General features: G+C 32.9%; 1 protein-coding gene across 1 annotated transcript; it reads right to left on the bottom strand.

Moving 5' to 3' along the window:
• Positions 1–13,851: 13,851 nt before the first annotated feature.
• GNAT3 (G protein subunit alpha transducin 3) lies at positions 13,852–60,623 on the bottom strand. The gene is made up of 8 exons (XM_049783569.1): positions 60,506–60,623; positions 46,486–46,528; positions 41,810–41,951; positions 34,623–34,780; positions 30,497–30,625; positions 16,987–17,116; positions 16,649–16,802; positions 13,852–14,042 (listed from the first exon to the last, which is right to left on the bottom strand). The coding sequence occupies exons 1-8, from the start codon at positions 60,621–60,623 to the stop codon at positions 13,852–13,854; spliced, it is 1,065 nt and encodes a 354-aa protein (XP_049639526.1).
• Between the last annotated feature and the right edge of the window lie 8,380 nt (positions 60,624–69,003).

Raw genomic sequence — 69,003 nt, 5'->3', positions numbered from 1 at the left:
TACTTATCCGTAGCCCATATTTTTTTCTTAAATAAAATTAATATCCCTAGGAAAATACTGCTGAAACTAAACCTTCAGAAACTATGAACTGAAAATTTATTATAACAATGTTGTATCGATGTATTCTGGATATAAACTTACCCTACTTGTTTATAAATTAGGTTGCACAGTTCATAGTTGTTGAAATAGGACACATGATATTCCTGGATACAGTGAAATTATTTTTTCTATTTACCATAATTAAAAGTATGAATACCATCATATTTCCTGTCAATTGACCTGAGTTTCCCTGGTATAATACCCATGCAACTGCATACTGTTACCATGTATATTGGAAGCATATTTTACAGCTGAGGAAAACTGAGTTTCAGAGTGCTGAGTTTCAGGATGATTAGAAAACAAGCAAATTGCAAAATTTCTGGTTTGGAGTTGGAGAAATTTTCTTCACTGCTCCTGGTTGAGGTTGACCACTGCAAACATAAATGTAGGAAAAGACCCAGGGTTTAAAGACAATCTACCATAACTCTTATATTCTTGGCACAAGCTACCTATATCAGAAGGTAAGAAAGCCAGAGATTTCTTTCTGTTTAAGCAGGCCAAGTTGAGTAATTTCTGATAGGTTCATTTTTCTTTGCCTTTTTAGCTGTATGACAAAAATTTTGGAGAACTTGAATAAGTAACACAAAACTTATTTCTTAAAAATTTCAGAAAGTTTTTATTGTGCTATGAATTCTCTCCCCCCCAAAAATGGTCGTTCAACACTTTCCAATATAACCACCAGTTTATTTTACTCAAGACATTACATATGAATGCAAAGCATATTTATAAACAGCACTTGGATGTTACTGTTAGCTTGATTGTCATTATTCATATTTTAGTGTCCTTAAATATTAGTAAAAGTAGCAACACATTTAATCTGTGCATGAATATAAAATACTTTGTACTGAAAGAGCTATAGATAAAGGTTTCAGTAAAGGAAAAGTTTCCTTCCACATTTGTTAATCTTCATTGACATAGTTATTTTAATAAGCTAAAAGTCATCATGACAATACCCTTTAATTTATGGGACAGACAAGTGGTGCTAGAGGTAAGTTTTCTGTCTGCCTTGTAAGCACTATGCTAGGATGGACCACGGTTTGATCCCCCTGGTGTCCCAAATGGTCCCCCCAACCCAGGGGCGATTTCTGAGCACATAGCCAGGAGTAATCCCTGAGCATCAAACAAGTGTGGCCAAAACAAAACAAAACAAAACAAAAACCAGACAATGCCCTTTAATTTTTGAGCAATATGACACATTCTTGGACTATATAGAAACATTTTTAAATGAAGACCAAATGTTCCTTTAAAATCTGCCATAAATTGTGGAAATTCTGCTCAATTTATACATGTGTGTAGTTGACTAACAATTTAATATTCTATTATTTAACAACTTTCTCATTCTCTAGTAAACTATTTATCATTTTTAAATTATTAAACTTTATAATAACATTTAAGAGGAATTCATCTGTTTTTGTCATGGAAAGTCTGCTAATAAAAATAGTTAGGGAGGGGCCAGGGAGATAGCATGGAGGTAGGGCATTTGTCTTCCATGCAGAAGGTTTTTGGTTCGAATCCCGGCATCCCATATGGTCCCCCGAGCCTGTCACGAGTGATTTCTGAGCATAGAGCCTAGGGTATCTCCTGAGCATTGCCGGGTGTGACCCCAAAAAAATAGCTAAGGAATATTGTTAGCTTGTTATCAGAGACAGTAGTGGCCCCAAATATTTTATTCAGTTGCCTGCAGTTCTCAGACTTCTTTAATTAGAAGAGGTCATAAAATGAATTCTAGTTAATTACATGCAATTAGAAAAGTCATGAAATATTTCCATAGAAGTATCAAAGAGCTTTCAAAGCATTTTACCTGATTATGCATTTGAAATGTGTTCTTCTTAGCTTGACTTTTTGGTTACCATCTAAGTTAGATGCATATAGCATGTGCATCTAACTTACAAGTTTGTGTATGAAAAAGAAATAAGTTGTTGATTTATACTATGGAGAAATTGTTACATTATGATAACAATGAGTTGTTTTGTATTAGTGGAAGATCCCACAAAACTGGAAGTATTTATTGCTATATTTGGAGTCATCAACAATCTGTTAATAAATGTAGAAACCTTAGAGATATGTATAATTTAGAATTAAGGTATTTTATGGTGTTGCTTACAATTCTAATTATCAAATTAATAATAAAAATGATGTTAAGAAAATGAGACTGGTGAAATGACTTAAGAAATAATGAAAACTAAAGAGTTAATAGATTTATAGCTTACTAGGTACTTCAAATCACAATTATTTGTTTATTCATTGTGGGGTTTTTGTTGTAATTTTTATTTTTTAGTTTGGGGTAACACCCAACTGTGTTCGGGAATTAATTATAACTCTATGTTCAAGGATCACTCCTGATGTTGCCTTGGGAAACCATATGTGGTGTCTAGAATCAAACTAGGGTTGACTGCATTTAAAGAAAACACTTAAAAAAAAAAAAAGAAAACACTTAAATCTTTGTGTCATTTCTCAGGTCTTCAGGGTTTTAGGGTTTTTTGTTCTGTTTTGTTTAGGTTTTTTTCATTGAACACCATTTTTTTTTTCACTGAATATCTAGAGTATTGACAAAGGATTTCAGTTTAGCTAAGTGGTACATTGGATACATTGGGCATTAAGTTAGGTGCCTTGTATATGTGAGTTTCTGAGTTAGCTCTTTGAGTATCAGAAACAAACAAATAAAAAAACAAATAAAAAATAAAGAACACACTAAATCTCCCTTTACCCCACATTAATCCCTGACAACCAAGAAAATTTCTCTCTGGGAAAGCCAACCTGAGAAACGATTAGTATTTCTTGAAGTGCTGCTATGTGGATAATGCATAATTCACATGCTTTATGTAATATAAACCAGGGAAGAAACATGTAGAGTAAGGCACTTGTATTCCATGTGGCTGATTCTATTTGACCCTTGACTCAGAGTCCTGAAGTACCTCTAACAGTAATAATGACCAGCCAAAGCTATATTTTCTCCCAAAGCATTGCTGATATAGGTCAAACTTCAAAGCTCTTTCAAAATAAGGCAAAAATAAAAAAACCACAAAAATGACTACAGTATAAAGGTAATAAAGAAGATACATGTTGATTTAAAGAGGAATATTTTTCTTCTAAACAAGTATCTAAATGTAAATAAATAAGGTCAGCAGTTTGAACTGGATACACTCTTGTACCAAATGCATGCAGGTTATTTATGTGAGGTGACTTAAGATCCTGAACTTAAACTTCACCATCTTGAAATTTTTCTGTTACATGAAATATTTCAAAACAGGACTTTTATCATGAGTATAGAAAACATGGATTTTACTTTCCACCATGCCAGTAGTGATCCCTGAGCTCAGAACAGGAGAAAGACTTTTTCTGAAATTTGATGCACTGTGACATCAATTAAAATTAGAGGCAAATTCAAAAAGTACTTTCACATACACTTGAAATTTCTGAATATATACATCTGCATATCTGCCTATACACATATCTATGGTTGTACATATGACAATTAGAATATAAAAATAATTTTTACAAAAAATTTTAGAGTTTTAAAAATGATAACACCCTGAATATTGTGAACAGTTAGCTTTATGGGAGCAATGGGTTAAAATAAAATTTAAACAATATATAATTTTAAACTTATTTGGAGGGGAGAATTAACACCAGTAGTACTCAGGGATTACTTCTAACTCTGCACTCAGAGCTCACTTTTATTGGGTTTGGGAAGCAGAGTGTCACGTACTCTACTCAGCCTTGTGCAACACCCTAGGTGCTATACAATTGCTCTAGCCCCTATTTTTTTAAACTTATTATATAACACTTTATACTATAATTAACAGATCCTTATTTTGTTTTTTATTAATTTTACATTATAAATAGTGACATCATGGCTTTTTAAAAATGTCTGCATAAAATTACATTAAGAATAAAAGAGGAGACAAATTAAATTATTCCATAAAAAACAAAAATAAACAAGGATAGAGAAAATTGAAAATTATATATTCAAGAATTAGAAAAAGCAACATCTTCAAAATGACCAATTTATATATATTCAGTGTGATTCTTATCAAAATTCTAATTATATTTTTTCAAGTACTAAGAACAACCTGTAGTACTACTTTTTTTTTTTTTTGGATTTTGGGTCATACCCGGCAGCATTCAGGGGTTACTCCTGGCTCCATGCTCAGAAATTTCTCCTGGCAGGCTCAGGGGACCATATGGGATGCTGGGATTCGAACCAATGACCATCTGCATGAAAGGCAAACACCTTACCTCCATGCTATCTCTCCAGCCCCTCAATATTTATGAAACCATAGAATTCCCCAAATAACCAAAACCAACTCTGAGAAAAAAACTGTTGATAAGCGTCTAATTTCCAGATGAAAAGTCTGTCATTATATTATCATTTTTAGATAATGTTATAAAGCTATAATAATTGAAACAGCATGGTACTAAAATATACGTACAATGTCAGACCAATGTATTAGAATTGAAAACTCAAAAGTAAGCCCTCTCAGATCTATGAACAGCTAATCTTTGACGAAGGAGTTGGATATATAAAGTGGAACCAGGAAAATCAACAAATAGTGTTGGGAAAACTGGATAACTGCATGCAAAAAGTGAAAATGGATTTCACACTATACACAGAAATAATTTGAAATAGCTAGAATCCTTTGAGATGAGATCTGGATGTATTGAGAAAAACATAGCTATTACTCTTAAGTGTCTCAAAGGCATCTTCAATAATTTTGCCACACTAGCAAAGATCAAAAACAAACAAATAAAAGCAAGTAGAACTATATCAAGTCAACCTGGCAAAAGAAGATGTCCTCACAAATGACTTTCTCAAGATATGGGAAGGGTGGAGTGATAGCACAGCTGTAGAGCACTTGCCTTGCATGCAGCCAACCTTGGATGGACCTGTGTTCAATCCTCTGAGCCTGCTGGGAATGATTTCTGAGCACACAGTGAGGAGTAACCTCTGAGCACTGCCAGGTGTGGCAAAAAAGAAAGATGAAGGAAGGAGGAAGGAAGGAAGGAAGAAGGAAGGAAGGAGGAAGGAAGGAAGGAAGGAAGGAAAAGGAAGGAAGGAAGGAAGGAAAAGAAAGGAAGGAGAAGGAAGGAAAGAAAAGGAAGAAAGGAAAAGGAAGGAAGGAGGGTCCCAGAGAGATAGCACAGTGGTGTTTGCCTTGCAAGCAGCCGATCCAGGACCAAAGGGGGTTGGTTCGAATCCTGGTTTCCCATATGGTCCCCCGTGCCTGCCAGGAGCTATTTCTGAGCAGACAGCCAGGAGTAACCCCTGAGCACTGCTGGGTGTGGCCCAAAAACAAAAAACAAAAAAAAAAAAAGGAAGGAAGGAGAAGGAAGGAAGGAAAAGGAAGGAAGGAAAAGGAAAGAAGGAAAAGGAAGGAAGGAGGGAAAAGGAAGGAAGGAAGAAAGAAAGGAGTAAAAGAAATGGGAAGAGAACAAGTGGATATAAACATATCAAAGTGTTCAATATCACTTATTATTAGGAAAATGCAAGTGAAAACAATCTATGTATCTATCATTCCTTACCATTGACAGTGGCAACAAAATGGAAAATCACTTGAAAGCAAATATGTGTTAAAAACATTATGGAACTCTCATCCATTGGAATGTCATTTGAATTACAGTTTGAAGATGTCTCAGAAAACTAAAAATAAGGTCGGGGTGATAGCACAGTGGTAGGGTATTTGCCTTGCATGCAGCCTACCTGAAACAGACCAGTGTTTGAGCCCCAGCATCACATATTGTCCTCAGAGCCTGCCAAGAGTGACTTCTGAGCATAGAGCCAGGACTAACCCCTGAGTGCTTCCAGTTGTGGCCCAAAACCCAAAAATCGTTAAGTAAATATATAAATATATAAATAAATGGAAATAAAATTATTAAAAAGAAAAAGAGGGACTGGAGTGATAGCACAGCGGCTGATCCAAAAGAAACCTGGGTTCGATCCCCAGCATCCCATATGGTCCCCCAAGCCAGGAGCTATTTATGAGTGCATAGCCATGTGAAACCCCTGAGTGTCACTGGGTGTGGCCTAAAAACCAAAAAAACATAAAGCAAAACAAAACCCAACCAACCAAACAAAAACTAAAAATAGAGATTCCATATGACCCCAGCAATTCCACTTCTTAGCACATATCCCAAGTTGTGAAGATATTAATCCCAAAATATTTATACACACCTTTGTTCACTGCTGCTTAGTACAAATAGCCAAGATATAGAAAAAATAATCTTTAGTAGAGATAAATGCATAAAAATGGTGTGCTATATATGTATATAATATATTTATATATGTATATAATGGAATAATATGCAGCATTAAGAAGAGATGAAATATTGCCATTTGCTGAAACTTGGATGGAAATAAGGGTTTCAATTAGAATGAAATTAGCCAAAGGGGAAAAGACAAACTTTAGATAATCTCACTCAATATGGTATACCTGGAAATAAAATAGAGGAATAGATAGCATACATTGATTAAAAATAAAAAAGACTACTCTAGGGAATACAAACTAAGAACTTAGGCTAGAAAGAGAGTAGTAGAGAAGGTGACAATTTTGGAAGATTATTAAGACTTTTGTGGGTAGGGAGTTGAAGTAACGATATAAACCAAGAATATAAATGTCAACACCATTATAAACATATTACTTTGACTATAGAGGCCATTAGTGGATGAAATAGTATAGGGTTTAAGGTGGCCTTTAATGCAGCTGGTTCTCTTCAATTCTGAAAACTACATATGATTTCCAGCCCCATCCTCAGCCCCAGAACTGCCAGGAGTGATTTCTGAGTACAGAGCCAGGAGAAAATTGCAAGTACCACCAGGTTTACCCCCAACCCATCCCAAAATAAACCAAAAATAATTATATTAGAGTAATATGATAAAATGATTGAGCAGTCTCTTCATATTTTAGAATAAGAAAAGATCTTTAAAAGTTCACATTTATATTAAGTGGATTAACCCATAATACCTTTAACCTGTGAATAAATTTGTTGACATAGCAAAAAATTTGACCAAAAATAATGAAATTTACAAACTTTAAAAGTCAGGAGATTACCCTAGGTTAGTCAGATAGAAGCAAATTAATTACACAATCCCTTTAAAGCTAAGAACATTCTCTACCTGTAGGGAAAGAAAAGTAGCATACATTTTTAAGGTAAAGAAAAGTGCATTCTATTTAGGACTGATAGCCTACTGTGAGGGATTAGAAGGCTTTACAATAGTGTAAACTGAAGGATAGGAGTCCCAGGTAAAGGTTTTGGTGATTAATAACATTTGAAAAGAAATGGTCCAACTCCAAAGTAGCCCAAAGGCTTTCAGACTAAATCCCATTGAGGTACAAACTCTGAGTTCTATGGAATTAAAGACCTTGAGGCACCACCCAGAGAAGGGGTGAACCTTTTCAGAAAAGGAGATGTTACTGGAGAATTTATCTGTCAAGAAAAGGATATAAAAGAAATATCAACAGAACAAGACTGACAATTCACAGATTGTCAAATTTTGTATATATTGTCAAATTTGTATATAAATAGAGGACTCCAGAACAGGACAATTGTATTTAATTTCTTCCCCAAAGTCCTTTGAAACTTTTGTTAACTCATTCTTGCCCAAGCTATGCCTTTCTTTCCTTTGCTATTTCCCTCTCTAGAGAATTCATATTCTCTCTTGAACTCCTAATTTCTTTTTTTCTACTTTTCTCAGACTTCTCAAAGTAAAATATTCCAAATTTTAAACTGTTTTATTCACTATTTTTCCTCCTCCTGAGATTCTTTTCTTGGAGGCAAAGTGATGGATATGAGGTTAGGACTAACTTTCCTTTCTTTCTTTCTTTCTTTTTTTTTTGTTTTTTGTTTTTTTTTTGTTTTGTTTTTTTTGGTTTTTCGGGCCACACCCATTTGATGCTCACGGGTTACTCCTGGCTAAGCACTCAGAAATTGCCCCTGGCTGGGGGGACCATATGGGACGCCGGGGGATCGAACCGCAGTTGCGATCTTTCCTTGGCTAGGGCTTGCAAGGCAGATACCTTACCTCTAATGCCACCTCGCCACCCCCCTAACTTTCCTTTCTACAAATAACAATTCCTTACTTAAGCTAGAGTCCATGGCTCCATGCAGAGCAAATGGATTTCCAGCATAGGTTGAAGACTGTTTTGTGAGGCTGGCCTCAAGATGAAAGTGTCCATGCTGTATAGACATTCTTAGACAACTTTACCAGTCCTGACCCACACAAGACATTTTCCAAGGTGACCTTGGGCACTGAAGCAGAGAGAAATGGAACCACTCTCCTATTTCCCCTCACTCCTCACTTTACCAAATCACCTGCAATGAATGGATCAGGTAAGAACTTTAAGAACAGGTCCATAACTTGTAAATGGAGACTGATTGTGTGATAACCATGAACTGTGACTTATTTGTGAAACCTTAATGTGGTTTTCTTGATTATGAGATGTTGGAGATAATTTTTTAATAGTGCACTTTGTAGAACTGACATTTGTATTCATTTACATTGTATTATTGATATTGTCTTTATTGATACATATAAACAAATGTTACCCAATTAATATTCTTCTACCATTAACTATAATCAATCACTAGTCCAGACTGCAAAGATTTATTTGCTGACTACTCTGCATTCCCAGAAAAAATAGTAAACTCATTAGATATAAACCTTTATCAATCTTTAAGATAGTTATGCCAACAAAATAATTTTAGAACGGAGCTAACTTGGAGTGATAATAAATAAAGCAGGAGAAATTAGAATTATTTCATACTCAATATAGGGAGATTATTAATATAATTGCAGTGGAACTGTGATTAAATTAAATGACTAAATGATTAAATTAAAATTAAATGACAGACTTCTTGAGAAACTGTAAAAGTAAGAGCAAATAACTATATAGGTGAAAAATAGGTGAAAATTTTTCCACTCAAATAAGTCTTCATTCTAGCCAGTTTTGACATTGCTGTGAGGAGTTTCTTTTGACTAAAACATAACTAGTTAACATAAATAACAAGTAAATATACTTGTTGCCAATTTGTAGCACAAATTGGTTTACATTTGGGGTTTGGGGATATGAGTTGTTAAATATTAAAAAGTAAAATGAGTCTGGCAAAATAGTATAGCAGATGTGGCACTTTCCTTGCATGTGGCTGACCAGAGTTAGCTCCTCACACACCATATTATCCCTGGAGCCCCACCAGGAGTCAGATGTAAGAGCAGAGCCTGGAGTAAGCCTTGAGTACCTTGGGGGGGTGGTGGCCTCCAAACCAAAATAAATATATAAATAATAAAAATGATAAATTTAACATTTAATAAAAATGATAAATTTATATATATATATAAAACTGCATGGAGCTACTGCTAATTTTAAGTTTGAACACTTAACATTTTTTAAAACTTTCAGATGATTACATTTTATAAAATAACTATTGATGGATGTCATTTTTTTCACTCAGCATTATCAATTATATGTTTTTAAGGACAAGTAGAAATATAAATAACAAATCAAACTATTTTGACCCCCCATTCTTTCTACCTCTGTTATCTATGAAAAAGGCCCCAAACATAAAAGTAAATAAAAACCAGAAGTAAGTCATTTATTTTTTTCCTGAAAATCACACTGATAGAGAAAAAGTAGTTTGAAGTAGAAAAGGGGAATGGTGTTTAGGAGAGACTAAGCAGTAAATTCAACTATAACATTTTTCCCAAGTCATAATAAGCAATTCATTAAATTGTTGATTTGAAAAAAGAGGAAAGAGAGATGTACAAATAGTTTTGTTGGATCCCTGACAAGTGGGCAGGCCCTGTCAGACTTCTCGCCCGGGGAAGCCACCCAGCCAGAAGTTGAAGGGAGATAGATCATGGCCAGTCCTGGAGCAGTTGGACCAGGCACTAAGAAATGGACTGAGCAAGGGGCTCTGTGCCACTAGCCAGAAATGTACAATCCCCAGGCTGACCTCTCAGAGAGTAATGTGTTGGTTAGGGCCTCTAAGCAGGAACTCTGAGCACCATATTACCCCCTTTGGGCAGACACTTGTGTCCACACATATATGAGAATAGGTCAAGTGGAAGGAGTGATGGCTGGAACTGGGCCAAGTGGGGGATTTTGTCCCAGAGTTTGAAAAAATAGGTTAGAGAAGTCTCTATAAACCAAGGGGCAAGGAAGAGGGCATGATCCTGCTATTTGTCATGGTCTCAAAAGCACAATTCCCCCTACTACCCTGGAGCATCTCCATATTGCTGCCTATACTGTCCTTGGCGACCAGGGAGTGTGCCGGCCTGCAGCTTCAATTTATTCGTGCAGCTTCAATTTGTTCGTGGTCGTGGGAAGGGTCTGCACCTGCAATAGAAATGGGTGGAAAAAAAGGGGACCACCAAGGATTCTGATTAAGGCGTCAATTTATTTTTGAAATGCCATGACTTATATAGCTTTTACAAAAAGGGAGGAAGGGACAATGCAAACATTTGTCAAGCATGCAGTTCAAAAGGTTTGGCATGTGCCTGTTAATTTGTTACAAGTTTCTTGAGGAATATCCCGTTATCACACCAAATGCTCTATCTATAGATCTGAGTTTCCTGAGCCAGAAGAATGTGGCCTTATGGTTCTTTTAATATGTGTCAACTCATGGCCAGCTGGCATGTACACAATGTATAGGCCAACTAAAGGACAGGCCTGTTTGAAAATGGCAGTTTGCTACAAGATGGCTGTGCTTATGCTAAGACTGTGAGGGAGAATCTGGCTCCCTACAAGGGAGGGTATAGCCAAAATTGAAGGTGCTCATCTAGTAGGCAGAGATGTCAGTTAAAGCCAGGGATCATGCATCCTAGCCTGGTATCCTATATTCACAAAATCCAGGCTGTGGAGTTGGTTTGGGCCACAGGTAGCATTGCTTAGATATACTTTTGGCTCTGTCCTCAGAGGGTGCTCAGGAGACCATATGTGATGCCTGGGATCTAGCCAGAATTGGTCACGGGCAAGGCAAGCCTCCTTAACCCTATGCTATCTTTCTGGCCTAGAATTTATACTTTTAATTTAAAATCTCATTGTATAAATAATCTCAATGTCATACCTGGCAGTGCTCAGGGATTATTCCTTGCTCTGCACTCAGGTATTACTTAAGAAAATACTCCAAAAGTATTACTCCAGAGAGCGACCGCAACCTGCAGGTAGTGAAGTTGCCTTGCATCCGGCTAAACCGGGTTCGATCTTCAGCAACACTTATGGTCCCCCGAACTTGCCTGGAGAGATATTTGAATGCAGATCTCTGAACCCTTGAGCCGCACTGATTGTGGCTCCCCAAAACAAAACAAAACCAAAAAATAAAAGATAAAAAAGTTTCTTGGATGTGCACATGGCACCATATGGTATGTCAGAGATCTTAGCCTAGTCTGCAGCATGCAAGGCAAGAATTTTGCCTGTGTACTATGTCCAGCTATTCTCAGCTCATGTAGCTTTGGAATGTTTGAACAGAATAATTTTCATGTTTCTATGTCCTTTAATTTTAATCTAGCTAATAATTTATATTCTGCATGTGTTGGTTGTGTGTGTGTGTGTGTGTGTGTGTGTGTGTTGAGTTGGGGTTAGGGAGAGTCATATCCTAATATAGTCAAGGCTCATTCCTTGTTCTATTTTCAAGAATCATTCATGGTGATGTTGCAAGAACCTTTGTCACATCTGGGGATGAAGCCTGGAGGCCTCATGCAAAGAAAGTGCTTTACCCACTTTAATGCTCTTCATCTTTCTGTAAGTGCTGTTTAACATAATTTTTCTTAAAGTACTTATTTTTAATTAATTATATTTATTAAACTCCATTTTGTGTTTTAAAATAAAAATGATAATCTAGCCAAGGTTACTTTGAATAGTGATCATTCTTGGATATTTAGAATATAAAAATACTCAGACCTAGACAAACTTCCTCAATTTGCCATTTGAATTATATATGTATGTATATATATATATATACATGTCCTTAATTTATAGTTTTTCATATTTTCTAGCTTTTGAAAATATATTTAGCTCTCTGTTCACAGTAGTGATAAATAACTTGCACTGAAGTAAGGGAGGTAAACAATGTCAACATATTTTGAAAGTGCTATATACGGTACATATGTTTTTATAGATCAGAGAACTAGTTTTGATGATAAACCTTTGACACAGACCACATATTATTGGGTAAAAAAAGAAAAGGTTTATTTATTACAACAAATACAGTCAAGAGAGAAGCAAGGTCTGAAAGCAAGCCTGACCACCACCCCCATGCAGGTGCTTTGAAGCTAAGCACTTGGGAATGCAGATGTGTTATAGATTAGCTCCAGGGCAGGTAAAGTGGGCCAGGTCATAAGTTAAGATCACAAGATTTGCTTTTATTAGTTTTTGTGAGTCTTGAAAGCTGTTTATCACACATTCTTCTTTTGTCCTGTCCATGATTCAAGGACTAGAGTAAGCACAGTCATTTCCTAAGAGAGGACTCAGAAGGGAAGAAAACAATCTCACTTTCGGTTATAATTGGTTTCTATTTGAACAAGGTTGGGTACACTGTTTTGTGGGAAAGCAAGAATATTGACAATAATTCTTAACTAAGCATACTCAACAAGGTGATAAAAACAGGGTGAGTTGAAACTTTAAGGGTTTAGGGTAATCTAATATGATTTTGCTTATGACCACCAAATGGACTATAAAGTACTAACCAATAAGCCCCATATTTATCTTCTGAAAGCATCTCCTAATTTCTCACCTTTACTCCCTACTTATTTTTTCATAAACCAGAATATAATAATGCTAAAATATCATATTATTTCTTTAATTGTTCTACCCAAATAATCTATTACAATAATATATGTTTGATACTTAATGGGAAATAGGTATTCATTGATGACTGTCATTTAGCTTGAGCATACTTAAACTGAAAACTTGAGTATATGTGGTCTTTTTGTTTTCTTTTTTGGGCCACACCCGTGATTCTCAGGGGTTACTCCTGGCTTTGCACTCAGAAATTGCTCCTGGTAGGCTCAGGGAACCTTCTGGAATGCTGGGGTCCATCCCAAGTCAGCTGTGTGCAAGGCAAATGCCCTACCTCTGTGCTATTACTCCAGCACCAATCATATGTGGTCTTGTTTCTAAACATGTCAGTAGCAAAATATATATTTTTAAATAGTTCATTCAAATTTATGTTTTCTTTAAAGAACAAAATGAAGCAGAAAATGTTGTATACATTTCTTTTGCATAATAATTTTCCTTTAACTAGGTCATGCATGGTGAACACTTTATTGTAGTGACTAAGTAGCCATTATTAACCATAAATGCAATATTTCTATATCTAAGCATCATCTACAGTACAAATATAGTTATCAGAAAAAAAAAAACAAAATTAAAATTCTAAAATAAAACAGAAAAGAAAGCCCATACCATTACATTTCAAAATCTGGCTGATGACTAATGGCTCATGGCTAATTGTAGGTAATATACTGAAAATTTTATTGCTTCAGATTTTAAATAGGACACTATGTAGAAGTTTCCTGCAGGTAAATTTAGTGTCATTTACATGCTCCTGTTACTAGAATTTATCAATTTTTAGAGTTAAGAATATTAAAGACATTCCCCATATTCATTGTCAAAACCAATTACAGTTATATGTGAAAACTTTATCATGCTAATCATGCTTCTAGAAAGTTAGTTATTCAAAATTGATCCATCACACATCATTTTTTCTTGTATATTTTCAAAAGCATACATAAATAAGGGTGGAAGAAAAAGAAATTCATTAAAAAAGCCCGCAGTCCTTGAGATTCTCTTTGATTATTATATCTGTAACTGCATCAAACACAAACTTGACATTTTGTGTATCTGTAGCGCAGGTCATGTGGGAATAAATTTCCTTGTCTTCTTTTTTTAAATTCAGGTCTAGGAATTGATTTTTAATATAGTTTCCTGCATCTTCAAATGTATTTGGCCCTTATAAAAGATTTAAAGAAGTAAATATTAATTGCATCTTAAAAATATAAAAATGCCAACTATCAGTCAGTTTTAGAATTTTACTTTTCCAATACTTTATGTGCTCTATATTACAAAATCAAAGTTGCCACAGCCAGTTAACAGGTATTGATGTACTAAAATTGATTTTCATTATTGTTGTTCTGGGTAGCTAAACAGAATTTCTTCTTTTCAGAGTACAGTAGAAATACTAACACAGTCATACAATAATCTAAATGAGCAATTAAATTTATCAATCCCAAAGATACATATATATTTTGCATATGTATATGAATTGGGGTCTTTTTTGGGGTGGCACACCTAGTGACTCTCAGGGATTACTCCTGGCTATGTGCTCAGAAATTGCTCCTGGCTTGGGAGCAGTTGTATGGGACTGTATGGGACACCGGGGATTGAATCCAGGTCTGTCCTAAGTCAGCCTCTTGCAAGGCAAATGCCCTACTGCTGTGTCGCTGCTCTGGCCCCAAGCATATGTATATGCTTAATAAACTATTTGGAAAATAAATTTTAGATGAGTTAGTATAAAATGAGGTGACATTTGAGTTAGCCATTGAGTGAGAGCCAGAGAAGACAATATGCTCAGTGAAAGTTAAAAAAAAATAAAAAGTTTGAAAATGGCCCTTACCATTAGACTTAAGGGTACTCTATACAGTTCTAAATCACGGTTCTTCTTTTTTTTATTACGGCTAATTGAAGAGCTGATGAAGGGTTACATTTTAGAAGTGTAACCCTTGACTAATTGCACAATATACAGAGCTCTAGAGAAGACTGAGAGAGCCAGAACACAAGCTTTGATACTTATCACTGCATTTTTTTTAACCACTACCAGGAATAACCCCTTAGTACTTCCAGGTGAGGTTCTAAAACAAAAAAATAAAATAATAAGGAGGAGGAGGAGGAGGAAAAGAGTAGAAATAGAAAATCTAAACAAGCTGACAATCTTGATTGGCTTTCTAACAGAGAATATATTCAGTGAAGACTTTACAAAGGATAGGTCAGTAACAGAAACATTTTCCAACATAAGACTTTATTCCCTATTTTATTAAAAAATTAAAAATTTATTATTTAAATCATGATTCATAAAATAAATATTTTAAAATCAGATATAATTAAAATAGAAAACATTGGCAGAATCTAGTTCCGATAAAAATTGTGGAGCTACAGGAACTCTCATTTATTGCCAGTGGGAATACAGATTGGTTCAGCTACTGTGAAAAGCAGTCTGTCAGTTTTTTTCAGATGTGGAAAAGTCTTACTAGATAATTCAATATTGTGCACCTAAGATTTTATGTGTAACTTTAGTAATGACTGTCAAAATTTGGAAATGCTAGGTATCCTTTAATAGTAAAATATTGTTTGTGGAAGAAATATTATTCAATGATGGAAAGAAATCAACTATCAACCTATTAAAATACAAAACAATAGAATATTTCTAAATGAAAGAAATCTGTCAGCAAATGTCCTATATTTTACAGTTTTGGGAGTTTGACATTCTGGGAAGGGCATAACCTTAGAAATTTAAGGCAAATTTAGGGCCTAATCTTAGAAACAGTTCCTTATCATTTTCAGTTTTGAAGTGGAAAAGAGATGTGAATTAGAGAAGCAGAGGAGAATTTTTTAGATATTAAAGCTCTCCTATATAACATTGTAATGGTAATTGCCAGGCACACAACTAGAATGACCCAAATAAATGTACAAGGAGTAAATTATTTTTTTCTGGAGGGGCGGTTTGGGCCACACCTGGTTATACTCAGCGGTTACTCCTGGATATGCATTCAGAAATTGCTCCTGGATTGGGGGACCATTTTTATTCTTTTTTATTTTCTTTTATCCACATGTGGTGGTGTACAGGGTTTACATCTGTGCTCTGTGCTCAGGGATTACTCCTATCAATATTTGGAGGATTATATAGGATGCCAAGGATTGAACTAGAGTTTGACCACATGCGAAGCAAACTCCTTAGCCTCTATATTATCTCAATTGTAATAAATGGACCACAACAATGCAAAAGCTTAATAATAGGGAAAATTGAAAGATCAGTGCAGAGAAGGCAATGCATGTATGGCAAATCTGTACTTTTTTTTGGGGGGGAGCCACACCCGGTGACGTTCAGGGGTTACTCCTGGCTATGCGTTCAGAAATCGCTGCTGGTTGGGGAGCCATATGGGACGCCAGGGGATGGAACCGCAGTCTATCCTAGCCTAATGCAGGCAAGGCAGATGTCTTACCCCTTGTGCCACTGCTCCGGCCCCAACTCTGTACTTCTAATAATGTCTATGTAAACTTAAACTAGACTTACAGTAGATTCTTAAATATATATATATATATATATATCACCTCAGTCTAATAAATCACCCAATAAATCTGTGAGCATATAATTAATGGATTTATAAGTATTAAAAAAGAATAAGCACTGGTTATAGATTAAAACAAATAACTAGTTTGATATGAATGCCATCTTCTTTTATGTGAAATAAAAAATTATCATAAGCCTCTACTCCCTAAGGATCTAAGTAGAAAAATATATATCTACATAAGAATATAGAACTAAAGGAAAAGAATCTTACCAGTATATTCTGGAAAACAAATACTAAGGTGCACTTTGGCTACTTTTTCTTGAAAGAGATCCTTTTTATTGAGAAACAGGACAATGGATGTGGTTGCAAAATACTTGTGATTACAGATACTGTTAAACAAGTGAAGGCTTTCATGCATTCGGTTCTGTCAGGTATAAAGATAAAAACAATAAGAGTTATTATTACAGACTAACGTTGTCTGTTATTAACAAGGATTAAAATTAGGATTTCTCTTTGGAAGGCCTTTAGTGAGTTGGGAAAGTAATATTAGTAATATTGAAAAACACAGATGTTTATTTACTAGGCCCATATTTTTTTTATAGACTTACCACTTCTTCATCTTCCACTAGGACCATGTCATAGGCACTTAGTGCAGCACAAAATATTATGCAGGTAACTCCTTCAAAGCAATGAATCCATTTCTTTCTCTCTGATCTTTGTCCACCTACATCAAACATTCTTCAAAAAAAAATAAACAACTATAAAATAATCTTATAAAATATCCCTGAACTGTACTTAAATTAAGGTAATTCATTGATATTTTAAAATCTTTAAAAAAAGTATTTTAAAAGAGGTAGTACTTTTTTTGTACAAGGCAGGCCAGGGTAAATTCCCTGAAACCCTCATATGGTCCTGAGATCCACCAGATGCCCAAAAGGGAGTTCTGAACACTCCTGGCAGTAAGCCCAAAAAAAACAAACAAAAGATTAAAAAGGTTTTTGATTGTTATTAATTTAAAATATATTACTCAAAGAATTTAAAATTTAAGAACTACAAGAAAAGTAAATTCATTTTCATTTTTATTTCATGTAGACCAAAAATCAAATATTTCACTAAATTTGCACAAATGGGACATTTAAGGCACTTTAAAGTTTAAGTAAATGTAGTTTTAAACCATTTCTCTTTTTGTAACTCCTTTACTTTACAAAAATCCAACATTTCTCACCAAGACCTCTGAACAAGTATGATAGAGGCAGCACAGACAGTATAATAGATGTGCTTGCTTGCATGTGAGTTGTCTGTGTTTGATCTCAGGCACCACATATGATTCCTCAGCTCTGCCAGGATGGGTCTGTGAGCAAGAGCCACATATATGCTCTGAGCACCATCTCCAAATTAAATATATATATATATATATATATAAAATAATAAAAGTAAAATATAATAAAACTAAAAGTTATTATTTGCCTTAATACTCAAAATTTTATTTCTATCTAAATCTAATTTTATAGCATTTCAAAGGCTTTTTTTCCCTGTTAGACGAGTATATTTTTAACAAACTTTTTAAGATTTTAGCCATTTTGGTTTCTGACTACTTTTTGTTAGGTTCATAATACTTTATTCTTTATTAAAAATAAGTTTAATTAGGAAGATAATCTCTCAGTTCCTTTAATAAACAATTAAAATTTTGCTGTCCCAGAACATTCACACAATCTTTTGTTCATATAAAATAATAACTTTCTTCCTTATATTCTTCTCAGTTTTTAGAAATTTGTATCAATATTTTCTGAAAGAAATCTCAGTTAAATACCTGATTTATATGATAAAAAGTTATAAGAAATTATATAAATAATATGTTACATAAATTTTATTTCTCTATTTCATCAGTTATTTTATTTCATTTGCAGAGATGGTTATAATCAACAATGAACTGGCTTCTTTTTCTTTTGTTCTTATGTGTGGGCCAAGTCAGTTGCTGAGGTCATTACATGTGGTATTCAGGGCTTACTCTTGATTATGTGAAGAGGCCACTCTAGACAGAGCTTATGGGATCAAATGTAGTGATTGGGAATGAACTAGGATTACCTGAATGCAAAGCAAGAGACTCAACCCCTGTGCTACTTCTCTAGTATCTAATTTATTTTATTTTGTTTTTACATGTTTATCATCCATTACCTTAACAGAATTACACTCTCAGGAGCAGAAACCATATCTTTTTTAATCACTTTATTATTTCTCGTGCCAATCTTTATGCCTAATACAAAACTAAATGAGACATTCTTTGTTAATCAGATGAAAGCGGGCTTCTATATCAAGTCTCTATGTAAATAAAAACTTGAGAGCATGTATCATGTTTAAAAAAGTTTTCCATTTTCTCCATTTTTCTGGACCTATGCAAACATTGGCGATTGCCACTATCACACCTTTACTATATATTTTTTACTCTTATCCTTTAAGGAAAAAAAATGCAACTTACTGAACATAAAAACAAATTACTGTAGTAGAATGCCTGTCTCGAATACAGGCAGGAGATGGGAAGGGGGGAGGGGCTAATGTTGCACTAGTGAAGGGGGGTGTTCTGGTTATGACTGTAACCCAAATATGATCATGTTACTTAAATAAAAGATATATTTAATAAAAAAGTAGCTACTTATATATTTTGTTTTATCTTTATTATTATTTTTTTATTTTTGGGCCACACCTGGTGGTGCTTAGGGGCATCTCTTGGATCTGAGCTAAGAAATTGCTCTTGGCAGGCTCAGGGGACCACATGGGACCCACAGGGGTCCACCCTGGGTTGGCCGCATGCAAGGCAAATGTCTTACTGCTGTGCTATCTTTCAGGACAGCTACTTTTTGAAATTATATATTAAGGTAAAACAAAAAGTAATATAGTATGAAAATTATTCATTTATTTATGATATATTTTACTATTTAGCACTTATTTCATGTCAGGCACCAGAAGAATATGGATTTGTTGTTGTTATTTATGTGTGTACATAGGTTATTACATTATGATAGGAGGTATAAAGGTAGGGTATAATTAGAAGGAACTATCATAAATACAGACGATGACAAACTAAATTTGAATGATCATCAAGGAGCTGGAGCGGTGGTGCTAGTGGTAAAAAGTCTGCCTTGCATGCGCTAGCCAAGGACAGACCACGGTTAGATCCCAGACCGTGGTTTGATCCCCAGGTGTCCCATATGGTAGTCCAAGCCAAGAGCAATTTCTGAGCACATAGCCAGGAGTAACCCCTGAGAGTCACTGGGTGTGACTCAAAACCAACAACAACAACAACAACAAAAATGATCATCAAATCTAAGAGGATGAAAGATGTGGTTAAGTGGATGTCTGGGAAAGATTCCAAATAGAGACAACAGAGAATTATAGGAAAATTGGGATAGTTCACTTTAAATATTTTACTGGCTGAAACATGAATTTTAAACTTTTCATGTGATATCATGTGTTATAAAAGATCCAGCAAATCTTTTTCTGGCTTTACACCTAAGGCTTATTGTTACTTGAGAAATCCTTTGTTTTCTCCTCTGCTGTCTCTATTTGGAATCTCCCCCAGAAATATATCTTGAGCTCAAATATTACTGAAGTCTCATAACTTATTTCTTCAACTCTAGTTGTTGTTAAACATAACTTTTAAATTCAGCTCAAAGTAACATAACAATATTTTATAACACATGACATTACATTACATGAGAAGTTTAGATTTCATATTTCAACCAGCAATATATCTTTATAGTGGGCTATAGGAAAATTGAGATAGGAAATAATTCTTATATTATTTTGAGCATTACTTTGAGCTTAAGTTATTTGTAACATTAAGAATCCAGGCTATATACATATTATTATACAAAATTATAGTATCTAAAAATACAATATAATATTACTGAGGCAATAAGGTGCTGATGGGCATACAGTGTAGAAACAAACTTGAATTTTGTACACATACCAGCATAAATTCTAGCCAGTCAATTTTTTAAAGAATTATTCAACATTCTTTTAGAAGAATGAAAAATAAATATGTATTCAAACCTTTACATTTTTAATTGTATATTTTAAGCCACTAAATAATTGTAGACATTTTATATATTTTGAAAAATAGTTTTTATCTATTGCTTTATTGAAATTATTATTATAAAAATAAAATTGTAAATGTGGGATGAAAATTCAGACCATGTAATTTGTACTTATTTCCTTTATAAATTCCCATAAGACAAATAAAAGTTTAATTATTAATTTAATACCATTTTAAATAAATTACTATTTGTCAAAATGTAAGCATCCTTTAACAACCCAACCAAACTTCACTATAATCATGCAGTTATGATGATTATCATTATTAGTTTTCAAATAAACCCTTGCTTAGTTTGCCCATGATTTACTGATTCATCTAAAAAATTTATATTGATACATACCAGCTCCATGATGAATTCTGTGAATGTGATAATTAAGCTGAAAAAAAATTACTAGAAATATCAGACTAGTACAAAGTATCTGCAGTAAGTGTTCAAGTCCTCACCAAGTGAATTGGAATTATCTCTGCTAGAATTTGCTGATTTTCTCCCCATGCCAGATGGTGTTATCTGTGGTACCAAGGGAAGCAAAACTATCCCTCCCAAATTGTAGTCTTTATTTTTTTCTTTAACAAACATCATCTAGATCTGCATATTATATGTATGGTACATATTTTCTTAATCATATGTGCATGGATCACATACTGTGAATATAAGTGATTAGATAGTGAATGAATAATATATGACTAATTGTCTAGGGATTTATTGACAAAGAAAAATGATTCTGTGCTGAACCCATTTGAACTCTGTTTTGGGCCACACCAAGGGGTGCTCACGATTTATAAGAGATCTAGCAAATTATGGAACCAAACAAATGTCATTTAAAAAATGAATCATTTGTATTTTAGAGAACACAATATTTAAATGCCAATAGAATTGATATTATTGTTGGGACCTAACTTCTGAACAACGAGGGATGCCATTTTGTAAAAGCCACATGGCAGGCTTCTTCTTTAGGTTTTGAGCAGGGAGAAACACCATTTTGTAAGGACCACATGTTGTGAGTCTATTTCCATAGACCCCTCCTCAGTCTATCTGGCTGTACCAGGTAGCCTATCAGGGAAGGACAAGGGAGTAGTGGGAAGATAACCCTAGACAAGAGCCAATCATTTTAAGGATAATCAGAAAGCTGGAACCTCCCTACATCCCTATCTATATCCCCTTATAGTAGGGATGTAGGGATGTTAAAAATATAACAATGGGCTAGAGTCTAAAATAGTTACAAATATAACAATAGTTAAAAATATCATAATGCGGGGCCAGAGTGATAGCACTGTAGTAGAGCATTTGCCTTGCAAGTAGCTGACTTGGGTTTGATCTTCAGCATCCCATATGATCCTCTGAGCCTGCCAGGAATCATTTTTGAGTGCAGAGCCAGCAGTAAGTCTTGAGTTCTGCTGGGTGTGGCCCCAAAACAAAAACAAAACAATATCACAATGAACCAGAGGACAATAGATAAGGTGCTTGCTTTGTATGTTGCCAAACTAGGTTCCTTCCCTGGAATTCCATATGATTCCCCCCCCCCCCCAGTCAACCAGGACTGATTCCTGAGTACAAAGTCAGGAGAAACCCCTGAGCACCACTGGATATGGCACCCAAACAAAAATAAAAACAAGATTTAGCAGCACAAGGATCAATAGATAAAGGTTTTTAATCTTTAGACTCTGGTAGGAAGAAATAAACTTCCCAGAAAGAGGGAAAAGAAGACTTCATATACATTTGAAAAACCTGAGATAAAAATCAGAGGGAGGGGAAAGAGAGCTAAGATTGTAAACTGCTTGCCTTGCATAAAACACCAGCACAAATTCAGTTTTCGGCTTCCAACATGGTCTCCTGAGCTTCTTAACAAGTAATCCCTGAGCTCAGAGCTAGATGTAAGTCCAGTATACATGGAGTGTGGTCCCCAAACCAAACAAACCAAAATCAGAGTGTGCTAATGTCCATCTATTTCAATATGTCTTATTTGCTTTGATGGTTTCATTTCTTTCACTGCTGTAATTAATCCTGTGTGTAAGAAATTGCCATTATCTTCAGGAAAATATGTACAGTTACAAAGCTTATGTGCTATATATGATATAGCTTAAGTGATATGACACAGTCCAGAGTCCTTTCAAAGTATTATACAGACTTCAATAAACATATATTGGTAGGCTACATTTCTCCTCAAGGAGTACAAAGAGTACCCAGTCTTAAGTGTTTCACTCGTATTGATAAAAGGACTTCTGAATGTCTATCTTAGTTTGCATACTAATCTCGTTTTATTACTCACTTGATAAAAAATAAATTATTTTCTGCAGATTGATGCTAGAGATATATGCCTAGAGATATATGCCTGAGTATTTCTGTTACCATCTGTCATGAGTAATCTAAAATGTTAATAGAGAATCAGACCAATGACTGGAGATCTGCTTTTATATTGATTCTCTTGAATATAAATTTAGCATCAGATAAAGTTATGATTTTAAAAAGTCTTATTTTTTTATTTCTGTTGCAGACATTTTTCTTACACACACAAATTCTTTTTATATTTAGCTTTTCCTCTAAATTTGAATTTAGGTCACCTGAAATATAATACAGTGAACAAGGTGCTGCCTTGCAGGATGTCCACCAGGGTTCAGTCCCCTGCTTTGCATGTGTTTCCCAGAGTTTTTCCTGTAATGACCCCTGAACACAAAACCAGGAGTAAGTCCTTAGTAAAATTGGGTTTGGTCCCCAAAATAAAACAAAAAAATTATTTGGCCCCTTCTACAAGAGGTCAGGGCCAAAGTGATAGTATAGATGGTAAGGAACTTGTCTTGCATGTGGTCAGCCCATATGATCTCCTGAGCACCATCAAGAGTGATTCCTGAGAACAGAGCCAGTAGTAACCCATGAGCATCTCCAAGAGTGGCCCAAAACCCCAATAATAAAATAAAACGAAGTGTAAGCATGATGTTTCAAATAATTTAAGATGAATCAATTAATCAAGTTTACTCATTACTCATTTATTCATTACCTAATTCACTATTCTCCCATATAATAATCCTTTAAAAAAATTCTGTAAAAAAAAGAAAAAGAAACCAAAGAACAATTTTACTTATTAATTGAACTAATTTAACTACAGAAAATAAGATATATTAGTGGAGGAAATTATTTTAAACTATTTTTCTGAACAAGACTTATTTGATGTATTTGGGTCTATTATGGGAGGTTAAAAATGTAAACTGGTATATTAAGAAACAGCCTTGTACCAGAATTGAGAATTAAGTTAGGGTACAAATTTGCAGATAGAAATAGTATGCACAGGGGCTGGTGAGGTGGCGCTGGAGGTAAAGTGTCTGCCTTGCAAGCGCTAGCCAAGGAAGGACCGCAGTTCGATCCCCGGCGTCCCATATGGTCCCCCCAAGGCAGGGGTGATTTCTGAGCGCTTAGCCAGGAGTATCCCCTGAGCATCAAACGGATGTGCCCCCCCCCAAAAAAAAAGAAAAAAAAAGAAATAATATGCATAGAGGTCATTCCAATTCCTTAATTGTTTATGATTGCAAAACAGAATCACAATCATGAAAGAGTATAGGGCCTCTAAATTGACATTAGTACTATTATTATTATTATTATTATTATTATTATTATTATTATTATTATTATTTTGTTTTTTTCTTTGGGCCACACCTGGTGATGCTCAGGGGTTACTCCTGGCAATGTGCTCAAAAAATTGCTCCTGGCTTGGGGGATCTTATGGGAAGTCCGGGGATCAAACCTTGGTCCATTCTAGGTTAGCACATGTAAGGCAAATATCCAACTGCTTGCACCACGGCTCCGGCCCTAAATTGTCATTACTATTAACACCATTACATATGTCTGTTTAATGTATATGTATTGGAAACTTAATATTCTTCACAAATTATACTTTACTTAATAATGTGAACCATGAAGTCATAAAAATAATAATATGACATAACACTATATAGTTTATTATTTTGGTAGTTTCAACCTGAAACAAATATATTGTTATGTATGAATTACTCCTTATATGATACAAAAAAAATGGCAAAGCTAAGTTGATATACAGATTTTTGGTAGACTGCTAAAACAATATATACTCAAAGAAATAAATATATTAAACATAATTGAAATTGAAATATTTACTTCATATAAGATTTGCTCAAATATGGTTTAAAATTATGAAGATTTTATAAAATCTAAATCTATTATAATAGCTTTGGTGACTTCTTTTCTATAGTTCCTATGTTTTAAATCTCTTTACTTTCTAATTTTAATTTATGGGCAATTTAGGAAAAATATTACTTTTCTATACTTGTCCAGTCTTTGTATTTTTATTTTTGTGCACTTTATCCAAGATAATTCTTTTATAAAAATAATTTGTGTTAATTTTTTACTTATATAATACGTTTACATCTGTAAAGGTACCTTGTCAACTTTGTAGAGTTCTGATATTATAAGAACTTCCAATAACTTAGCACATGACAATGATACAGTACATTGCCAGAGAGAGAATTTTTCATTTTGATATTTCTATTTAAAGATCCGATTTAATATGCAAATAAAGTCTTTGTTTTTAAATATTTCTGGGATGATTTATGCTATGTGAACACTAATCAATGCTAATGCAATATATATTTTGATACTAGGGCACTTACTAAAATTGAGTTAGAATGTATGTACATTATTTTACATTACTTACCTTAAAATACTAAAAGATTTTATAATACAAAAAATCTGTGCTGATCTGGCTGGTTCATCAGTACTTAACAAAGTGTGATTCAATTATAAAACTTTATTAGGCAATTACAAGTTAACTACTGTGACTAAAATTAAAATACACTTTAATAAATTTAGATGGTTCTATAAAATACTATTTCTTTTTAACTATTTTATACTATAAATCAGCTACTTCTTCATAAATTTTTTTATTTATTTTATTTATTGTGACCAATATGAGCTACAAATCTTCCAAAGTTATATTGAGGGTACAAAGTGACAGTGAATTAGTGTCATTCCCATCACCAGTATTGTCCTCCCTCCACCCCTGCTCCCAGCATGCATCCCATATCTCCCTGCTTTTTATGAAACACTTTCATAAGCTAAGGAGAAAGTAAAACTTATTAGGAAAACAAAAGAGTTCAAAACAAATTTTAGTAAATAGCAAGATTGAGTAGCTATGTAATGTTCAAAATGATATTTTTAACACATATGAACTGAAGAAAATTCAAGCATCATGCATTGAATAAAGACCTACTATTCAAGGTCTATAAAACTCTCACAATATTTAACAGCAGTAAAACTCTTCCAAAAGAAATAATAATTGAATAAAAGAAAGCATCAGAGTATTGATCACATGCTTATGAGTTCAGAATGTGCATCACATAATTGCAGAAATACAAAAGTATAAAGGAAGCATGAAGTACCAAATGGTCCTGGAATTTAATGTAAAGAGAGATAATATGAAAAAATTATTTTTAATTATGTTTTATTTTTGAGGCCATTGCTTATCAGAACATAATTAACTTAAAATTATAAATATTGAGATGATTTGGTACTGAGTGAAATAGCTGTTCCAATAAGTAAATAGGAATTTCTGAGATTGTGTGTTTTCTTCTGCAATCATCATGTACTCTGCTCATATTTATGAACTTACACAATGCCTTAACAATTCAATGGCACCTCACCCACGGTCTGTTGTTTTATTTCTCACTTTTTTGAAAAGAATTATAAATCAGTAGCAGTATTACAAATATTAGTATCATCTAGTTAGTTAGTAGCCTATTAGCTTGACATATATCACTGAAAAGACATCTTGTATATAGTAAAAATAGTAATTTTATATATGTCATTATTTTATATATTATATATTATACCATTATTTTATATATGCCATTACTATATACAATAAAAATAGTGAAGAGCATGGTTTTTAAGCTATATCAGTATGTATTCTATTCATATTACTTGTATTTTCATGCATATTTATATGTGATAATTAGGATATCTTTTACCTTGTTTATCCTCCATTTCTTTTCTCTATTTTTTTGTTTTTTGTTTTTGTTTTTGTTTTTGTTTTGGACCACACCGGGTATTGCTCAGGTATTACTCCTGTCTCTGCATTCAGAAATCACTCCTGGCAGGCGCGGGGACCATATGGGATGCCTGGGATAAAACCCAGGTTGGCCCACTGTGTGCAAGGCAAATGTTTTACCCTCTGTGGGGCCCCAAACTCCATTTCTTCACTTGAAAATATTCTACAAAAAGCAAAAATGGGTCAGAGAGACAGTTTCAGGGATAAGACACTTATCTGGCATGCAGCACACGCTGGTTCAATCCCTTGAGATAAAATAGATTATGGCAGTTCCTAAGCATTGCTAAGACTGAACCATCATTGAGCCAAGAATTATCCTCTGAAAAAAAAAAAAAAAAAAGAATCCTTGCACTCTCACCCTCCAAATAGCAAAAACAACAAAAGTCTTACTAAAAAAGAATCAATGTCAGTTTCTTATATTTGAGCAAAGATATAAAGATAATGTTTATAGGCTGATTGACTTAGTACATTTTTTCATCTGGCAAAAATTGTCTATGTGATAATCAAGAATTAATTACTGCGGAAATTTATTCTCTGGGAAGCTTCAATTCAAAACACGAGGCACAAACAAACTTAGCAGAATTGAAAAAATTTAAATATTGATAAATTAAAACCATTTTAAAAGTTTTATAACAATGGTGTAGTTATACTAGCTCTCATAAACATGGCTAGTGAAAATTGTTTATGTTTCTTTCCAACTCTGCATCTAATATCATCACATTAGTAGATTGAAATTGGTCAATTATTTTCACCAGGGAAATAATTAAAGGCCACAAATTAGTTTTCTTCTCTTCCCCTGTTCCAAAGACCTTGTTGTTATATGTCAATTGCCATGTGACCAATTGTAGTAGTAGTGTCAGAATGTTAATAGAATGGAAATGCCTCTGTACACAAAAGATAATGTTTGATGTGGAAACAATGGCAAAGAACTATTTCTAAGAAATCCATGTTAAAAAATTAAATTAGTAATGAAATGTTTAAATGATTAGGATTTTTAAAAACAGATAAATGAAAATATTTTTGATAATGATATAATGAGAGATATTAAATTGGGTTGCAATGACAATTGTGAACTTTCCTGTATTCAATGTTTGACATTAACTTTCAAATTTGACTTTCCATATGTCTATTAAGAAAATTCTATTTGTTTACATAGGATTGACTAATAGAACATTACAACTCTCCGGTAGGGTTTTACTTTACATTTTCCTTACAGTACATTTATTAGCAAATTCAAAAAAAAGATAATTTCTTTAAGATCTACTTTTTAATAAAGAAATTCTAGGACTTTAGTTCAAACAGCTTCGATAGGCTGAAGTGATAATTGTTCATCAGAATGGGCATGTTGGTCTAGATTTGATCTAGCTCTATGTGGTGTCCCAAGCCTAGCTAGTAGCAATTCTGGAGCTTAAAGTCTGAACACCACTTTTATATTACCACCAAACACTGGCATATAGTCTCAAAACAAAAGTGAAATCAAAAAGAAGAAAACAATTACAAGGTCTACAGTTTCTTTCTTTCTATTTTTATAATTGCTTTATTTAAGCACAGAGGTTACAGACTTGTTCATAGTTGGGTTTTATTCGCAGCATGTACACCAGTGCACCTTTCTGGCCATCAATATCTCCATTTCATTCCCACCTTCCCACTTCTCAGCACCTCAGTCCTACCTGTCTCTGGGGCAAGTATTTTGCTTCTCTCTCTCTCTCTCTCTCTCTCTCTCTCTCTCTCTCTCTCTCTCTCTCTCTCTCTCTCTCTCTCTCTCTCTCTCTCTCTCTCTCCCACTCTCTTTTTTCCTTTCTCTTTCTCTCTCTCCCTCTCTCTCTCTCTCTGCCTCTCTCTCTCTCTCTCTCTCTCTCTCTCTCTCTCTCTCCTCTCTTTATCTCCTCTCACCCCCTTTCTTTTTGAAAACTGGTCTGTACTGTTGTTGATGAATGGGTGTTATGCATGTCACTTTCCTTTCACTAAATTCTTGTCCAAAGTGATCAGCCCTAACTACCATTGTCATAGTAGATTCTTTTCTCCTCAAACTGCACTCACCACTCTCTGTGGCAAGTTTCTTACCATGGATTCATCCTCAGCTGATCCTCAGCAATATTGTCTCTAGAGTGTTACCACACTGTCTTTCATTTTTCTAATATCCCACAAACAAGTGAGATTATTCTATATCTATCCTTTTCCCTCTGGCTCATGTCAATCAGCATAATACCCTCCATATCCATCCATGTATAAACATATTTCAGGACTTAATTTTTTTCTAAAGGCTATGTAGTTTTTCATTGTCTATATGTACCACAGTTTCTTGAGCCACTCATCTGTTGTTGGGCAAGAGGGTTGTTTCCAGATTCTGGCTATTTTAAATAGTGCTGTCATGTTTACAGTTTCTGTTGTTTTTCAGTGAATATTTGGAGAGGTGAAAGAAATATGAGAGGAAAGTAATGGACCAAAAATATTTTGAGAACTTGGGAGAGAGGAGAGGAGAGAATTAGCTAGAGTTGAGTTCCCAATGAAATAGCCAAGAAATGGGATCAAGGTCAGAAAAATGAAGAAAGCAGATGCAACTAAGTAGTCATGTCACGGGAATGATTGGACTAATGGCAAAACTGTAAAATGTTGTAAACATTTCTAGGAGGAGACATTGATTCCCACTTTTGTACTCTGTTTATCTGAGTATGATTTTTCTTGGCTCTTTCAAAAGTTAACTTTGCTGGGGGCTTAAATGCATATATAAATTGAAGACTTTTCTTTCATAAGTGTGACTTTATATTGAACATATGAAACAATATTTTAGTTAGATATTATATTATACCCTTTTAAAATCTAAATAATTTTAAAGCTTTTTGTTCATTAAAACAATTTCCCCTCACACATGACACTAATAATTAAAGTAGGTGTTTTCCAGCTTTTGCTAATTTTAAAAATATTCCCATTGCTAATTTTAAAAATTGCTAATTTTAGAAATATTCCTATATAGAATTGACTAAACTTATTTTTATTATGTTGATATTTTTAAATTAGTAAATGATCAAGATCAAACCCAATTATAACATTTTGTATTCCTTTATAAGTTCCATTTAAAGACAGAGTCACATGACATGGAATAGTTATAAATATATATATATATATATTTCTTATTTCATTTAAGCATCATGGTATTAAATGCTGGTAATTATAGGAGGATACTTGTGATATAATATTACAGACTTGTATCTTGGTACAGTACTGAGTAATTTTTTTGCAATAGAATTTCGAGGAAGGTTTAATGATAACAATAAATTAATAGACATTTTCTTTTTTTTTCATTTTTTTGGTCACACCCAACAAAACTCAGGGGTTACTCCTGGCTCTATGCTCAGAAATTGCTCCTGGCAGGCTCAGGGGACCATATGGGATGCCGGGATTCGAACCACTGACCTTCTGCATGAAAAGCAAACGCCTTACCTCCATGCTATCTCTCCAGCCCCGGCATTTTCATTTTTAAGGCATTTATAAAATGTATCTTGTTTTATTTTTAGTAAATATTGTATTTAAATGATTACCTGATTATTTGCATTATGTAAACTAAGAAAATAAATTAAGAAAAATCTTTAAAAGAAAATTGGAAAGCAAGAGAAGTAGGAACTGTGGCACCTGTAGCTCAAATATTATTTAAATATATTTCCCTTTTCTCAAAGCAGGGTATCAGTTGTGAGCATGAGGAAGATCAAATTTAGATGCTGTAATTTATGCAAGACTGTGACAAAATCCTTGGAGTGTTAAAACTGGAATCCAGTATAAACCAGGGTGAAGGACTACAGTGGTCCTAAAGGCAGTGGTATGCAAATTAAAACAGGTCTATTGAGCATTACCAACAAATCAATGCTCTTGAGCATGGGTTAGAAATATTCTCCATGACGAGATACTGAACCTAATGTAGATTTGTTTTTAAATGATAGAGAAGACATTTGCTCATACCTGAAGTGCAAATCTTTAAAGGAGAATTGAGTTTCAATGATTCCAGTTGTTTTCACCCGGGAATGCAGAACATCTTGCTCATTTGGAACATACCCAGGAGCTGTTATTCTATCCAAGTCATTAAGGTAGCTAACAAAAAACAAAAACATAAGATAACATACATTTTTGATTTTGTATTTGAAAGTACCAGGACCCAGTACAATTGCATTTTTAATGTCCATTTAAATTATTAAAGTCCAGTTAATGCTTTTTATACTTCGTACTTCAGAATTCAAGAGGTTGTCTTATTGTGAGTGAGTAAGGGATTCGATTATTGTCAAGCTATCTAGTCTGTTAAGTGCTGAGGTATATGTAATAGATTTTCTATGACTATGAATAGATGTTTGAAAGAAAAATTCTCTTTCTAGAAATAATCATTTTATTTATAGTAATTTTAATCAGTTTAAATATAGCTTAAAGTTTTTTGTATTATTTCTGCATGGATTATTTAGTTTCAGATTCTGAGCAATTTTATTAGGAGCCATCACTATCTACTTAGCTCAGTAAAAGAAACTTCTGACTCTCTTGAAGTTTCAAGCTGGTACTAGTGATAATTTTTTAGATTACTCCTGGGAACACAAGGCTGAATTTACATATGAAAACCCATTGCTACCTCTTCTTCATTATTTAATTTAGCACTGTCCTTAACTTTTCCTCAGATATCTTATTTAGAAGAACTATTACCAGAGAAGAACAATTTCATCTTTGAATAGATATCTTTTTTGAAAACATAATTTTTTATATCTCTAATAAAACTTGAGAACCTTCATTGGAGTTTTTGAAACTCAGATTCTGTAATACAATATTATTATTTCTATGAAATATTAAATGGAAATACTATTAGTCCACTAGGGGCAAATTTGATCCTTTTATTATACCAAATTTATATATGTATTTAAAAATCAATGTATTGAAAAATCATGATGAGTGCATAGTCATCAGACAGATTATGAGAAAAAGAATCCTGCTGAATATTACTATTGAAAAGATGAGTTTTTTAAGGGATTAAATTTTTTTTAGCTATTGTCTTAGTTGATTCATAGAACTAAACTTTTAAATTATATTTTAAAATTTAAATTTAGGGTCAAAGAAATAGTACAAAGATTATGGTACTTGCCTTGCATGTGATCAATCTCAGTTATATCTCTGGCCTTATATCTAGTACTCTGAGCACTGCCAGAAGTAAATCCTTGGCACAAAATCAGGACTGAGTTTTGAACACTATTGTTATGGTCCAGTCTTCACTCCAAAATGTTTTCCCCATAATGTAGACAATCTACGTAGTAAGTTTTCTGCTATTCAGATAAAATGCACAATTCTGGGGCTGGAGTGGTGGTGGAAGCGGTGAGGTGTTTGACTTGCACGCGCTAACATAGGACGGACCGTGGTTTGATGCCTTGAAGTCCTCTGTAGTCCCCAAGACAGGAACGATTTCTGAGCGCATAGCCAGGAGTAAACCCTGAGCATCATCGGGTGTGGCCCCAAACAAACAAACAAAAACCCACAACAAAAAAGTACAATTCTCCCATAAAATTTTTACTAAAAATAACCACTCCAGAAACACACACACACACACACACACACACACACACACAAATTATATGTGTAGTAAAAGTTTACTGCTGATTTAAGATTTAAAATTTTTTTAAAAAGGAGAGAAATAAATCAATTTATCGGTGATAAGTATAGAAAAGTTTCTAATTAAACTTCTCTACTTTGTATTAAAAAAAGCACATTCTTTTGAATGTTCCCTAGTTTATGGGTCAGCATATATAGTAGTTTTCCTGTTAGTTCATTCAGGTAGAATAAAAATGCAAACCTGCAGACAAAATAAATTTAATTTAATGATAAAAGAATAAATGTTTTGGTAAGAAAACATTTTAAATGTATTTTTATTTGCATGTATAAATGATTTCAAGCAAAGTAGAATCATTAGCAGGAGCCAAATTTGCTTTTAGAATGCTTGTTTGAATAGACAAATATAGGATTTGGGTGTTTAAGACTGTGACCTAAAACTTAAGCTTAACTAAAGAATCGAAATACATATAGTACAAACCACATTTTAAAAAATCAGATTTTTCTTCTAGTTATATATACATTGAAAAATTACTGCTAATTTATTTTAAGATTTAATTTTTTTTTTACGAAAGTATGGACAAAAGAAAAAGTGAATTCATCAGAAAGAAGTACATTATTTTCTGGTAAAGTTTGTGTTAAATAATAAAGAAAAGGGAATTCAGATTGCTCACTAGATGATCTCAACATATAAAAAAGGATATATTTTTACCCCCTTTGACATAACTGTGTTTCATTTCTATGTTTCTAATATTGATGGTCAGGTGAGTGTTTTGGAACTTTTAACATTCCGGTGTTCATTTCTTTGATAACTTAAATCTGAGGGGACTTTTTATTTAAGAAAATAATATGTTTATTGTTTTTATCAAAATAATGAAAGAGAAAGGCAGGCAGTCAAATAAGAAGAAAGGGGCAATGACACAGAAGAAATGACTGAGACCATTTTGTATTATATGGTAAATGTAAAAGATATGTGGATATCGTATGGACCTGATATTATTTTTAATTTTTAAATATAAGTAGAATTCAGCATTTAAAATTAATCTTTTTTTGGGAAAAGATCTATGGACAGTCAATTATTTTCTTAACAACTTTTACTTAATAATCCTTTCTTTTTCTTACATTTTGGTCATTGGGGAATGGAGGAACAGCATATCTCAAGTTAGTTATATATAGATCATCCCAGTATAAAATATATTTTATGTTTTAAAATAAAAAAGCTTAAGCATTAGAAAACTCAAAGATATGATACATATTCTTTCATCTTTAAAATAATAATTTTAATTTTGAGTATTAAAATGATTCAGCAAAGGGACACTTATCTAAACAGGTGTCAAGTTCTGCATTACAGGATAATAAATTACTATTCAGGCATAGCAGACTTTAATTATATGTCACCAGGTATAGTAAAGAGCAGTGAATTTGGGCATTAAAACAACATGAGAAAACCATTTCATCAGACTATTACCAACAAAATGGTTATCCTAGAATGTATATTATTTATAACATAATTTTGTGATTAGTTTACAACATGATTAAAAATATGGAGTAGAATTCAAATTTCTTCTGTCATCAAATATTTCTTTTTTAAAATTTTATATTTCTTTTTATTTTATTTTAATTTATTTTGAAAAAGGGTGGGTCACAGATAGTTGTGATTTCAGGGCTTACCCCTTGCTTTGGCTCAGGCGTCAGTCTTGCAGTGCTTGGGGTGTCATATATGGTAACAGGCATCGAACCAGGGTTGACTAATGGTAGGCATATACCTTTTACCCCAACTCTTATCCTCATTCTATCTCTTCAGTCCTATATTTATTTTGAAAAAACATGCTGCTAGGATGCTTTGTGAAACTTAAAATGGCTACTCATACTGAAAACAATATTCTAGTCTTAGACAGGAGTATAGAAAAAAGTATATTTACATCCATATGCAAACATGTTCACAGGCAATCATGAGACAATTTAAGTACCACTTATTAAAATGAAAAATTTAAATCATTTTGATAGTGAGATTAGAGTATCTATTAATTTCCTTAAAAATTAAAATTGCTAAGTAGGTTTTTTCAGCTGTAAAATCAGTAATTTTGAGATGCAAAAAGAATCACACAATAAACAAATGTTTTGGAAACCAATACATTATTTTCTTTTAGAGTAATACAGGTAATTCAAAGTTTTAGCTTTGTTCTTCTTGCTATTATTATTTTAAAATTTTTTATATTTAAGTAATGTTGTTACATTAGTATTGATATGTATAGCTTGACTGTACATTTTTAAAATCTCTTCCCTTATTCATATCATGACAGCTAGCCCAGCTAGTTCCTCTGGGAGAGCAGGGGCACAACCAGCAGTGCTCTGCACAGTTGCTTTAAGCTGTTACACAAAGCCAGGGATGAAACACAAGACCATGAACATGTAAAGCATATGCTCTACTTTTCAGTCATATCCCCACCCCTGGCTTATAAGTATTTAAAACAGTTCAACTATAATTCCTGTTAAAATTACATTCACTTACTAAGCTGCTGAGTCATTGAGTTGATATTCAGATGCCCTTTCAAAGCAGGCCTGAATTCCAGGGTCTCCCCACAGTCGTTTTATTACCTCAGCCAGTTCTGAAGTCATGCCACCATCTCCAAGGGCATTTACCATTGCAAAGAGTTGATGCTGGTCTTCCTAGAGCAATGTTTTTTATAAATAGAATAAAATATTATTGTTTGAAATCATATATTATTTTAATAGAGCATTTCCATTTGGTGACTATTTTGGTGGGGATATCTCCCAAATAGTGCTCAGGAACTTCAGAGTCACAGGGATTCTCAGGTAATTTTACTTATGAGTCTACGTGGGGTTCGGAGGATATGGTGCTGCTCACACCTTGTGACTCTCAGATATCCAGGGCTACTCTCGGTGATGCTTGAGGTACCTTGTGGTGCTAAGGACTGAACTGGGTTAGTGTCTTGAAAGGAATGCATCTTATCATTTTTTAGCTTCCTTATTAGCCCCAAAAGATTTTTTTCTTATTCCTTTGCTAATAATCCTGTGGACCACTTATTCTACTTTTGTGAATATTTGAAATTTTTAAGTTTAATATTTTAAGTATTTAATAAAGTATTAATTATTGATAATTAGGCTAAGTAACTACAGTCATCTAGACTCAAACCATAGTGGTTAAACTTCAAAGCTCATACACAATAAATTTTATTAAGACATAAGAAAGCTAGCATATATAGCATCTCATACTATCCTTAGCAAAGTCACAAAAAGACCATTTTTCTCTGTTTAATAAATAAGGAATCTAAACCTTATATGTTAATTGCCTAGTCATAAAAGCAATAAGCAATAGGGGTAAAGTTCAATCATATTTTGTTCATGGTTCAGAAGTTGTCAGTGACAGGAGTCTAATGAGAACCTACTGCAGATCTGCTATCACCTATTATTTATTATTGTTTTAAATTGATGACAGGTGACTTCCCCATTAGAAGAAATTCTTTAACAAAATATCTGTTTTTTATGTTACGTTATTTTATTAAGACTAGGGACCCTATTTCATCTTTCTTTACAACCAGATTTTAATGCAAAACCAAACTGTTCAAAGAATATAACTCATTTTTACTGACCTAAATATATGTTTAACCCATTTCTTTGTACCAGTAACAGTTCAAGTTTATATTCCTCCTTTTTGTTTTATTATTAGAAAGAGAGCTGCAAATACAGCAAAATATTATCCAATTGCTTTTGCTGACATAATACTATTGGTGCTCTTCTACTATTAATTAAAATGCCATCTAAGAAAATTTGATGCATATGAACATTTCTCTAAAAACTAGAAATTGAGGACAGGAGCAATGGCACAGTGGTAGGGGGTTTGCCGTGCATTCAGCTAACCTAAGATGGATAGTGGTTCAATCCCTGGTGTCCCATATAGCCCCCCCAAACAGGAACAATTTCTGAGTGCATAACCAGTAGTAATCCCTGAGTGTCATTGGGTGTGGCCAACCCCCCAAATCTAGAAATTGAGCTTGCTCCCATACTAATCAATATTATTAATCCTATGAATATACACCAAGGGCTCAAAAACATAATTAGAATAACTGTAGAATAATCCTCTGACTTCCTATGTTCATTGTGATGCTATTCACAGCTGCCAAAGCCTGGGAACAATACAAATGCTTCAGAAAAGATGAGCGGATAAATTATGGTACATCTACACAATGGAATACTATGCAGCTATTAGGAAAATGAATTTATAAAATTTGCTTATAAATGAATGGATATGAAGATATATTATGCTGAGTAAATTGAAGCAGAGGGAGAGGGATAGACATTTATTTGTGTAATATCAGAAAAAGATAGTATGGTAATACCTAAAGACAATAAATACACTGGACAGAAGGACTGGTCCATGGTAAGAAGCTTGTCACAAGAGTGTGGGAGTGCACTTAGGACAGAGAAGGGACCACTATGACAATTGATAGTTGGAAATGATCACTCTGGACAAGAACTGGGTGCTGAAAAGAGTAACTCAATACCCTTTCAGTAAAAATATTTCAAGCCACAGTTCTAAACAAAGAAAAAAGTGACTGAGTAAGAGAAAGAGAAAGCAAGGAGGAGGCATCAAGAGTGGAAGAGAGAGATATAGATATAAAGAGACAGAGAGAGAGAGTGAGGAGAGAGAGAGAGAGAGAGAGAGAGAGAGAGAGAGAGAGAGAGAGAGAGAGAGAGAAATGTCTGTCATAGAAGCTGTGGGGCATGGCAAGAAGTAGGTACATTGGTGGGAAATGTGTACTGGTAAAGGATGGGTATTGAAAATGGTATGACTAAAACCAAATCATACATAACTTTACAACTGAGTAGCTCATGGTGATTGAATAAAAATATTTATTAATTTTTATTGTGATGAAAAATGGCACCTAATTTTTGTCCCTAGAGAGAAAAAATTACATGTGTAATATCAAATATAACCTTACAAACTAAACTCTACTGTCTTTCATTTATTTTGGATACTATAATTTTTAAAAATATCTTGTTTGTATGGTATATGAATATGGTATCATCTTGAATACATAACTGTCATTAAGTTTTCTTCTTAAAAATAATTCAATGTAATAATAGTGCCAGAGTTTAATTTTTGTCTTCTGTGATTATTGACTTTTTAATTTATTCTATATAGAATCAAAGCCAACTTTGGTGATTATTAAACTAAATTGCAGATTCTAATATGTTAAATACTGAAAAATACCAACTAGTTTAGTCACATTTCTGTGCATTTAGTCTTTCAAATTTTTGACTTTCTTATTACTCAAATATCTTCAATTACTAGAGCTGAGAATTTTGGATAGAATCTACTACAATTAAAAGCACAGTGTGTCCTACACAGTGTGTCCTATTGGACAGACTGACATTTTAAATGTCTAAATACTCATTAAAGGATCGATATGGTAATCAAAGAAATGTTACTTACAGGTTTGAATCAAATCATATTTAAATTCTTAAACTATCTGACTTTACAATTAGCAAGTTTTTTTAAAATGAGTTTTCAACATCTATGCAATTGATTAAAACTGAACTCCTGCTACTTACCATGCTCTTATATTTTAAGTTCATACATTTCTATCAAGCTCAAAATAACACCCAAACTCCTAATGGTGCTCTCAAGAATCTGTTAGCTTTAGTTCATGTCTTATTTTCAAAACTTATATCCTACTCCTACTTCTCTTTCCTCTTCCCTTACAGTTGATTAAACTCAATATATGAGTGCTTGGAGTATTTGAATAACTGTTTCTTACATTATTTTCTGTGCCTCATTCTATCTTTATTTGAGTCACTTTAAATACAGCCCTTCAAGGATCCTTTCTCAACACTCCCTTGTTTCTTATTATGTATCTTTTTTAAATTGCACTTATTCATGCACAATCTAGATGCAAGTTACACCTACTCTTCAAAAGTAAAACAACCCTTATTGGCATGATTTGTTAAGCAAATTTTTGTATGGAAATTTTGTCTGGAAACCTGGCATTCCTCTCATGTTATCCTACAATGTCAAACATTTCATACTTGAGATTATAGTATTTGAAGATTTATTATTACAGAATTTTATGAGTTTTGAAGTACTTTGCAAATTTTCAAAAAAATATTATAGTGTTTTTGTATGCCAAACTTACTTTGTCATAGAACTTTCATCATAGTTCATCTTGAGAAATCCATGTTCTTTGACTTACATCTTAAGTTTCATTTTGAAAGAACTAAGTTAAAGGTAGTCATAGTACTAAAATCCTTTGTGAAAGACTTTTGAAGTCAAACATTCTTTTCCTCCATTGAAACACATGGCTTAGATATTTAAAACAGAATTTCATTTTACTCACAAGAAATAAATGAAGATTATTTAATGTCTTTATAATGTTTCCCTCCTATTTATTCAGCTTTAAAACCCTACAGTGTCTGACCATAAAATTAACCTATCAACTACTAAGCCAAACCAGTCAGAATCAGCCATCTTTAAATATACACATTTCACAAGAGCCTATCTCTCCTCTTCAGCTATAGATTTATTTCAAATTTCACTGTGTCTATTTCAGATTTCTAAATTCATTTCCTTAGATTCTATAGCCATAACTCATTGAAAACATCTTGATTTTCAATAGTGAGCTTAATATACTTAATATAGTTTATTTTTAAAAATTGATTTACCATTTGTCTGTAATAATATGTAACTAATATATTCTTTTAAATATTTTTGTTTCTGAACTTTAAAGACTATTTAATTTGAATAAATTCAATATTTATTTCTTTTTCTTTTTCACTTTTAGTGTCGCATCTGCTGGTGCTCAGGGTTTACTCCTGGCTCTGTGCTGGTGCTCTGATGCCTCAGGGATGCTAATTTGATCTTGGGCGGGCATGCATAAGGCAAGCATCTTTCTTTTGTACTGGCTCTCTCACCCTTCAATACCAAACTTGATGTTGTAACTATTTTCATCTTATTTAAAAATATTAATAGAATAATGTTTTCAGATAGTTTAATATATAGACTTCATGCATACATTTTAATGATCCCATGTTCAAATAATTATTGAAAAAATAAATCCTAATACTTCCTATAGGTTTATATTGTGTAATTAATTTTAAGTGGATTTTTGTTGTTTGTGCATTTACCATTTAGTCATCATTGTTCAGTAAGGAACTCATTAAAATTTTGTAATGAAAAGACTGAAATTTAAGTAGCTTACTTCTAATTATGGAACAAAGTTCCAATATAATTCATGTAGATTTTCAATCTTGATCTTTTCTCTCTGAAGGAATCTCTTATATGTGTGAATGGTTATGTAAAAATATTTAAACGTGCAATTATAATCAAAACTAAGTACATAGGATGACAGAACTATGAAGGTCACACATAGGTAAAGTGTTTAGCAATTAATCTACTGAATAAATAGTTTAAGCTAAGTATAATGTATTAATCTTAGACACAAATACCAAAGAATGTGATTAAAGTTTACATCAGTTAAAAAAATGAAAGGTGATATCTAGTACCTGACAACTATAATGTTTGCTATTTGAGGACATAGAAATTCTTAAGAATGCCAGTTGCTTAGTAGTTGCTTTTGTTTTCTATTGATAACTTTTATGTAAAATTGAAAAAAAAACCTTTTATGTCTGTTTTTAAATTAGCATAATGACAATCATTTATATTTCATTATTTTTTTGCTCAACTGATGGTCATCTTGTTAAGTGATGCTTCTTTGTTTTTGATGTTTGTTTTAGGGCCACACCTGATAGTGTTCAGGGTGAATTCCTAGTATATTCTGGGGTCCATATTGGGTGTTATAAACAAAGCAAGTTTGGACATGTGCAAGGCAACTGCCCTAGGTACTGTAATATGTTCTGGCCCCTGTTAAGAGACTCTTGACCAATAGATTTAGCCTTTTAGTGAATAGTGACCTCATTTATTTGCAAACATTAGGCTACCTGAAGTATAAATAAGTACCACATGTAAATATGTAAATAAGTACCACAAGGCAAAATAAACTTTAACTTTTGTGATACAGCAATACACTTATAAATGTAAATTTAAATATCATTTAATCTTTCTCAGGAATATGTTAGAAGGAACATATTTCAGAAGCCACTGTTGCTTAGAAAGAAATATGTAAAATATTCCTAATCATTAAAAGTATTTTAATAAATAAAAATCATCATATAAGGAAAGCCAAGAGTAATAATTTCTTTCCTCTAAAGTGTAGCTATTTAATGTGTGCCATACACTACTAATTCTTTAACTCTCATTTATCATGTCTTTAAATAGCATATTTATCACGTTGTCTCACAGAGATAGTTTAAAAATCCTAGGTTCTTTGAATAAGGCAGTTCCAAGAGATTATTAAACCTTAAGTGAAAACACAACCACCAAGTCAAGGGAGGGAATAAAATGAAAGGAATTTAATTCCTCTACTGGAGTTCTTCTTAGTCATCTGGAGAAGACCTTTAACTTTAAGGCTATAAAGCCAAGTTATAAATCAAACAAACAAACAAACAAATAAACACATAATTCTAGCAGATATTTTGATGGTGCATAGAAAAACCTCTGGCCCTTCAGTGACAAAGATTTGCAGTAAATCAATACCTCAATGCCAGAAACTGAGACACCATTGTAACCCTTGTACTTAAACTATAATACATATATTTAAAGTAAAAAAAAAGCTATCTGTTTTAAACACATACTTAACATTTTTATGTTCACTGTCAGAAAGTCAAAGAAAACAAAACAGGATTTCCTTTACAAAACTGACAGCAAGAAGAGCAACATTTTTTAATTTTTCCTCTTAAGGGCTTTTGATAACCTAAACCTAAGATGTTGGTAGGAAGTGGAGTGAGTACACATGCGAGTCTCTGCGCTTACTGCATGTTCCCCCTCTATTTTTATTGTTAGAATAATGAGTTCTCAAGAGCCATTCTGGAAAAGTTTACTTCCTTTGGAGTCGATCAGCCGTTCTTGAAGGGGTCATAGAGAAATAGGTGAGTTCTTGTGAATTGTTCAGGATGGTTTCTTTGGGGAGAGGTGTGGTCAACTATTGTTCTTTGAATAATACTGTTTCATTTGCCAAATAAAGTACTTAATATATTTAAACTGTTTTGTGGTAAGTGCACTTAAATGTATTTTAACAAAAACAGGGCAAAACAAACTTAATTCTACCATATACAAAAATATCACTATTACAAAACTAACATTATATTTATTTTGCAAACAATTTAGTTTGCAAAAATTTTTTTAAAAATCATGTACTTTAGTTTCAAGAATATTATTAATTAAGCTTTTTTGTCATGTAGTCTTTGTGATTACCACTAAACATTATTGAAATGTGATTAAATATTATGATCTCTATAAAATGATCATAATTTGAATAAGAAAATAAGATACAGATATTATAAAAATTGGTTTATAAAATAATGCTTTTGTATTTATGAAACAGAGCATTTATTTATTCTGATTATACAGTATATTGCTGCATAGGATGTTGGGCCTAGGAAAAGATTTTATATTAAATATGATCATACAGTCTACAAGGAAAGATTTTATATGAAGAAAATAGGAACTTTTATAGTAAATAGAATTGTTTCCTATGTTCACACTTAACATTTTTGGTATTAATTAGTACTACAAATTTATGAAGTTCTACACTTTAATGGGCTCATTATTTATATACTTACTGAACTTCTGGGATTTGCATAATCAATCCCAAGTGTATTCATGGCTTTCACAATAGCTAGGATGGATTGCAGTGTATTGCTATAAACCACTGCTTTGAACTCCAGGCATTCTTGCTCACTGTAACCATTCTTGTGGATGATTCTGTAATATAAACAGTACAAAAGTTTTTATGTAACAATCGATTATAATACCAAAACATGGTTTAATAAATTTTATTAGTCATACTTGCTTGATAATTTGGTTAAATATATGTTAATGAAAAAGAAAAAATATTTATGAGTGTGCTATCTACGAGCAATTTTGGAGCTTTAGTTTTTGTTTTCACCTTCATTTGATACATTATCTTTCTGAGCTCCTCATTCCTAATCTGAAAATGACTTAGAATTTACACTAGATAGCAAAAAGCAAAATGAGTAAAACATGAACATTGTATTTCCATAGCTTCTATCTTTTTAAGAAGAAAGTTTTCTACACTCCTAGGACAAAGATATATATAGAGTTCTAAAATTTAGGGTACTGTTTACAACATGATATTTAGAGGAAGTGAACATTCATGTCTTTTCCTATCACTTAAGACACACTGGGAAATAGGAGTGCCTGCTCTCTATTTATAGCACTAACAAAAGCATCTCTCCTTTTTTTTTTAATGTAGGTAATTACACACTGTCACTTTTCCATCTGTGTACGTGCTATTTAGTTCACAAAGCTGAAATGCCTACACATTTTCTTTGGCTGAACTTTTCTTTCAACTCAATCAAGTCAAATAAACACTTAGATAATAACTTTTGAATAAAAATGATGTGGCTATTAAGAACTAAAATTTGTTTGCATGCCAATCACGTCATTGAAATTTTATTGTAAAATTAATTTATTTCCTTTTCAGTTATAGTTTTTGAAACTTTTGTGTTTATCTGGTATATTCTGGATAACGTAAAAGTATTTTCATTCTATCTTTAAGCATAAGATTAAGTATGAAAGATAAAAGAACATATATGCCTTCCAAGATTTTCTTTTTTTGTTTTTGTTTTTGTTTTTGTGTTTTTTTTGGGCCACACCCAGCGGTGCTCAGGGGTTACTCCTGGCTGTCTGCTCAGAAATAGCTCCTGGCAGGCATGGGGGACCATATGGGACACCGGGATTCAAACCAACCACCTTTGGTCCTGGATGGGCTGCTTGCAAGGCAAATGCCACTGTGCTATCTCTCCGGGCCCAACCTTCCAAGATTTTCTATCTAAGGATTTTGCAAGCAAAGAGTGAAAAAATTCTATGCTAATTTGATTATTTGTGTTGTGTAGGACTTCCCAAGAAGTGCTTAGCAGTTAGAGGACACTTCTGGTGATACTCAGTTAACTAGGCCAGAAGTTTAATACTAAAGCCAGAACATAGAGTACTGCTTGCGCCCTGTGGTTGATCAGTGTCACTTAGTGACACACTGGACAAATTTGTTCCAAAGTTGAGCCCAGGTCAAGTCATGCTAGTCATGTGTCCTAAATGTTGTACTATTTCTTGTCTCTAGACCTATTGTTTTCAGTTTTGATATCATATTCAAGTAAATAAATAAAATAAAGACTGTAGTGAAAAGCCATCATCTCTCAAAAAAAGTTTGTAAAAGAAATCCCATTTCTGTCAGTAGTTGAAATTGAAAAAACTATTTCAATTGAAGAATAAAATGGACAATTACAAATAAAAATAAATAAATTTAGGCTTTCTTTATGAAATAAGTCATGCACTTATCTTTTCATAGAAACATTTATTGAAAAGCAAAATGATGAAATCAGTGATTACCCCCCACTTAATGTTTGTGTGGGACAGTTGGACAGAAAAAACAACTTGACTTGACATCTTAGTCACCTATTTACATTGCCTTCAATACTATGCTCTTCTATTACATATCTAAGTTGGGCATTTTGGAAGGAAAACGGTAAAAGAATAAATTTACTGTACATGTAAAAAATGAGATAGGCAAGAATTGAATTGATTTTTGAAATACTATTTTATGTACCATGTCAAGGTGTTTGATAGCATAGATAAAAATTTCTATTCAGACAATAATATACAGTCATTATAAAAGAGATCAGTTGGTGGCAGTGTGGATAATGAAGTGGAAAGAAGAGGACAGTAATAGAAACAATTAAGCAAGACACTATTAAGTCATATCAGAAATGGTGACTTGATTTAAGGCAAAGGCAACAGGGATAAATGACATGCTTGAAGACTTGTGTAGATGTGGAATAACTTGATGAGACTGAAGAGTCATATACCTACTGTTTTTAATCATTTTAGGGGATAAAGCCAGATGGGGGAGATAAGTTTAATGTCATTCTTTCTGATTTTTACCTTCCATGCAATAGAGAAATATATATATATATATATATATATATATATATATATATATATAAGCTTTCCTAGTGAAGATAGTGCCTGAGTTAAAAAAGTTATTTTGGGAAATAATTGAAAATGCAATAATTATTTTTGGACAAAAGTGTAAATTAAGCAGAGGATAACCTATTGTATTAGAACATCAATATTTAAGATAGTGAAAAAGTCAGGAAAAAGTAGTTGTAAGACATAAACTATTTGTTGTAAAAAAAAAAAAGAAAAGAAAGAAAGAAAGAAAGTTATACCAGGGCTAAAAATTTGGGTAGAGAAACCCTATAGGTCAACAATAACTAAAACATGGCCTAAAAAGCTTTATAAAAATAGCAATAAAAAGACTACAGTTGACACTTACAATGGTATTTCTATGGCATGCCAAAGGCAAGTGTGATAGAAATGTTAAAAGATTTACTTTCTTAAAAAATTATATATTTACTTTCTTATTCTCTCTATTTAGGAGAGAGGAAAATAAAGATATCCATGAGGTGGGATAAGGAGACATTGACATAATTTTGATTATAAAACCAACACTTGACTGAGACAGATACCAGATGTATATAGTTCACATGACTGACCCAGGTTCTATTCCCAGCATTCCCTGTGGTTCCCTGAGCACAGTCAGGAGTGATTCCTGAGTGCAGAGCTGTGAGTCTCACTGGGTGTGGTCTAAAAACTAAACTTCTTAAAGGATCAGTATAAATTTATCCACTTTATAAAATGTACCTATTTGGTCAAAGTTGAGAATTGTGCTTTTGTGATTTTTTTTTAATCTTGGTTTTACAGTTAACATAAATATTTTCTCTAAACTTTCTTTACATATATATGTATGTAAACACATAACATAATGGATGGTATGCATTACATAAGAAGATATATAAATAGTTCTATACTTTTATAACCAATTTTCTTATGTTTTGTTGATCTAGTTACTTCATAGCAATTTTTATTATTTTATTAAGGCTTATTAATTTTTTTGCATATACATTTTATACTTAAGAATTTTATACTTTTCAAAATTAAGTTACTTTATTAATAGAAAACTGTCTGAATCTATAGGTTAGTAATATTTTTGCAAACTAGTGTGCACATTATTAAAATTCTATGAATTTCTATATAATTATTAAGTAGGAGTGGCACATTTATATATTCAAATTTTACTTAAATTAGCAACATTATTTAAAAATTATTTTGTTCATTTGCTGTGGGTAGAAGCTTTTGGATTGGTCCTCATATTGCCTTCTAAAATTTAGATGTTTCTCAATTGGTTCCTTTGGTTTTCTTGTCAAAAAGATGATTCCCTATTGCCTTTTGAAATCTGGCTTTTCCCCCTCCCTTTGGGAGTGGGCTTTGTTTATCCTAATAAAGGCTACTCAGGATGACTGGAGGAGGAGCTGGTGCCATCTATGCTCTATCTTGTGGGTGAACAGCTTGTGGTGTGAATATTTTGTCCTGCTTTTCCTTCCCAACTGTATGTGGATTATTTTCTGCGTCAGATTGCTGCGGGACCTGTGTCTCTAGTCCTACCTGGACAGGGAGCATGGGTATCCCTCTCCCTCTCTGGGGATTTCACAATTTACTGTTATAAAAAAAATCAGTGATTAGGGGCCTGAACCTACAGTAGGTAGGACATATGCCTTGCATGCAACAGACCTGGGTTTAATCGCTGGCATCGGGCCCCTTTTGTGAACTTTTTGTAGTTTACTCCAATTAATATATTTGGGCAGATTATAGTTTTAAAAATCAGTAGCTAATCATATATAACAGACTTTTTAACCTTTCAATTATTAATTTATAATTATATATAAATATCTATTGTATTGGTTGATATATATTTTTCACCATATTATAATCTAGGATAAAGGAAAGCCTGATAGCAATTGTACAATTTCGTCTTTGATAGAATCACTCTTTCGTCTTTGATAGAATCACTCTTTCATTTGATATGCACCAAAGAATAAAATCCTAAACTGTGTGTGTGTGTGTGTGTGTGTGTGTGTCTGTGTGTTGTATTATAGGACTCTCTTATAGGCTGTGTTAACAAAACTGGCAGCAATTAGGTCAACCAAGGCCATATCTGGCATTACTTGGAAACCAGGCCTTTCCAGGTATGCTGCTTAAGGCCTTGCATATACCGGACATGTGTTCTACTTTAGAGAAAAGAAATATATACACAGGATGTATAATGGCTTTGCAATTAATATCTGGAAATATTAATCGACTTTAAAAGCATTTTTAAATGGCAAAATTTGGAAACAGATCAAATAAATGTTAAACTTGTAAAATAGGAAGATGTACGTACTTCATTTGTTTAACAATGGTACTTTTCCCAGATTCTCCTGCTCCTGAAAAAGAAAATGAGAAGTATTATCAATTGATCTGACAAAAATTCAAACAGATAATAATTTTATAATTGCCGTATTTTTATTAATATATAACTAACATTGCCTAAGCTTTTTTCAATGTATTTTATGGTTTCAAGTCTTTAATCCTAGCATCTAATTCATTCTGAATTCACCTTTAGCAAGTGTTTGTCTAGTTATTCCAACCTGTTAAACGAGAACTACTGAGATTTTATTTTTACTATGTTCTTGGCTTCTTCATTGTAGTAATCTTATTATCTTTTATGTATGGGCTCTCATTTGTGATATATTTATGTGTATTCTTATACCAAATGTTTCCAGTTATGTTCATTTTTAGTATATAGTTTATTTTTGTATTTACTATTGATTTGTTTTATGTAGTTAAAGCCCAGGTATACAGGGCATACATTTTAAAAATAATCCTTTAATGTAGCTTAAATTTCTAAACAAATTTTGTGGTATTATGTCATTTTTTTGAGAAATGACAGTGGTATTTTGATATTAACTGCATTGAATCAGTATGTTGCTTTGCTAAATATAAATATTTAATTTTATTTTACTTATTGGTTTCTGTGCCACACCCAGCAGTTCTTAAGGTTTTCTCCTGGCTCAGTGTTTAGGGATCTCTCCTAGAAGAGCTTGGGGGACCATATGGAGTGCTAGAGATTGAACCCAGGCTGCTTGCAAGGCAATTACCCTCCCTAATTGCTCTACTTCCAGCTCAGTATAGCCTTTTTGTTTTTTTTGTTTTGTTTCGTTTCTTTGGGTCACGCCCGGCAGCGCTCAGGGGTTACTCCTGGCAGGGTCAGGGTACCATATGGGATTTGAATCACTGTCCATCTGCATCCAAGGCAAATGCCCTGCCTTCATGCTATCTCTTCGGCCCCGAGCCAAGTATAGCCTTTTAAAGTGATGTTCATTCTTCTAATCACTTTTTTAGAGAGGGTATATTTGGGACCATGCATGGCAGTGTTTGGATTTACTCCTGATTCTGTGATCATGGTTCACTCCTAGAGATGTTCAGTAGACCATATATGATGCCTAGAAACTAACTGGGATCAGCTGTTACAAGCACCTTCTCCCTAAACTATTTTTCTTTATTTCTTATAATAATATCTTTATTTAAGCACCATGATTACAAACATATTTATAGTTGGGTTTCAGTTTTAGAAAAGAACATCCCCTTTACCAGTGCAACATTCCCACCCCCAATGCTCCCCATCTCCTTCCTCCTACACTCCCCTCCTGTATTTGAGATAGACATTCTATATCTCTCACTCATTACCATTGTCATGATACTTCTTAGTGTAGTTATTTCTCTAATTGCACTCTATACTATTTTCTGTGCCTTGCTTCCAGTTACTAAAATTTATTACTATTTGCAGTACTATTTAACTCAAAATGCATATGTTCAGTGAAAGCAATTTATTTATTCCATATATATACTGAGCATATTCCATACAATATGTATTTCTTTTTAATAAAATTCCAGGAGGTACAAACTAAAATATAGTGATGGAATATAGCCCAGTGTTTCCTGATCTTGGAAAGGGAGGGGGACAGAGTTAAAGTATTCAGTATCTTAGTAATGGTAATTATGGGTTCTTGGATATCCATCTATTAAAACTCATAAAACTAAACCCTAAAGTATTTGTGTTTTATTATGTAGATTTTATAGCAATATTTTTGCAAAAATAAACAAAATAATAGTTTTCAAAGAGCAATAATATTGTAAGTTCCTTGGAGGAAGAATGTAGAATGTAAAACAAGACACTTTAAAATTTAAATATATATATACATATAATAGAGTTTATATATGTATTGAACTTAAAAAAATGCAATGGGACTCAGGAAGTTTAAGAAGAAGGTTTAAAATTAGAAATGAGGGTGGCTGTAAAAACACCTCACATTGTGAAATCACTTCATGCACTATATTTCCAACCCCAGGTTGGAAGTGTTGCTATGAAGAGTTAAAAAACAAGCCACTCAGGAAAGAATCATGTAGTTTGCTTCTCACCACATAGTCTCTCTGCATGACAAACCAAACTGACCTTCTTTATTACACCGTTCAAATTCACCAGGAGGGTTAGTAGGGTGTAAGACAGAAGTACCTAACCAGGAAGAGTTTTATAAGTCAAAGGGCTTGGTGAAAGGAAAGAGGAAATTGGGGAAATAACTTTGTTTTGAGTAAAGGCAGGGTGTGACCTAACAGATAGCTCTCATGTAATAAGGCTAAAATGAATGAAAATCTTCAAAATAAAAATTATGAGACAATTTGATTGAAATGGCTGTGACATGTAGGGCATAGATAGAGCATACACATACATGTTTGTTTGTTTGTTTTTTATTTTTGGACAATACTTCTGTTTGGAGGATGTACCTGATTGTGCTTGGTGTTCCTGTTGGTGTCCTATGCAGTGCTGTTAATTAAAGACTCTCCTACAGTAACCCATGTGGCTCTGCCTATGCAATTTTTCTGGCCCAATTTAAAATTTTAGTTTTTATTTATCTTTATTTCTTAGACATGTGAAGATTAGAGGGTTTGATAAAAAGAAAATTGAGGCATCTCTGAGAGTACAAAAGTTCTCATTTTATAATCAAAAGGAAAAAAAGAACCATCAAGATTTGATAAGACCTGATAATATAAATTTTTTTATAATTTTTAGATAAAATCACTAATAATATCTATTGAGGAAAGCATCAATTTATATTTTATATAACATATATAACTTACATAGTATAATATAACTGTAATTAAACACTACAGGTTAAATTATTTTTGTAAAGTATAATATAAAAATATTTACCAGGGTTCTAATGTATAAATATATAAATAAATTGATATTTATAAAGCTACTCAGAAAGTAAAGTTATATAGTCTTTTATTAATCTCATATGTCAGAATTTTATTCAAATTATATTGTAACACATGAATGAGAGGATCTTTACTATCCTGTTAAATTTTTATCCTCCTTTCTCTATTGCATTTATCCCCTAGCACTGACATTATTTTACAAGCTCATATTATTTTAAAATTATTTTAATTTTTTTCTTGTTTTCTATCAACACAAGATTAAATTACAAGTGGGCAGACATTTGTTTCCTGTTCTGTTCTGTTTTGTTCACTCTAAAACATGCACATGTCTCAGATTATCTGGTTTATGTAGTTATTTGAAATAATCGTGGTCTTCCATGATATAGTTATAAAGCTATGGGGATACCATATTTAGTTGTCTGGTGAAGATATATATATATATATATATATATATATATATATATATATATATATACACATATATATCACTTTTAATCTATAGCATACTCTTTGGTTTTATGTTAGCCCATTTCACACACCACATGGTGTGAAATGTAAAACATTTAAAATTTGACAGCATAGTATGCAAAAGTAAAGTGAACCACAGCAATTTGCTTATCATTTTTACAGATTTTAATTTAGCTTGTTAAAACGATAAGAGATTGGATGTAAACCATCTTACATGATAAAGTTTTCTGCCATGTATAAAATAGAATCATTTGAAAATAAAATAAAAATCACATAAAAGTATCATCTCATCTGAGTTTTATTTATTTTATCATCTGATGTTTAGAAGACAACTATTATTGTTGTTCTTGACTGGGCATTATCTCTTTGAAAGTATCAAGAACAATTCAGTGAGTCTTGCCTATTATCTTGAATCTCTGGCATTAAACAATCTATGTTTGACTCCAGAGTTTCTGTGCTCATCATTTTCAAGAAAAAGTCTTTTCTGTAAATTTGCATAACTGATTGATGGTTTTTTTTTTCCATGTTTGAAATATACCAGTCACTTCTCAGGGATTACTTCTATTTTTCCCTCAGGGATGTTTTCCCTCAGGGATCACTCCTATTGTAACTCAAAATACTATAAACTGTACAAAGAATCAAATCTAATTGTCTGAGTGTTAGGCAAGTACTTTACATACTAGCTCTCTGACCCTAATTTTTAATTTTAACCCTCTAATAATAAATTTATGCATTAATATTATAGTATTATGCTATGCAGTCAACACAGTAGGATGACAACATCTCACTTCTTTAAATATGTAAACAATGTTTGCTATATAGAAAGCTACAAAGTTATGGGGTTATGGCAAGAAAGCAATTGGGTCTAATAGGACTTGTCTGTGCAAGTATATTTATTTATTTGTTCATTTATTTTGGATTTTGGGCCAAACCCAGCTGCAGTCGGGTGTCACTTCTGGCTCTGAACTCAGAAATCACTCCTGGAAAGCTCAGGGATAAAACCATGGTCAGTTTTGTTACACCTATATTCATTGCAGCACTATTTACCATAGCAAGACTCTGGAAACAACCAAGATGCCCTTCAACAGACGAATGGCTAAAGAAACTGTGGTACATATACACAATGGAATATTATGCAGCTGTCAGGAGAGATGAAGTCATGAAATTTTCCTATACATGGATGTACACGGAATCTATTATGCTGAGTGAAATAAGTCAGAGAGAGAGAGAGAGAGAAACGCAGAATGGTCTCACTCATCTATGGGTTTTAAGAAAATGAAAGACATTCTTGCAATAATAATTTTCAGACACAAAAGAGAAAAGAGCTGGAAGTTCCAGTTCACCTCAGGAAGCTTACCACAAAGAGTGATGAGATTAGTTAGAGAAACAACTACATTTTGAACTGTCCTAATAATGAAAATGTATGAGGGAAATGGAGAGCCTGTTTAGAGTACAGGCGGGGAGGAGGGAGACTTGGGACATTGGTGACGGGAATGTTGCACTTGTGATGGGTGGTGTTCTTTACATGACTGAAACCCAAACACAAATATGTATGTAATCAAGGTGTTTAAATAAAAAAAAAACATGGTCAGTCCATTAAGCATAGGATGCTCAAAGATTAAACCATAGTCAGTCTGGGTAGGTGGAATACAAGGCAACCTCCCTACCCACTGTGCTATCACTCTGGCCTCATGTATATTTAGGGTAGTATATTTTTCCAAATCAATAAAAATGTTAGGGCAAAATATTTGAGAACATGAGATTTCAAAAATAATTTATCATTTTTATTAATTATATTTCTCTAAATAACGTCAATGATGAAGAGAAATAATTTACAGCAATTTTATTTACATAAATTACTACCTAAAAAACACTGGAGAAAACCCCCAAAATTTTCCTTAAGTATATCAGTACTTTTATCATATACAAATATAATATTAAATAATAAACACTATTGAATATATACCCAATATAATTACAGAATTTAAATAATCCCAAAATATTTTGTATGTGTGCTTTACAAGCAAAACTTATCATAAATCTTGGGATACAGTAACAGGCTATATCAGAGAATTAAAGTACATTTCTGATGAGAATAGTTATGCTATTTTAGTTTTTAAGATAGCTGGTCATTCATGGTGAAGGAAGTATAATAGTAAACCACTTAATTTTTTCTAGTTTAATTAATTTACTTAGTTATATTTTATACATTTTGTTTATAATAATATCAGAATCATTATTTTTATAATTGCAGATATTACACCAATTCTTCCACAATATTTACCTAGAATTCCACTATTATCCTATGCCCACAGTCATTCAACCACCCACACACTCCTCAGTTCCAATAAATCAGTTTTTAAAACCAGCATGTAGATTTCATTAAACTGTAAATAAGACATATTTTCCTTTGAAAGCCTTTCTAAAATGTCATTTATTTTATTATGTGTATTTAGTAATTTTTATTATGGAGGTTCAATATAGTCCACTACAGAATTAACAGAAAATTTATACAGAAAATGTATTTCATTTATTATTTGGAACTCCACTGCAAAACTATTTTAGAAATAAATTAGTCCTATTTTCAGAATGTTTCTGTGTCTTAGTTCAAACTAATCATTCCATTCTTGTTATGTTAGATAATGATACAGAGCCAAATACAGTACTAAAACAACATATTCACATAGGCCAAGGATATCCAAAATCTCTTATTTTTATATTATGGTTATCACTGGAACTATAATCTAATTTAATATGTATCAATGGAATATATTCCATTAATATTTCTTAAAAATTAATGAATACTTAATATACACTTTAGTCATAAATTTAATATAAATAAGAATAGAACTTTTATTCCAATATTTATCTGAAAATAACAAAAAAGACCTTTAAAATATAAGCTAACTATGCTTAGAATTGAGCAATCATAAGTACTTATTGCAATTTTAAAATGATAGTATACACTTGGACTACTTAACTTGCATAGTTTTTATAGGTGATTGTAAAAGTCACAAGCAGAAAACAGTGATAGAATATCTTGAACACAGTAAACCGAGGTTCAACCCTGGCATCCCATATGGATGCCCATTTCTTCCAGGAGAAATTGCTGAATTCAAATTCAGAAGTAACCCTTGAGCATTGCCATGAGAAATCTTCCCAGAAAAAATTATACAATTATACAGAAGAAAGAAACCTCCAAAACCAATCAGTTGTGCGTGCACACACATCTCTTCATTTCATGCTTCAAAAAAAATATTTCAATGGAATTTATGATACTAAGACTCCCAGGTCTACTTCAAAGCAAATTCTCTTTCATGAGTCCAATATTAATAGTTAAATGTACTTTCTTTTTTTGGAAGAGGGGTATAAGAAGGAGTGGCATCCAGCGGTTCAAAGAACTTAACTTGACTCTGAGCTCAAGGATAACTCCTGGCAGGTTCTAGGAATTATATGGGAAGCTGGTGACTGAACCACATTTGGCCACATGAGAGGCAAGTGCCCCACTGTCTGTATTATCACTCTTTTCCTAATGTACTTTTTAATAATTCACTTACTATATCAAAATAAATGTGATTTTTGCACTCATGAAATATCCAGAATTCACTTATTTTTAAATACTGTAGAAGCTATCTACTTTTACTATTATATTGTTATGAATCAACTACTTCTAACCCAGTATCAGACTATAGTTATACAAATTTTTATTTAAGATAACTTTTTAAAACCAATTTAATTTTTGCACTCACTCTTTTTCTTCTTTATTGAGCAACAGGAAATAATCTTGTCAACCTGACAAAACTTCTAAAATTTCAGATTGTGAATAGAAGATGTAATTGGTATATATAGATTTTGTGATTTTATTTAACTTGGACTTACATTTGTTACTAACTTTGAGGGTATTAAGATCAAGTAAAATCTTTCTGATTATCAGTGTCCTATTTTATAGGGTTTGGCTAATAATATTTACCCTTAGGCAGATTATTACAGATTAAAAATAACTAGGGCACATGCTCACATGTACCTATGTATCAACATTTTTTCAATAAAATTCCCCCTACCCACCTTTTTTTTTTTTTTTTTTTTTTGTATTTTGGACCATACCGACTGGTATTGAGGGTTTGCTTCTAGTTCTGTGCTCAGAAATTACTCCTGCTAAGGATCAAACCCTATTAGCCACATACAAGTCAAATGCTCTAGCCACTATCATTCCAGCCTTTCAATAATATTCCTAGTAATTTAATTAGTAATAAATACATTTTAGTTTTAAGATATCAGGGCTTACTCCTGGCTCTGTACTCAGGAATCACTCCTAGCCTAATGTTAGTGGAGCTTAGAAAACAGTATAGGGTGCTTGTAATCAAACTAGAGTCAGCTACGTGTAAGGCAAGCACCTTATTGGCTGTACTATTCCTCTGACCTATCTCCACATTTTTTTTTTTAGTTAAGACAATCTCAACCTATATAGAAGTATTTCTTCATTATTTTCTTTCTTTCTTTCTTTTTTTTTTTTTGGTTTTTCGGCCACACCCATTTGATGCTCAGGGATTGATTGTTTCTGGCTAAGTGCTCAGATCAAATCGCGGTCCTTCCTTGGCTAGCGCTTGCAAGGCAAACACCTTACCTCTAGCGCCACCTCACCGGCCCCTCTTCATTATTTTCATATGGGCATGATTTTTCAATTCTCTATTTCACCAAAAACTACATACAAACCAATATCCATCTGCACCACAAACTCTGAAATGAACCCATACTTATTAGGAAATTTACCAATAGCACAGACATTCTGGTTCAGTAGACATATAGTTTAGGCTCATGTTGATCCTGGTTCCTGTTATTTTTTAGAGGGAAAGAAGAGGGAGGAAGATCAGATTTTGTTTATTTTAAGTATGACCAGCTATTTCTGTTGAAAATATATATTTTTAATTTTTAGTGCTTGTTTTTAAACATATTTAGTTTGTCTTAATTTTTTTGTTTATAACTTGATTACATTCTAATACCTATATTGAGTAAATAGCAATATACAATTTCTATTTGTTTTTGTTTTTGTTTTTGAGCAGAGTATGCATTAGAGCTGGCGAGCCTCTTACATGATTTCTGTCTTACTGGCACTGCAGCGCTCAGGTTGGCCTAGTTGGAGGCCTAAAGTTAAAAAACTATGCTCAAAGAGGCCTTTAAGGCATACAAACACATTCTCTACTACATTCTGTGTGTGTGATGATTCTGAACCTTATAAAACTACCTATCTTTAATTAATACAGTGTTTCATTTTCTAGCATTCATCAACTATTACTAGAAACAAACCCCAAGTACTGAACCAGTAATAAGTTGCCTCAAATAATCACTAGGTATATCCCATAAAGCACAAAGAAAATTTATATTAAAATATAAAAAAAAGTTTTACATTAGTGCCAACTTCTATGTCAACATCAGAATAAGATGTTTAGAGTAGAGGGTTTAAGGCATTTGTCTTATATGTGGCTTACCCTGGTTTTACCCTTCATATCATGTTGTGTCCAATCACCACCAGCATAGTCAGGTAATGCTAGCACCTCAGAGCCCACATTACAGTAAATTTTAGAACCTTCACTTTGACCTGTAGGCCTAATTGTCAAAGAAGGACTTCAGGGCCTCGTCATTTCTTGGGAAGCCCTCACAAAATCCAAAAGGAATAATTATAGACAGTTTTATGATTTAGAGACCGACTCCAGATTTATTTTAAATGCAGATTTCATGGAAAATATATAGTTCTGAAAATTTAGACTGTATTATTGGTACTCTATAGAACTTCTTTGCATATAATATAGCTTTCTTATATTATAATTTATGTAAAATCTGAGAATACATATTTCAAATAAAAACTAAAATAATTGTTTTGTATTAATAATTTCAAGATATCTTTAAGTATCTATAATAGAACAGTATAATGGTATATTAATTTTTTTCTTTTTGTGGCATACCTTGTTGTGCTTATGAGGTATTTCTGGCTCTATGCTTGTGTGTTAGCGCTGGCAGTGCTCAGCACCATATATGGTACCAGAGATTGATGTGAAGTTGGTGGGATACAAAGCAAGTTCCTTAACACCAGTGCAGTCTTTTTAGTCCTTGTACAATTTTAAATTTTTTCTAAAAATTAAATATAGCAAATTATTCCAAACTATGAAAAATAATGAAGTACATTTTTCTTTTGTCACTACTATAAAACTAGAAAAAGTACCAATTAAAATTTTAATACAAAATACACTTTGTATTTAAAAGTGATTGTCTAAAAATTAATTTCATATTTTATGTGTCTTGGGTCATAGTTTCATATTTCCTATTGTCAACCTCTTTATAAAGATAGTTATCATATTTTTCTTAGTACTTTGTTTGTTTGTTTGTTTGTTTTGGGGAGGTCACACTTGGTGGCACTCAGGGCTACTCCTGGCTCTGCACCCAGAAATCTCTCCTGACTCAGGGGACTATATGGGATGCCGGAGATCAAACCCATGTCCTTCTGTTCAGCTGCTCGCAAGCAAACACTCTACCACTGTTCTACCACTCTGGCCCAAGTACTTTGTTTTTATGTTACTGATATTTTCTAAAGTCTATAATAGTTTATTATGTAATTTTCAATAATTTATTTCTGATTATTAGATGCAATGTAAATATTTAACAAAAATATATAATTAATTTGTAATATAGTACATCACATCAGAAATCAGAAGATGTCAGATAATTTTCTCTAATAGAATGTGTGAGTGCCTCTTTATATAATAAGGAAATAAGTAGAATAATAGATGTGTGAGCACCTCTTTGTATAATAAGGAAATAATAAGTAATACAAATCCATAAATGCCTATAAAATATGTACACTCAGTCAGCCAATTAAGTATATTTCATTTTTAGGCATCAATGTTTCGGTATTATACATTTTTATACCAATGAAATGTTGAGTCATTCAAATCTTATGCTTGTTTTAAAAATATCTGAAATTCTCAAATATTATACAAACATTTTTGGATTTTAAATAGTTCAACAAGCTTTTACATTTTTTTTATTAATACATGTTTTTGGCTTAAAAGCAACACTAAAACAATTATATAAAATTTACCACAAAGTCTATTTTAGGTAGAAACTGATGATTGACAGTTTATAGGTTAGTAGATGCATAGTTCCTAGAGCATCACTTAGTGTAGTGGGCCCCAAGAAAGACAAACACCCTAGCAGCAGTACTATCTTCCAGCCCCAAATCTCTCATGTGAACAGAAATCATATTTGGTCAAACACTTACAAAAACTTTTTTAAAAGCTAATTTAGGAAATCTAAAAAAAATGAACATCAGTTTTCTTTTAACTTGTTTTTCTTAATAAAATTTAGTTGGGACATTTATACAGTCTAATTTCTTTTTTTTTTTTTTTTTTGGTTTTTGGGCCACACCCATTTGAAGCTCAGGGGTTATTCCTGTCTATGCACTCAGAAATCACCCCTGGCTTGGGGGGACCATATGGGACACCGGGGGATCGAACCGCGATCCGCGGTCCGTCCTACGCTAGCGCTTGCAAGGCAGACACCTTACCTCTAGCGCCACCTTCCCGGCCCCACAGTCTAATTTCTTAATATCTTGAGACTTAATATCTTAAATCATTTTTATCTTGAGACCTTTCCTTTTATTTTTTTGTACGACAATACCAATTTATCTTAGGAATAAGACATCTTCCTTCTCTGAGAAGCCTACTTTTGCTGATGAAATAGATTTGGCATCTCTTTACTGAATGTCTAAATACATCATAAAAAATAATGTCTAAAAATGATCATTTACTTGTAAAGGCATTTTGATAACGTTTTTCTCATAATATAAAAGATAATTTGTTACATCTATATTACACTACATGTTAAATTAGGAAAGATACATTTTGCGTTTAAACACCGCAGAATACAACAGAGAGAAGTTCAACGTAAAGAAAGATTTTAGTCTGAGGGGGTGAAACAGACAGCTGTAGAACTTGTACAGCTGTGACTTGGATCTTTGTTATCTTATGGCACCCTAGTAGTTCCCAGCACAGCTGGTTTAGCAATATCATATTGCCAGGAGAACAATTAACATAACTGACCCTCTCAGGTCAAGTTTCACAGGGAATGGGCATTGGCCCCCAACAATGTCGACGATCACACTCACCCAAAAGTACTGAATTTTGTAAAGCATATTTTTAGATTTGTAACTAGAATTACACTTAGTCATCACCAGACCACTTATTGGCTAGTCCTACCTGGCATGCACTAAATTTAAATACTATTGTTTAAATGACACAAATGTTATAAATACCATTGTTTTGATGGTGGGACAAATTTGATTTTGTTAGTGATATGATTTAGAGTGAGAAGCTATACAGGTTTAGGTTTGCACTCAGTTTTAATTGAACATGTTTTAATGATGTGGTATTGCCTCCAAAAAAGTATAATTTAGGCAATTTGAGTACAATTAAAAAACTAGAATAAAAGCACTGTGACAAAAGTTTATTTTGATCTTAACAATTGAATCAGCATGCATGGAACCATAATCTAAAAAGAAACACTATGTCCAGTGTTTGAAGTGTAATTGGAATAGGAAAAACATAAGAGAGCATTATTCATTTCTATATTTTATAAAATGGTTACTGAGTTCAGTGCACATACTTTCAGAATTAAATAAATCCAAGCATACTATCTGTGATAACAATAGAACTGAATACTGAATTATTATTGTATTGGGAAAGTCAGGGAGGCAAAATATCTAATGATATTTATATCTCTGGTAGAAAAAGCTACTTTCTTGTTGATATTATCAGAAATTTGACCCAGGGCTGGAACAGTGGTGCATGTGGTAGGGCATTTGCTTTGGATGAGCTAACCTAGGATGGACTGCAGTTCGATCCCCCAGCATCCCATATGATTTCCCAAGCTAGGAACGATTTCTGAGTCCATAGCCAGGAGTAATCGGAGTATCACTGGGTGTGGCCCAAAAAGAAAAAAAAGAAAAGAAAAGAAAGTAATTAGATCAAAAAAATTGGTATAGTAAAAATATTTACACTTTTATAAATTCAGATAAAAATCTAGTGCTTATTTTGTTACCTCTCATACTGTTCTTTTTAGAAGTTATACAAGTAATATTTGTAAAAATACTTGACATTTCAGCTCTTGTTTTCTCTTTTTATCTATGTCTTATATATTAATTTATTCTTATCAAAGTTTCAGATAATGTTTCCTCATTTCATAAGTATTGAAACCAACATACTTCTAAATCATTAACCTCTAGATGGTTATTACTTATGGGCAAATACGAAAGCACAGAATTGAGAGTAGAAGCATAAACTCATTTTGTTTAAGGAACAAATACTGGTAACTCCACCATTGTTTCTTAAGGTGTCTTGTTATAATGAACACTTTAGATACACTAAAGTGACCATTTTAAGAAATAAAAACATTTAGGGAGCGGAGTGATAGCACAGTGGTAAGATGCTTGCCTTGAACGGACCCCGGTTCGAAAGCTGGAATCCCATGTGTTCCCTGCGAGCCTGCCAGGAGAGACTTCTGAGTGGCAGAGCCAGGAGTAACTCCTGATCGCCACCGGGTATGACCCAAAAACCAAAAAAAAAAAAAAGAAATAAAAACATTTAGTCATAGAAATGATTCACTCTTGTGGAAAAAAATTCAGTTGTATATGACAAATGGCAAAAAGAACATGATATTCACGAAAGAATTTTGTTCATACTTTTATATATTTTAATATAAACTGTGTTCATTTTATTGTGACCACTATAAATATTTTGACAAGAAGTGTAAAGCATCTTTTATCTTAATTTGCATTAAGCATATATTGAGTTTATAGTTTGTTAAAGTCTTGCTGAGTTTTGAGTGAATGAAAACATAGACGAGACATAATCTTGATATAAATATGCATTTAAATGTTCTAAAAGGGTTCAAATGGTATGATTTTTTAATTGTACAGACAAGATCATGAACAACATTTGATAGTTTGTTATTAATAGAACTTAAATAATCTATTTTACATTTACTCTAAGTCACTCAAGAATAATTTTAAAGCACAAGTTTTTCATTATATTAACTTTTATATGAAACTATTGAACATAATTCTTTTTTTTTGTTTGTTTGTTTTGGGTCACACCTGGCAGCAATCAGGGGTTACTCCTGGCTCTATGCTCAGAAATCGCCCCCTGGCAGGCACCGGAGACTATATGGGATGCCGGGATTCGAACCAATGACCTTCTGCATGAAAGGCAAATGCCTTACCACCATGCTATCTCTCCAGCCCCTATTGAACATAATTCTGCTTAAACAAATAGCTATACATTATTTTAATATATAATTAAAGTATTATTTGCAGCAGTAAATTATTGATATTTAGAAATGATAAGGAGATGACAAAATAAAAAACATGAGATTTATTTTAATGTAGTAAATTGCATTATTGATAAAAAATTCAGTCATGATAGTAAACATTTTTCTCTCAGCAAAAATATGCATTAGTTTTTTAAGAAAACTTTTTAATGTTTATAAATTATACCCATGTATTCAAGTTTACATTTTCCTAATAAATATACTCGATGCCAATACATTTGAAATAATGTTTGAGAAGGGTAAATACATCACAGTTGAAGAAAACATTATGGTTTAAAAAGCAAAATAAATGACATTACCTAATAACAGCAACTTTACTGTTCTCGCATCTCTCTCAGCATCTTCCTGAAGCTTTTTCTCCAGTTCTTTGGATCTTTTGGCTGACTCCTTGCTTTCTGCACTAATTCCACTTCCCATTTTCTACAGTCGGCTCAAACGTGTTTAAATTAAAAGAGCTCTAGTTCCGACATAGGATGCAAAAACAATGGTTGGCTGAAGTAATCAACAGTCCATTCTCTTCTGCTCTATAACTCTACTTTGAATAAGGCAAAGCTTTCTGATCTGTCACCTGATCAAGGGCTAAACCCATGCAGTTCTGATAGGTAATCAAGAGGGAATTCATTATGCTTTCAAATTACATGGATGGTCCTGCCATCTCTATGAAAGCTTGGTTGTATTTTTTAAAGCGTTGCACATGATAATGTTGTGTACACTAAAGATTATCCACCATGATCAACATGATTTGAAAAAATTTCTTAGGAATGAACAATATGTGTTAGTTAAATAAAGTTATTAGTAATCGACAAGATTGATGCTTATATTTGGGTAGTTTTCAAATTCATCATTAGAACTATATGTAATATCAAAAATATTTATGTTGAATTACTCCAAGTTATATTTATGCTGAGATTTGACTTACAAAAATTACTATGAATCTCATGGTTTTTAATTAACTAGAAAACACTTATTATATAGCTCTTATAATCATGTAGTGTTGTTGTACATTATTATTATTATTATTATTATTATTATTATTATAGATATGGAACTCTCACAAACATAAAATCTAACACATGGGGCACTTAAGTTATTGATTTTAGTCTCAATCAATCTATCTCTATAAATTGAACTTTAGCTGCTAGCAAAAAAGTCAATTTATCAACATAAACTGAAGAGTCATTTGGTGTGCACACTGATTGTTTTCAATTTAGGTAGTGCAGTAATTCTTTGTAACCATTAAAAAGAAGCTGCTATGGTGAGGACTTTTATTGATTTGGTACCAAGGGAATGAAAGTGATTTTTTTCAGCAGTAAGTGATTTGGTTCTTCCATGAAAGTACTTTAAGTATAGTTAAATATCTTCCATCTCTTTCAACTTTCCCAATATATTTCATGTGGTTCTAGAAGATCTGTAAGCCTGGTTTGCTGTACAATATTTTTATATAAAACCTAAAGCACAAATTAGTTTTCTATTAATATTAAGTTTGCAAACACAGTTCACTAATTGAGATAGTAGCAATATTTTTAAAGTATTTTCTGATTATTCCAAATGTGCTTAGCCAGGAAACTATAGAATAGTCAGTTCACTATGCTCTCAGTGTTGATTCTTCATGTGGGATGATGTGCAAAATTTGAACAGGTGTATTTTTGCATAATCAAGATAAGAAAATAAGCTGACAAATTAAATACATATTCCTGCTTTGCTTACTTTTTCACATAAAATATTAGATTGCCAATATGTAAGCATAGTCAAAAATCATTGGTTTAAAGTCATGACAGGACAGATGCAGAAGTGTAGATATGCAAGGGTTTATGCAAATCATTTGGTATTCCTTTTACGATGCAAATGTCCTGCTCAAAGCAACAGGATTAGTACTGCCTAGTTTATGTATAGACTAATTCTTTTAGGAAGAGATTCTTTTCTTTTGCCAACACAAAAGAGCACAAACATTAAATAAATTATTTGGTCTGACAAGATAGTGTCGGAGTTAAGGAGCTTGCCAGGATTCAAACCAAAGCAGGGTCAACCTTGGTTTGAATCCTAGAGAACCATATATATGCCACTGAGCACTGAAGCACTGACTGGAGTGATCCCTAAACATAGTCAGGACAAAGGCCTGAACACAACTTAGCATGGTTACCAAACAAAAATAAATCAATAAACCAATTTATAAATAGTTTGCCTATTTTATATTAAATTCAATTTATGATAGATCCTGTAAGATTCCTTTCAAAGTATCTTCAAGATATTTAAGAACACAATATATATTTTCAAGAAGATTAAAAAACTTATTTTCCATGAAAATTATGAACTGATGACTTAGTTTATATAGTTTGCCTTCAAGTAAAGTTTTCCCATATATTATTTCAGGAATAAAACCTAAATTTGAAAAGCTATATGTTTTGTCTAGACTCTCTAAATAAATTATTGACCAAATCTTCCAGAAATAAGTATCTATGTTTCCTTCTTTCTCAGTTCTCTCCCCTGAGTGCCTGGGACACAACTTCACTAATGAACAGGGCTTGCTAATATAGCTATTAGCCAATATTGCTTCATTAAGTTTCTAGCTTTATAGACTTAAGACAATGATGAAAATGTAGTTGTGAATTTCATTAGCATAGGCATTTCTAAAACCTTGATGCATTCCGTTGTATTTTGCAAATTACTGGCCATATCAATTATTAAACTTTTATCCTGCTATTATATTAATAAAAGTCTCTAGTCCCCTGATTGGAGTCCTCTGAGATATCAGATGGTTATGATTTCTTTCTAAGTTACTGTCCTGGTCAAATCTTAGCACATTTAAAATTTTAGAGTTTCTTTAAAAAATATCAGTAAAAAAGTCACAACCATAGTCTGTAAAGTTCTCAAAAATTTTAATTACAACTTATAAAGTACAATGTTTACATTATTTCAATGTTAAAAATACATTATTTTACATTACTCAATGTTAAAATTCTCCTTTGCCACTTTTAAATTATGCTTTGTAGTGAGAGATATTGATATATCACAATGTTTTAAGAAAATATAGTAATAAATAATGTTTGTTTTTAAAAGCAAGAACCATACATTACTATGACATAAACATAATGTTGTGTTTTGAGATTATATATATATATATATATATATAGCGAAGGTATTATTGTGCCTAAACAGGAAACAGAAGACATTGTATACAAGTGGTGTAACTTTTAGCAATAATCATGATGGTGTACTAAGCTATAATAAAATATGACATTTTTCCTTTTGCTACAACTTGGAAGGAATTAGATGGTACCATGTTTAGCAAAATACTTCATGGTAAAAATAAGTAGTGTGATCATCCTTATATGTGGTATATAAAGAAACGAAGAAAAGAAGTTACCATGACCAGGGGAAATTACTTTTGCATATTAATAATAGTAGTGAGGTTACAAAGGAAGGGTCTAGGGAGAATAACACCAATAGAGCTGATCAAGTGCTACACAGAGCAGGGGCCTGTGGAGCTTTGGTGATGTTGAAGGTGCAGAAACTTAAACATAAATATTATTATAAACAACATTATCCTGCTTAAAATAAAACTAAAGCAGAAACTTGATAATGATTTCCATGAACATTTTTAGGTTTGTTTGCTTGTTTTTTTTTTTTTAATCACACAGTGGTCTAATAACACTTTTTGCATCAGGCTGATGAGAAATCAAGTAAAATCTGGTGTGCCTTCAGCTCTGAAGATCACTGATATATAGACTTGGGTTGTGTAAATAATTTTTATATCTCTGTTCTTGATCAGAGTTTCTGGAATCTTTAGAGGGGAGTGTTATTCCTTTAAATTTTTGAGTAAATTCTCTTCGATATAATCAATATTAGCTGTTACTTTTATTACTGATGTTTCACCCATGTTTTTTGGAGATGCTTTTTGGCAGCATTAAGTGGGTACCTTGTACATCCATCAAACTGAGTTTCTTCTTAGAATGTCACAATGACTGACTTCAACAACTAACTGACTTGTTTTTTGCTTTCTTGTTTGTTTTGGGGAGACAATTTAGGCTGTGCTCAGGGCTTACTTCTGGCTCTTTGTTCAGGGTTGACTCATACCTAAACTCAGGGGCCATTTGGTGCTGGGGACAGAATCTGGGCCATTACTTCTGGATGGAATTATGTGCAAGGTAAATGCACAAAATTCTCTGGCTCCAAGAAATGCCTTAGATGGATCAACTTCTAGAAAATTTCAGTGTAGGATGCTATCTGTTATATTATTTAATTTGTTTCCTTATAGAAGCTGTTGACTTTAGGCATTGGGTCCCTGGGTATTTTCACCCTTAGCAATAACCTTTATCCTTACATATTCCCAAGAAATTTGAGGCAAGCTATCCTTCCTTTGCTAACAACACTCAACTGTGCTCTTCTGGAAACTGCATGCATGGTATTTGCTCCAGAGAGTTTCTGTCTCCAGGGAATTCCTGAAAGCAATTTTATCATCTTGTGGGAATAGGGTAAAACTTCATGTTTCAAGTTATTACTTTCAGATGGTGCAATAAGTTTACAGTGTCAACACTAAGCAGCCCTTATGTTTTAAGGGCTTATAAAAAAAGCATTTGTATTCACCAGAGTTGAGCTCTACTTTATTCTAGAGTCTTATTTTGGATTAGTATATGATGCTGTATAATGATCAATACAGATTTGTATTAATACAAAGTAGGTCTAATTTTCTTTTTTTTTCTTTTTTTTTTTTTTTTTTGGTTTTTGGGCCACACCCGTTTGATGCTCAGGGGTTACTCCTGGCTATGCGCTCAGAAATTGCCCCTGGCTTGGGGGGACCATATGGGACGCCGGGGGATCGAACCGCTGTTCGTCCTATGCTAGCGCTTGCAAGGCAGACACCTTACCTCTAGCGCCACCTTCCCGGCCCCTAGTAGGTCTAATTTTCAAAGATAAGTGTCACAAGTATTTGCTACAAAGTATATATTCCTATACAAAATTCTATTTTAAGAACGTGTAGTTATCTCAGTACAACATTTCTACATCTCTACTACTTACTCCATGAAACTTTTTATTAGCTAACTTTGGTACTGATTATTATGCCCTACACTTTCAGAGATTTCCTTATTCTAATCTCTGACCAAGCTCAATCTAACCTAATTTATTATTCCAGTCAAAATTCTCTTAAACCTAATTTTTATTGTTATAGTTTCTCTTGTTAGAAAAGCAAATAATTCCATATATATTCTTATGTTACTTCTTTCATAATTTACTCAATAGTTTAAATATATTTACTCAACTTGCAAATATGTTCTCTACTACTTTTAATAGCACATTTTCCATTATAGCTTCAATTTTGCATTTTGATTGATTATATTTAATTTTTGGGGGGGTGCACATCCATTGGTACTCAGGGGTTACTCCTGCTTCTGCTCTCAGAAATCACTCCTGGAAAGTACAGTGGACCCTATGGATGCCTGGGTAGGACATATACAAGATAAATGTTCTACCTTATGTGCTATCATTCCACCCTTTGATCCATTTTAGAAATTACTATTATCTTTAAAATTATTGTAAATAGAAAATATTTTCTCTGCAGTTATCACAGGAGATGATGTATTTAACAACTGGTAATTGTTATGTGCTAGGTATGGTGAACTCAGCAAAACATAAATAGTATATTGTGAAGCACTTCTTTTGATAGAGTTTAAATTCTATTATTTAAGTGTACAGTGGAGTACATTAAAGACAAAAAGATGGTTTTTAGTCTTTTTTTTTTCTATTTTGTTCCTACCCAGTGGTACTTAGGACTTACTTCTTTTTTTGTTTTTATTTTTGTTTTTGGGCCACACCCAGCAACGTTCAGTGTTTCTCCTGGCTCTGTGCTCAGAAATAGCTCCTGGCAGGCTTGGAGGACCATATGGGATGCCGGGATTCAAACCACTGACCTTCTGCATGAAAGGCAAACACCTTACCTCCATGCTATTTCTCTGGCCCCAGGACTTACTTCTGGATATGTGCTGATGGATCATTTTTAAAGGAACTTGTGGACTGTATGGGATGCCAGATATAAAATTTGGGTTGGCTGCATACAAGGCAAACATCCTACCAATGTACTATAGCTGTGACCACTTACACATAAAAATGTGAATCCAGAGCAATAATACAATAATTAGGGCATTAGCCTTGCACATGACCTACCCAGGTTTAATCATCAGCATCCTCTATGGTCCACATGTCCTGCCAGAAATGACCCCTCTGTATAGAGCCAGTAGTAAATGCTTAGCACCACTGGGTGTGCTCAATAAACACAGAAAAAAAAAAAGAAAAAGCAGTAACCACATATTTGGAAAAGTTTACTTAAAACTTTTTAATAATAAAAACACATTAAAATACATATAGGAAATGTATTGTAAAGCAATCTTTAGAATACATATGAATGAAAGAAGAACTATTTCCAGGAGAAATATAATTATATATAATTTATATAAATTTATATAAATAGAAATATAATTATGATGCAGATGGAATAGATACTTCAAATGATCTTTTGTAGGCAGAATTCTAATGTGTTGTAGCTTTACTCTGAGTTGCAGTACAAAGATTCAAGCAATTTATACCTTTATTTACTATAATAGGTGAGGAATGGGTAAATGTAGTCAGAGGTTTGCGTTTTATATGTATTAATGAGATTTTTTTACTATACAGTCAAACAGTCAATATAAATATGTATGCATCCCAAAGACATGTTCAGAGATTTAAAAATGACATTGCTGGATGATCATTTTCATCTAATGACTAGGCCACAAATTAGAAAAAATTTGAGGAGTTTTTAGTTTCAGTTCAATGACATTCAATGAAACATTAATATTATTATATTATGGGTTAATATGTAATTCTGTGACATCCACTTCCTGAGTAAATGCTGAACCTAGAAGTACTTCCTAATATTACTTTTATGATTGAATGTTTCAGGCTTGGCCTCCCCAAATCACTAAAGACATAATAGGCTCCATGGCAGGTATAAACAAAATAGACCATCACCACACCACCATCTCTAACAAACTACACTTCACACTGAATTTTGTCTGCTAATGATCAGTATAGTTTTGATTTAATTTGCCAAGGCATCCTAATCATGTGCTCTGACCTCACCCTCAGATCAGAGGAAACAATATACTCATTTTTCAGTACACTATCTTTCAAAGTTAGATTTGAAGTTGAAAATGAAAGTTAAATAAGGTGAGATTGTTCAATTGAGGCTAACATGTAAATTGAAGTTGACACTTGGATAAAGGTCACTATAAGGATGATGATTAGATTACTATTGAGCTAAGTTATGGTTAAGGTGTTGTAAGAATAGGTAAAGTGTTTGGTAATATTTAAAGTTCAACTTGAAGTTAAGTATCAGGCAACTTTTAAATTGAGGTTAACAGGTATGTTTAGGGATATGGTAGAGATGTGTTTGAATTAGTCTTGGGAGCTAGGATTAGAGTAGGGTACTGATAGAGTTAAGGAATCAGCTTGATGATATTTTTAAAATGAAAATAAAAGTTAAATATAGTGTTTTTATAAAATTGAAATTGACAAAGTCAGGCCACAGCGTATGTGTTAAAATAAGGATATGAATTGGATAAATATTGGGCAGGAGTATGGGTTAGTGTTTATTAGCTCTAAGAGTTACATTTGGTTAAGTTTAATGTTGAAAATCAAAGTCAAATAAAGGTAGATTGTTTAATTGAAACTAACAGTTAAGGTTTTACTGTAGCTTGTGTCTAGGTTACTTTTAAGATTGTACTAGGGTTGGCTAGTCTCTGAGTTAATTTACTAAACATATGTGTGTATTCTGTTATTGTTGGGTGACACAATCAAACCAACTAAAACATTAATTTTTTACTATATAATTATTGATTTTATATCAACTGGATCCAGCCATCTTAATTAAAGAGATGCTGAGTCTCCATGTGTAATATTGGATCATCTAAATGTCCTTGAATGCCCAAGTTTTTTGTTTGTTTAATTTTTTTTTAAACACCTTGATTACATACATGATTGTGTTTGGGTTTCAGTCATAAAAGGAACACCACCCATCACCAGTGCAACATTCCCATCACCCAAGTCCCAAATCTCCCTCCTCCCCACCCAATCCCCGCCTGTACTCTAAACAGGCTCTACATTTCCCTCATACATTCTCACTATTAGGACAGTTCAAAATGTAGTTATTTCTCTAACTAAACTCATCACTCTTTGTGGTGAGCTTCCTGAGGTGAGCTGGAACTTCCAGCTCTTTTCTCTTTTGTGTCTGAAATTTATTATTGCAAAAATGTCTTTCATTTTTCTTAAAACCCATAGATGAGTGAGACCATTCTGCGTTTTTCTCTCTCTCTCTGACTTATTTCACTCAGCATAATAGATTCTGTGTACATCCATGTATAGGAAAATTTCATGACTTCATCTCTCCTGACAGCTGCATAATATTCCATTGTGTATATGTACCACAGTTTCTTTAGCCATTTGTCTGTTGAAGGGCATCTTGGTTGTTTCCAGAGTCTTGCTATGGTAAATAGTGCTGCAATAAATATAGGTGTAAGGAAGGGATTTTTGTATTTTGTATTTTTGTATTTTGTATTGTATTTTTGTGTTCTTAGGGTATATTCCTAGGAGTGGTATAGCTGGGTCGTATGGGAGCTCGATTTCCAGTTTTTGGAGGAATCTCCATATTGCTTTCCATAAAGTTTGAACTCGGCGGCATTCCCACCAGCAGTGGATAAGGGTTCCTTTCTCTCCACATCCCCGCCAGCACTGTTTGTTCTCATTCTTTGTGATGTGTGCCATTCTC

This window comes from Suncus etruscus, chromosome 1 (genome assembly GCF_024139225.1).
Source record: "Suncus etruscus isolate mSunEtr1 chromosome 1, mSunEtr1.pri.cur, whole genome shotgun sequence".
Lineage (NCBI taxonomy): Eukaryota > Metazoa > Chordata > Mammalia > Eulipotyphla > Soricidae > Suncus > Suncus etruscus.
Note: the sequence above shows the minus strand (reverse complement) of the source record. Positions and strands in the feature narration are given on the sequence as shown.

What these genes read in the sequence shown, in the direction of transcription:
- GNAT3 (XM_049783569.1), bottom strand. Translation starts at nt 60,623, where the DNA reads ATGGGAAGTGGAATTAGTGCAGAAAGCAAGGAGTCAGCCAAAAGATCC. An exon ending in ACCATTGTTAAACAAATGAA is followed by an intron (nt 41,952 to 46,485) that starts GTACGTACATCT and finishes TTTATATTACAG; the next exon opens with AATCATCCACAAGAATGGTT. An exon ending in TAGTGGAAGATGAAGAAGTG is followed by an intron (nt 16,803 to 16,986) that starts GTAAGTCTATAA and finishes TATACCTGACAG; the next exon opens with AACCGAATGCATGAAAGCCT.